Genomic DNA, 58,912 nt, shown 5'->3' with positions numbered 1-58,912 from the left:
AAACACTCCATGTTTGCTACAACATAATATTATTTTCTTCACCCCAAATACATGTTATATTATTTTACCAACAACAACATATAATATTTAAACCATAAAACTTTGACATAAGGATAAATTGCTTTAATATGTTGACGCATATTTTTTTTTAAGTAAAGATAAAATTTTCGACCACAAATTCAAAGAAATCACTATCAATAGAATAGACTTATTTATAGCACCGGGTTATATATATGTGTGTGTGTGTGTGTGTGTGTGTGTGTGTGTGTGTGTGTGTGTGTGAATGCAAAGAATAATTTTATTAATTAGCTAGAAGCCTAGAACACACGACCCTTTAAATAGCAAGGTAGATGCAAGGTCAAAAGATGTGTTAATATAATAAAATAAAAAGGGGACCATTGTGCCTAATGGCTAATGGCCAAAACCAATACCTAACATATCTGATCTCGCTATGAAAATGGCATTGACAACTACGTATACGTACACTGATAATTATTAATAATTAATTAATTGATAAGCTCAAATTAATTACATCATTTATAAAGATATATAGCCTAGTTATTCAGTGCAGTAACGGAACAGTCTTGCAGCTCATGAATCGTTGCTTTCAGTAATTAAGTCCGTAATGTTTCATCATTAATTGATTTAATAAACAAATCAATAGATTGCAAACTGATTGATCATTAATTGGTTTAATATATTCACAAATTAATAGATTAATTGTACACTGATTGGTGCATCAATATCACCAGGGGCGGATTAATTCAGTGTCATAGTAGAGTACTAATCGGATTTATATATATAGCTAATTTGATTCAAACTCATTAACTTATTGAATACAAAATTAATTGCAACTAAGTCCGTAACTATATTTATTATAAAATATGTTATAATTATAAAATCGATTGACACATCATTGAAATATTTTTCCTAATCTAATTGTTAGAAAAACTGGTCAGCATGCTTTCTTATTTATTTTTATTTTTCTCAAAACAGCAATAAATTATTTGTTTTTAAGAACTGAATTATTTAATTGTGTATATAGCATAGTAATATATGGTACTAAAAATTAAAATGAAGTCTATTGACATATATATTATTGATTTTTAGAAAAACTGGTCTGATTATTTTCAAATTTAAAAAAGATGAGTTTTTCTAAATTATTTATATATGCTAATTAATTATGGAAAGTGTCAACTCTCTGGTGGAATTGAGCGATTGAATCGGTGGAGAATTTATTGATTAGGCAGCTTTCTGATCTATGGAGATGCATGCACATGTTACATGTATGTATGCATGTATGTTGCATATATGAACTTGTATCCGACACAATTTAATACTAAAATACAACTGTTCATGTATAACATATATAACTAACTTAATTAGATCCGGAGCCGTAGCTTTTATTATCTTTATCCTAATTAAATTTTCCCTATCAAGTCCATTGTGAAATATTTAAGTTATAAGAAGCACCACTACACCAAAATAGCCAAATTATTGCCACCGAACAAATATTTGATATATTAGATTAAAGATATTGCTACCAAATTTATTGGTTGTAATAGAAATTATTTGTTGCAACCAACTAATTCTATTGCAACTAATATAATTAATTACTTGCCCACTAATTAAAAACGTAGTTGCTACCAAATTAATTGCAATTGCAACAAAAAAATATCTTGCTGAAAATAATTTGCACGTGCTTGACCTTGCCTATGAATGGATTGGATTATATTAATCCACCCCTCAAGTTTTTGTTGCATTTTCATAATATATATATATATATATTTAACCATGTCATGAAGTGCTTCATGTAAATGGTTGTTTAATTCATTTTTTGAAAGTACCTTCCAAGCTTTTCTCTTATAAGAACTTTTTTTTTAATTATATTCACCGCACATGTATATTCATTTTATTAATTCATGTACCTCTTAAATTAGAGATCGATTTGCCTCTGTGATAAATCAGTACAACGATCGATTCTTCTGTTTCTTAAATAGAGGAGGATAAGTAATTTTTGGTAATGAATTTCCGTTACTATTTTCACTTTTCATTAGGCTTATTTGATTCCGCGCCAAAAAAAATGATCCCGCGCCAAATTATGTACGCTGTTGTCTTTCGTTAATATGTCATACGGGGCCATATCACAAATTACTTGGTATTTGATATGATATTATTTTTGTAGAAAGGACAAGCATAATTATTAGCAAAAGTTTAATGATCAATTAATTAAAATTTTAGAATAATTATTTTTACTTTTATTTCTATTATATTAATTGCTTCGGAAAATCTTTTTTTTTTCTGTTATGTATATATAGTGATTCAAAATTATGTAAAAACAATCTTTAAGTATAAATAATAATAATAATAATAATAATAATAATAATAACTCAATTATTCGAGATGTTACATTCTTCCCCTCTTCAAAATGAATTTTGTCCTCAAAATTCCTTAGTTTAGTATTTAAAATACATAGTATTACATCCTTCTCCTCTTTAAAAAGAATTTTGTCCTCAAAATTCAAGCAGTAAATTGTAATTACTTTTATACAATAAAATTAAAACTAATTGATAATTGTTAAATTCAAACATTAAAATATAATTACTTTTATACCTTAAAAATATAAGAAATAGATGAAGTGTTATATTGATAACTAGTTTTATATATTCAAACATCAAAATGTAATTACTTTTATACTTTAAAAATATAAGTAATAGATGAAGTGTTATATTCTCCTCTCCTTTAAAAAGAATTTTGTCCTCAAAATTTAAACATTAAATTGTATTTACTTTATATGTTAAAATTAACTAACATATGAAGTGTTACATCATATATGTCTATTAAAAATATCCACATATTTTTACAAGATCTTAGATTCAAAATGTTATCATGAATCATGAATCTTGCTTTTTAAAAAGATATCTTCATTCTATTATTAAACACGTTGGGTGTCCGATCCGCCAATGGCTACGATTGAGAGATGAAACTTCGGATTTGATCTCAGCTCTCCAATTACATAATTTGTCTTCTTTTGATTAAATGCATCTCTTTTATGTATAGAAGTCTAAATTTAGTTAAAAATATACTCACCACATGTGCTGCTACACGATACGTTACAATTAAAATTGAATAAATTCTGAAATTTAGCGATATATTTATATGTTTCCTTATTCCTTTATTTTCATATTTCTCCTCTTCAATTGAGAAGACTCCACCTTCCATTTTCTTATTTATTGTTTCCTTATTTCTTTGTTTCTATACGGATCACAATGAAAATCATTTTTTTTTTAATTTCCTTATTCATCTTTCTTTGTTTCTATACATATTGGTGTGAGCAATTTAGAATATATTTCCAATATATAATATATCAATGTGTGTGTATTCTAAATTGGAAACAAAGAAGAATATAAATTGGAACGTGTGTGTGAATATATATTTTTCTTATAATATGTGTGTGTGTATTATATATCCTATATATACACACGATAACATTTTTTATTTATGTTTTTGATATCATATTATATGTTGATATTGAATTGTTGTATGATATTTGATATTAGATTCGAATCGAGCTATTATTTGATATCATTGGTACTTAAAAATAAAGAATCATCACATCATCAAATTATTATCAGAGATCACGATTAAAGTTAATTAAAAATACATAATCATATAAATTTTCTATTAACATGTGTTTTAATTTTTAGATAATTATTATTTTCATTGATATATTTGTTTCTTATAAATTTATTTTTTATAATTGATAATACAATAATCATAATTTTTTTATGAATATTTTTTTATTTTGAATAATATTTTTGGCTAATTAAGATCCAATTTTTAATTAGTTAGTGACTAAGAATAATAATGCGTTCTCCATAACAAACATTTAAAGTAAAAAAATTCAACCCCGTCATTTATCTTAAAAAAAAAATTCTGGCTAATTAGCTTAATTTCACAATAATTCCTGAAGTGTATCATCTATATATGATCTAGGTTTAAACAAAGTGAAAGAAGAATTGACATAATATCTTCTCTTTCGGTAGTTAACTACATGTTACACCTTTTTCTTTTCACAAATTAATTACATCATATATAAAGATATATATATAGCCTAGTTCTTTAGTGCAGTAACGGATCGATCGAACAGTCTTGCAGGTCATGAATTGTTGCTTTCCGGAAGTTCCGTAAACACTCCAAAAAGTTTTACTAATTGCACAAGGTTTATTATTAGTCAGATTCATACTCATTAACTTATTGAATACAAATTTGCATCTAAGTCCGTGACTATGTTTATTATAAAATATGTTATAATTATAAAATTGATTGATACATCATTGAAATATTTTTTCTAAGCTAATTAAAAATTTGTTTGGCACAATCAAGAGTAGGACTATTCTTAGCCAATTAGCAAATTGAAGTCAAAACTTAGATAAAATTTAACCGAAATATAATTATTGAATAATAAAAGGCCTAAAATGTTCGACCGGTCCATTTCCTTAAAATTGTAACGATAGGTTCCACTCTCAGATCTTTCTTGTTCTCCTTTATTCTATTTAAGAAATAGAGTATCGCAGATTTGAAAAAAATAAACAAATACACAAAATTGACTAAAACTCAGAAAAAAAATCAGCTTAAGAATCAAACTAACTTCTACTCTACATCAAGCTAAAAATAAACACATTAAACAATTAGTATTGGATAAAAAAAAATCAAATTCAGAAATAAATAAATACCTATCCTAAATCTTCATGGGTCAGCCCATGTATATCATGTTGATAGCTTGAACTTTGAACTATACTAAGGGGACACCTTTGATATATTTCTCTTCAGGAATCAAAAGCCACATGACACTCTTTAGACGAACCAATTGTACAATTCTCTTCCATGGAAATTAAGAAGATTATATTACAAATCTACTAAAATTCAACCTAGTTGAAAGTCAATGTCCTTGTCAATGACTAATAGTTAGGATATATAACTCAAATTAAATATATTGTATTACAAAGTACTACCAATAAAAAAGTTTATTACTATCCACATTAATTATACCCCTATTGATGAAACCCCAAATACATTTCCATGGAAAACAACATTACCAAAGTTAAGGTGCAGCATCAATGCTCAAAAGAATAAAAGTTTGGTTAATAATAAATTAGTTTATGCACCAACTGTAGATATATGATGATATCATCAACCCTCCCCTACCCCAAATTAAATTGTTAAAAAAAAATCACAATTCTCCTTATTTCTATAAATATGCATAACACCTCCATTCTCCTCCGCTCATTCATACCTTGCAACTATTCCAAAAAATAAAACACATCTTACTCCAAACACCCCTAAACAATGAACATCTCATCATCAGTCCACCTCCTGGTTTTTAACCTGATACAAAATCACTACCCTGAGCTGCTCCTGGCCCTTCTTTCCTTCTTCCTCCTCCGTCTCTTGTACCGCCGGGCTCAGTTACCACTTAACTTCCCTCTTGTCGGTGCACTACCTCATGTCTTACTTCACTATAATGATTTACATGATTGGATCACCGACATGCTTCGCCAGAAAGGGTACACATACATCCTGAAGGGCCTGGTAGGTACGCCTATCGATATCCTCATGACATGCGACCCTGCTAATGTGAGCCACGTGTTCACATCCCAGTTCGCAAACTACCCGAAAGGCAAGGAGTTTGCAGTCATATTTGAGGTGTTAGGAGACGGCATATTTAATGCCGACTCTGATTCATGGGCCTTCCAGAGAAGAAAGGCTCACGCGCTGATGACCGATACCAAATTTCGGAACTTTGCATACCGGTCCACCAAGGATAAGTTAGAAAATTGCATGTTACCGCTTCTAGGAGATCTAGCCAAGTCGGGTCACGTTGTGGACATGCAAGACTTGTTCTTAAGGCTAAGTTTTGACATAACCTCCATTTTCACATTCGGGTTCGACCCGGGTTGCCTGGCACTGGATTTCCCAACCGTACCGTTTGCTAAAGCTATGGATGAGGTAGAGGAAATACTCTTCTACCGTCATGTGGTGCCTTACCAGTATTTGCTACTCCAGCAAAAATATAATTTCGGGACACACAAAAGGATGCAGATGGCCTGGAATATCATAGATCAAGTCATAGCCCAATATGTAGAGAAAAGGAAAGAGATAATAAGTTGTCGATCAGGCGAAGAAAGTGATCTCACTGCTGATTTGCTGAGTTCGTATTTAGATTGCCAAAATGAAGTCGGTAAAGAAGGAGAAGATTTTAACAAGTTTCTCAGAGACACCACATTTAATCTCATGGTGGCTGGTCGAGACACGACTAGCTCAGCGCTAACATGGTTCTTCTATCTCTTGCACAAAAACCCACATGTAGAGGAAAAGATATTGCAAGAACTCAAAGCATGTGCACCAACAAACCCTACTTTTCCAAGTGTAGTTGAGATCAAGCAGCTGGTATACATGCATGCAGCTCTGTGTGAATCACTGAGGCTCTACCCACCAGTACCTTTTGAGCACAAGGCAGCCATCAAGCCTGATATACTGCCAAGCGGCTTCCCAGTTGGCAGTACAAGAAGAATCGTGTTCTCTATTTATGCCATGGGGAGAATGGAGGGTATATGGGGAAAAGATTGCCTGGAATTCAGGCCCGAAAGATGGTTATCTGAATCCGGTAAGATACGGCACGAGCCGAGCTACAAGTTCATGGCATTTAATTCTGGACCAAGAACTTGTTTGGGCAAGAATTTGGCATTTACACAAATGAAGGCGGTGGTTGCGGCCATTCTGACCCGGTACCAGATCGAGGTGGTACCAGGGTTTGTGGCAAAACCTAAATTTTCTATAATACTTCACATGCAAGAGGGTCTGAAGGTGCAAGTGAGACCTAGAGTATCATTTTAAGTAATAATTAAGTTGGATAATAATTTCTGTTGGTGTTTATGTGAAGGTTGGTTGTTGTTCTTTAATTCTCATGAGATAAAGAAAGAATGGAGGTTTTTAATTTGTCGTTGGTGAAATATACAAAAAAAGAAAAGAAAAAAGAAGTGTAATTATTACGTACTCAAATAGAGTAAGCTATGTGTTATGTGTTTGAGATATGTATAAATAAATCTAGATAAATATGGTGAACATAATTAATAGGTGCGCTGTGAAATTTAATTTTTTATTTGGTAGGTAATGAAGATGAGCACAAATATCCCTCATATGGTACAAGGGAGGTTAAAACTGGAATATGTACATGCATCATTTTCTGACATTTATCTTTCCCTATCTTGGCTATAACTTCTTGATAAATACTTGATATATTACAGCCTTTCTTTTAGGATATGATCCCTTGTGAAAATTGAACCCCATATCTTGGAAAAGGAGATAAGAACTATCATCATGTGTGCTGAATTCGTATCCTCTTCATTAATTCAAAAGGGAATCTTTTGAGTTAATAAATCATGACCATCCAATATGTTTCAAAATTCGTGCAGACTAGATCTGCAATAATATTAAAGGACTCCCTATATCTTAAGCAGGGGTCGGATTGACTCCGTTTAAAATTAGACGGTTGAGATTCATTAATTTAAAAGATTCCCTTTTTGGGTTAATGCAGAGGATACGCATTCGTGTGTGCTAGACAGCTAGACTGTAGTTCCAAATAGGGCAGTAGCTTTATAATTTTGGTAATGCATATATATATACATAACTACTAAAATTATAAATGAAATAAAAAAGGCTATTTTATTGAAGGAATCATATTATCATATATACCTAAATTGCTATCATCTCGACCAGGAAAAAAAAAAGTTTGGTACTTGATATTTACTTCATAATGTTCACAAACTTTTGATTTATAGTAACAATTGCAAAAATCATATATTGTTCATGTCACATTGCAAAAATCATATCTTGTGTCTTTTGTTGTACTGTTGGCTTGTTGGATCAGCTTCAATAATCAAGGATTGAGTGATCTTGGATGTTAAACTACGCTTAAAACTTTCATATAAATTCTAATCTTAAGTTCATGGAGAAATACTCAAATAGAAAAGAATTAACGGACATACATTCAATTTTGCCTATTATTTTTTCTCTGCTAGATACATAAAACGAAGAAGTAACAAAAGTTTGAGAAAAAACATCCAATTTTGCCTATTATTTTTTCTCTTATTTGAACATCATTTTTAAAGATAATTCGAGACATAGACATATAATTCATATAAAACATGAGCTGTGCATTTGTATGAATGCCGATTATCCTATTGTTGTTCTAGCAATAATCTTTTTAGTCTATTTGACTAATTTGCAAAAACATACAACTATTGAATTTTACAATTTCTTCTATTTTAGAATTATGAAGGTTTAAGTCAAATGGAATTGCAATATGGAATACTTGAACTGAAGAAATCATGAAGACTTATCAAGAATGTAAATTGTAAAATCTAAACTTGGTAAAGTGTTTTTGATGTTGTTTCAACAGGATAAAAACGTTGGTAACGTTTGTAAAACATTATAACGATTATACCTTAAGAAAACGCTGTGAAACAACTTGATCAAAGGCAAAAGAATCAAAAAAATATGCTGTAACGTTTTAAAAAGTTACAACGTTTTCTGTAACGTTTTAGAAATTGTGCTGTAACGTTTTAAAAAGTTACAACGTTTTATGTAATGTTTTAATTAAATTCAGCTTTCAAACAATTCCTGTTTTTGATCAAGATTTTACAGAACAAAACGTTATGTAACATTTTACAACCGTTGTAACGTTTTGGATCGATTAGCTGAGCTGTCAGAAAATTGAAAACCTAAAATCGCATTATAAGATAAAACGTTGTAACGTTTTAGCTCAATTTGCTCTTTCTGGAGCTGTCTCTATAAATAGAGCAGTGGGGTCTCTTCCCCATTCAACCTAGCCGTCCCTAATTGCAAAAAGAGGCAATTTTCTAAGAGCTTGGTTCCACCATTGTTGATTGAGCTTAAAACTTCAATATCTCTCAATCAATCTCAAACAACCTCAAACCCACTTCACTAATCTCTAATTAGATTAGATTAGAGTGATATATTGAGTGTTTCTCTTGTTCTTGAGTAGCTTGTGTGACTTCCCTTGTTTGTAAGGGCTCGCCGGCTCAAACCTCGAGTTGCTCGTGTGACTTCCCTTGGTTGTAAGGGCTCGCCGGCGCTTATCTCTCGTTGGCCGTGACTTCCCGTTTTGTAAGGGCTCACGGTTCACAATTGTAATCATTTCATATTGGGTAATAGAAAGGCGCACCTAGAAAGAGGTTGCGACGCCCCGGAGACGTAGGCCATTGTTTTGCCGAACTCTGTTATCATCCCGCGTGTCAATTTCTCTAAACTCATCTCTTTTACTTTTAAATTGCAATTTAATTTCAGTTTTCGAACTAATTAGAGGTGCCCCTTAGTTCAACACCTATAACATAACTAATATACATGAAAATTTTGAAATTAAAGATCAAAGTCGTTTTTAAGACTTGATCAATATATGGGCACTTTCGCGAGAAAAAAGAGCGCCACTTTGAGAGTCGATCGATCTACCTAGGGTTTCTCCTAGATTTTTACTTGGGCTCCGCTTCCTAGCTACTTAATGCTGCTTGAAGCGATGGCCAAGTGCTCCTCCGCCCCTCTGCGGCTCTGCCGCCACCGTTCCGTTTGCTACTTGTACCACGTGCACCTCTTCCCTGTCGCTTGCACCGTTGCCTCTCTACTACTGGGGCCACCTAGGGTTACTGTAAATTAGGTAATAAGTAATAAGTGTTTAGTTTTTGTGTTGATGATGATGTGTGTTGTTTTGTGCTGTTTTTCTGTCTTTTTCTTCTTGTTCAAAGGTGACTGTCCTGGACTGATTAATTTGGTTTCCAATCTGGTTTGATTCAGTGCCTTCTCAACTAATGGGTGACTGTTCTGATCCGGTCGATTCAATTCCTGGATTGGTTTGGATTCTGTTCCTTCTTGGCTGTGCTATACGTACAAAGGATATAATCACTAGGCTTCTATCACTCAAATCAAGCAAGAATAATTAATTTGCGTCCGCAAGATGCACATACCCCTATGCGTTTTTAGCTATTAGTTGTATATTTTCATAGACACTAGTTGTCTAATCTTATGTAACATCTACGTTGTAACTTTTTATATTAATGCAAATGCATACAGACTTTCAACCAAAAAAAATAAAAAATAATAAAAAAAATAAAGACATATATGCACAATCGGGTAAAGATTTTAACAGAATAGTTTTGGCTTCATGCAACACACAAACTATATGCACAACTCTTTTAATTCTGTAATCTGTGCGCTGAATGAAGCAAAAACTACTATGTTAACATCTTTACCCGTACAATCTAGTTTGCGCAAGTGGGTGTTTTGAGTGTGGTGTGTGTAATGGACGGTGTTATACAGAAAAACAAAATCTTGCTTAGTCACAGAATAGAGCCAAAGCATGCACCTAATATGATAAGCTTAATGGTTGTGGGGGTCCAAACTATTATTCCAGAAAGATATCTTCACTTGTTGTATTAAGTTTAAGCCGTTTAGTATATTTAATCATTGTATATGTCACTAACAAGCTTCCAATTTCATTAGAAGACCCATTAATTATAAGATTGTTTATCTATACTTCATTCGTGACAAATTGACAATTATCATGTCAATTACATTTTCCATGGATCTTACGTACGCTTCTAGTTGCGTTCTTCTTTTGATAAACTAAAATATCAAACCGATGATCGAGTTTTGAGAAAATTACACATGTTAACTTCACAAAAGATAAGAACTTATTTTTTATCTAGTGACAAAGACACATGATTTCTATGTAAGAGATAATGAATTCAAAATTCACAAAGTAAAAATATCTTCAATATTAATATATAAGAGTTAGAAATGTATTAATTAGGTGGTTTTACCCTAATCCCAAGTCGTATTTAAAAAAAAAATTCACAAAAGATAATAAGGCAATAATTTCTAACGAGAACTTAACCAAGTCAAAAGTATAAAACAAAAGGATTTGATGATGCGTGTGCAAGAAAGTATAGTAGCCGTTGAAGTGTGTGAGTGATAGAAGCTAGCCTAATGAATAGACCAGTGCTTGCTGCCAAGCAAATTATTGGCCCACATAATCTATATCAGAAGATGTAGAATTATTCTTATAAAATAAGTAATTCATTGATTAAAAAAAAAAAAAGCTGTACTAGAGTTCAGCCCCATGACAAGGAAATTACAATAAGATTTAACTAGACTCTAATGTTGTTATTTAGTTTTGCTGAACTCAATTTATTATCTGTATTTTTCTATGTTCAGTAGATATTACATCTTCTCCCACTAAAAAAGTCTCAATTAAATCTTAAAACAGTCTTGAAGAATTAAAAATATAATTTTCAAATGTTGGGTCATATTAATCCACTTCCAGCTAAATGTTTGGCAAACTTTGTTTCTTTTTTAGACTTAGTAAAATTCAATAATTCAGAAAATAGTAAAATCATTTATTTCAGGTGCACAAGTAATGATGATGTATCACTCATAAATAAAATGGAAATAATATATGCAATCCTCAATTTGGTCACCTTGATGCATGTGTGCTACCTTTTAGTACTATTTTTTCCTTCCTTCATAGAACCTTTCATAACCTACAGGATATTTAATTTCAAATGTCATTTTCCCATCCAAGAAGGTGTACACTTTCAAATCACAAAGGCACCTTTCAACTTATATTTCTTTGCGCACAAAACAACAAATGCAAGTTTGTCATATATAATTGGGATAGTTCAACGAAAGGACAAGTTGATATTTTCATCACATCAGAAATTGAATCATAAAATAAAACATACACCTACAACATCAGAATTCTTTCTCTATCAAGTTCAATGTTTTTATGTGCTCACTTTTTGTTTCTTGTGACAAGTTAAATTGTAGAAGTAAGTTACTACTTTGGTTTAATTGCCCGGCATTTGAGATTAAAGAAATTGTTTGTGATTGATTTTAGACAATCGGTTTGTACAGAAACAATCCTAAGTTTTAACTGAGTACAATTCCAGTATTTTAATGATCATCTATGAAATTAAGTAGACCAAAATAGGCATACAGTAAGTTAACAAAATTAATCCTAAGACAATTCTAACCTCCAAATTCAAACAATTAAAACACAGAAATGTACAGCCACAGTTGCAACTAGTCTTTCATTAAGCCTAGTGGTACAATAGATGGAGATTACTTTTAATACTGCTATTTGACACTTTCAAACAATCACTTGATGTAAGCATATATATTTTAAGGAAGAAGTTATCAACCAGTTGGTTCATACGTTTCTTTACTTGAAACTGAGAGCTGCAATGTTTTCAGGATATACACTTAAAATACATGCCTTTTACCATCTTGCATCAAAATTTGAAGAAATCCTAATTCTACTTTGGAACTTTGCTGGTTCAGCAATCTCCGTAGATCTATAAACATCATCATATGCAGTAATGATGCACACTGAGATATCAAGTCCATAGATCTATAAATTTCCAAAGCTAGCCTAATCAGCCCATATTAAGCTTTGGTTAATTAAATAATAATTGATTAATCAAATACTACATCAACTAAAAATCAAATAATATGATGCCTTAGATACCATTCAATTAGTGTTTTGCTAATACCTGGGTGGTGCAAACCTGGTCCGGTCCGTCCGTGACCCATACCCATCCGGACTGTGCACGGGTTTGACTCGGGTCCATAGGTAACCCGGGTACGGGTTGAAAAGGGACGGACCTGGTTTTTTGCTATTAAACCTGTGATAACCCGGCCCGTTTCAAACCCGGACTGTCCCGCGTGAACCCGTGCGGGTCGAATCTGTGCCCGTGAACCCGTACCTGTACCCTTTACCCGTGAATTTTTTTACTATTTATTAAGTATTTTACAAAATTGTTGATCCAACGGTGGCTTAACAAAACAGTAAAACCAGCAGCCACCGTTGGATCAACAATTTTGTAAAATACTTAATAAATAGTAAAAATATTCAGAAAAATGTAAAATTTGGTCTCCAAGCACATATTAATATGGAGAACAATATGAACGGTTCGGATCGACCGTTTGGATTTTGAAAAGTCGAATTTGGACCATATGTATTTCGTCCCATATACATTCAAATGCACATTAGTCACTGTCTGTATAATATATGTATATAACTATATATATGTATATGTATATCAAATTTGACATCTACTGGTAAATTAGCAAGTCTGAACTGATACAGGGACCAAACTACAAAAAGTGATTACACCAGAATGTAGAGCATTAAAAAATACACAGAATTGATACAAATTTCAATTTATTTGGATTTTTCTACAATTAGTTATGAATTTTTAAAATTCAGCTTTCAAAAAATAATTTAAACAGCCATAACTTTGGCTAAGAAAGTCGGATTTGCGCGTATAACCACTTTTCGGAAAGGGGGAGACGAGACGGATCCAAATGTCACACCGGGGGTCGCCCCCGGTCATCCGAAGCATCATAATTTCAAAAAAACATCGTTTAGTGTCTCAAAAATTCAGTTTAAGTTTTCGTTCAACAGTAGACATACAACGGTCGGTATTTTGCTTAGTATAATTTAGGTTTTTGTAGTGTAATTATTAATTGTAGAATTTTTTAGTTTGCATACAGAGTAATCGCTGATCCAACGATGGATCAGCAATTTTCAAAGTGGCTTAATAAATAGTAAAAAAATTCAGAAAAATGTAAAATTTGGTCTCCAAGCACATTTCAATATAGAGATCACATCTAATGGTTCAGATCGACTTTTTGGATTTTGAAAACGAAAAAGTGTCTTATAAGCATACCATCATATGCTTATGTAAGTAGACTAGCCAACCTTATATATACATATATTATATTATACATATATTAATTAAATTTATGCAATAATTAATGTTGTAACGTATTTATTGCTAAATTAAATGATTTTGACACATTAAATTAAATAGCATTACATGTATGTTGCTTACATTACTCACATCTTCTATACATGAACATGAAACATAAACTCTTATTTGGTGAGTTAATGAAGAAGCACGAGAATATATCATCTGCTGGTCGATCAGAACCGTTTAAATTAAAAAGCACTACATTTACTGTCTTGTATCCAAGTTTGATCAAATTTTGCTTTTATTTACCCATCCATCTAGTTGATTGAAAATTGAAGTATCGTATGGTCATAAACACTTCGTGTTGGATCGAAGCTCATACATAATAAAACTTCCGAACTTTTATGTTGGTTACATTCAATGTTCTTCCTTAATCATTTTAAAACAGATTTGGAAAGATTTTATTGCAGATCGACCATTGATTTCCCATATGAAAATGAACGGTCCGAAAATATTTTATAAATTGGAAGGGGCATATAATATTGAAAGTCTATAAAAATGATATGTATAAGTATTATTTGACTATATAAGATGTAAAAAAAATAAAACTATTTTTTCTAAAAAAATTTCATGTGTTTTTGTACATCTATTAGGTGTTATGTATAAGTAATTGATTTAAGCAACATTGTTTTAAAATAATTCGTAATTCTGATTTATGTTTTATTATAACAAATATTATTGAGTTTAAATATGCAATCATGTCAAATTAATTTTGATTTATAATTTTATATTTTATTGGTTTAAAAAACAGCAAAAAAAAGAACAAAAAAAAACCGGTCCGAACCGGACCAGACCGGACCCGTGCTACCCGGACCCATGAACCCGGGCCATGATACCCATGCTACCCGGGGTTGAAACAGGCCGGGTACGGTTTTTGAAAAAAAAAAAAAGTGCTACCCTACCCGTTTCACCCGTAACCCATGTCGCTCATGCCTGTTTTACAAAGCATGATTTAACAAGCTTTATCTCAATTCCTGTAGAAACAAAAAAAATTGAAGCCTAGTGTGCTGTTCTTTTGATAAAAGAGACATCCAAATTTTTTTTTTTAAATCCTAATAGAAGCTATTAGGTGGAGACATCCAAATTTATCTAACAAATAAGCTCCAAGTTTTAATTTTATTCAATGAACCCCCAAAACCAAAAGTCTCAAAATTAGACCAAGTAAACATACCATAAAGTACCCTGAAAAAAGCTTCACTCGTCTAGTTGGTTTAGCTCGGCCTTGAGTTGCTCAATTTTAAGCCCCATTGACCTCATAACTGCACCTTTCTCTTCATCTGTCAACTTTTCCAGAAGCTTCTGTAGCAGATCTAAAACCTCCTTTACCGCATTTTTTGCACACTCAGCCTCCTCATTGAAGTAGACTGTTTCTTTAGAATCCATTGCTGCATCTATCTCCTCTCTGGCCTCCGCAAACTTTATGTTTATCTCGTCAATCTTCAAACATGAATAAAAAGAAATTGTCGACCTCTTTAAAAAAAATTTGTTTCTTAAAAGTTATGTTCATACAGTTGTGTTTAGTTAATTTATTACAAAACAAAGTTAACTGTGGTTTTCTTTCAAGTATAAGCTAAAACTTGAATTGATAAGACCAACTATGGGCTGATAACATCTCTGTACAAGCCCAGCTCTCAACTGAGACTGGTACAATAATTCATAAAATCAGGTGCTTTGTTAATTAAACAAGATTATGTTGAAGTAACTTTTGTGCATGAGGATTCAAGTATCAGGGTTTGGAGTTGTACCCGGCAGATCTGTATTAAATACTAATTATACCACACACAATTAATTAATGGGAAGTTGGGAACTATGGACAAGTTCCACAGAAACCTTTGGAAACCCAGAGCTAAGTTTCACTATTACCAGTACCAGAGCAACATACAAATCAGAGATAACACCTGGTTTAACCACATTAGGTCTGATAAACTAAGTTTAGCCGCAACAGTTACTTACCAGACAAATCATATCATACTATAAATTAACAGAACCCAAGAAAGAGAACGGAGGAGAAGAGCAACATTGAACTCACCTCCTTGCTGTAATCAAAGGGGGGCCCGCCATTGGAGCAGAAAAGCCGTCCCTGAATCTGGTCCACTGGGGACCGGGAACGACTTTGCATGTGCGGAATTTCGTCGAACAGGTGGTGAGCATAGCCGGAAAGGGCGTTAAATGCACGCGGAAGAGCGGCTTGTTTCGTAGCAGATCTGGAAATGGAGAATCGAAGCAGCGCGCGAGCGTTTCGCAACATGCTACCCCTTACCTTCTCTTTGTTTTTCCGAGAAAGTGGGAACCGAGAAGAAGTGAACCCGCTGGCGCTGAGAGAGAAGGGGAACGGGGTTTGTGTCTTGATAAATTTCGGGCTTTGGGATTTTAGACTTTTGGATTTGGGCTTTGGGCTTTTTCTTTGGGCCATTAGAAAATTGAACTTTGGGCTTTTTTTTTATATTTCTTAAAAGATGCATCTCCACAAATTTAAAAACCAGAAAAGCTAATTCTGCATTGGAGATGTCTAACAGTTTTTACAGTATGTGCAAAACATAATTCACAATTGATATGCCCAAATTCAAGTTCTAAATGAAGAATCAGAGAAAAAAATCTTTGTGAAGCCGGTCATGAGAATCAGTTTTGGCTGTACGTATGCAATCTTCGAGGAAACCTCTTTGCGGGAACTCGTCAGGTACAAGACTTTTATATATCTGAAGCTGCTCATCTGCTTCTTTCTTTTTATCCAAAAGGCTATATAATATCCCCTGTTGATAGAAAAGTATAATAAAATGACATTAACAAACTAATTCATGCTTAATTAACAACATCAAACTTGAGAACAACTTAAATTAGTTGGAAATTATTTATTAATGAATCATAGTATTTTGTAACAGACTTAGTGAAATTCATAGTGTTTCCGTTGCTTTTACATGTAATATTTTGCAAGGAAAGAACAGTAGAGAGGAAGGAGGAGCTACCTTACAAAGGTAAGGTCTAAAATCTTTTAGATCCTCATTGGTCATATCTTCAAATTTCTTCAAGGCACCATCCAAATCACCCTTGCGAAGCATACAATAAAAGGAAAATGAAAATAAGAAAAAATTCAAAAACTAGTAACGGCAGTAATAATAGTAATGAGGACGAATATAACATTATTAAGTATATAAACAATCAAACTAACTTAATATAAACTATACCTTGACAATGTGCATCATTGCAATTAAAATTTTGATATTGCGTTCTTCGGTGACTCTATTCTCACGACACGCTAATTCTAAAGCTTCATTTAGCATTTGAATAGAAGCTGGGCCTTCGTGATTTTTGTGCATTACCATCGCTAACCCCTGAAATGAAAGCTCTCAATTTACCATATAGCATTCAAGGATCTTTCAAACTGTTATAGAGAATTTGTACTGAATAGTAAATAAGCCAGGAGAGATTACGACCTGACTGTCCTGGTACAAAGTGAGATTATCCCGACAAAATGCCTGTTTTTATTTATTACTTGGATTTTGGACCTCTTAAGACAAAACTAGCCTTGTATCAGTAAGGCAATTATGGTCACAAAATGCAAGAGAAGAGAAATTTTGACTTAACCAGTACCGGTCTCACGTGAGTACTAACTTGTAATGAACCTGACCATACAAGTAGAGTACCAGTAACACAAAACAAATGCAATTGCCATTCAATTAACCCCACATGAAAGCTAACATATTTTCACAACTGTTTCAAAAATTAAAACTAACATGGAGGGCTTTAGTGAAAAGCGGTGTCTCATCCAAGATTTCCCTGTAAACCTTCTTAGCCTTGCTCAGCTTCCCCATTCTTTCATATGCTACCGCCTCTAGTAATCGCCACTCCACATCTCCCGGCTCGAGAATTTCCTAACATAACCCACACTATTAGTCCCAAAATACATGTTGACATGCTCATCTTTCTAGTACTAGTCTGGTGTAGAGTGTAGTCATGCATATGGGTACTTTACCAGATCCAGATTGGTACTGTACAAAAGTCGAAGCACAGTAAGTAAAAAGTTTACCAAAAGAGTTAGATTTCTTTTAGGTACCAGTACTTGACCTGGACTGCAACTTACCAAGATAGTCTCTCACATAATATAACAGTACCAGTGCCTAATTTAGGGGCCTTGGCTTACAGTAGAATTTCATTTCTTTATCTGACTGGTACACTACCGGTATCTAATACAAGAAGTACAAATCAATACCAATCTTTTGATGTACTCCAATGCCTCCTCCATCTTTCCCTTTCTTAATTTCCCATACAAAACAATTTTTAGAGCCCTCACATCCATTGGGTTCTTGTCCAAAAACCTCTCATACATCTCCAACACCTCATCATACTTGTTATTCTTCGTTTTATTTTTCTTTTCATTTTCCTCTTTCTCTTTTCGGGTGTTTGATTTTTCTTCTAGTGGTGAAGAAATGTTGCTACTCTGAGGGGTAACTATGGCCAATACAGGTTTGAAATGGAATTGACCCAAAAAGAGGTATGAACCGACAAGAAACAACGCTGAGCCCTTGGCTATGGATTGGAGGAAAAACTGTGGGGTTTTGGTGCATGAGATTTTGTGAAGATTGGAGTTGAACTGATGTCGAATTGAGACTCTCAGAAAAGCGGGTTGGTTGCTTCTGGGAGAAAGATTCGTGGACTTGGGTTGAGGGAAATGGTGGAGAGAGAAAGAGAGGGAAGGAGAGAAGAAGCTCGCCATCACCATGGCTGCAGAGCTCAGTGCGCTCTTAGTTCGCGGAATTCATATCAGCTAAGGTATTGTAACATAACATAATATTCCTGTTTAGATCCGTCCGATCCGATCAGACTCTGCACGAATATTAAAGGAGACCGTGCATTCCTCTTCGGACCGGACCGGGTTAGCCCGATTCTGATCTGACGGTCCAGTTCTAAACAGAAATATTCTGTTACATCAGAGGGCTGTCAAAAGACCCTTCCTAAATCCTAATACAAGTTCAAAAATGTTACATCTAAAGTAAGTACTCCCTCGTTTTTTTTTATCAAAAAAATAATTCGATTTTGCTTCACCAATCCAATCGTGTCTTTTAATTCAAGGTTGAAGGGTTGAAACTTGAAACTGACAACATCACGGGTTTAGGGGTGGAAATTATGTTGCATGGATACGGGTATCGTATCGGATACGATACGGATACGGCGATACGTGAATTTTCAAAAATCATGGATACGATACGGCCACTAAATATATTTTATTTTAATTATTTTGTTGATATAACACTTGTATATATAATTAAATATCAAAAATAAACTCAAGTAAATATAAATATAAAATCGAGTAGATTAATACATCAAAAGTAAATGGTGCAGCGGGAAAGTCACATGTCACTTATTCTGTAGATCTTGGGTTTGATTCTTGGTTGCTGCCAAAAAAAAAATTTTGCCTTGTGCGGTGCACCAGACCGTGTCCATGTGTGGTGCAGGATGGAGTTTGGGCGGTATCAGTCCATATCAAAGCCGTATCAGCCCGTTTCAGTCCCGTATCAGCCCGTTTCAGTTCCGTATCGGTGTTGTATCAGATGGTTAGAGATACGCCACATCATCCGATACGCCAGCTGGCGTATCAGTACGTATCGGGCCCGTATCGTACCCGTATCCGTATCCGTATCCGATACGCACCCGATACGGATACGGGGCCTAATTTGAAGTATCGGAGTAACATAGGGTGGAATTATCCTTGCTATTGTAAATAATAAACTTTTGTATCACATTAACAAATTTAAAAATTACTTCTTAGTTACTTTCAAACCGTCATGTATGCAATAGCATTCTGATTTTAATTTATGAAACATGTCGCATATGTTAATAAATTTTCTTACATCTTAAAATTAATCGTAAATGGTGACGTGCCTTTAGCGAGATTATTAGTTAGCAAAACTAATAAACTAACAATAATTTTTAATTTCTGTAACTAAAATTACATTAGTATTTAAAATTCCATTATAAATTGAATGAAGGTACTTCAGTCTTCAAACTATTCGTATTAAAAAATAAATGTACATGTAGCCCACATGCATTTTCCTCAAAAAATAACTGTACATGTAAGCATGTTTAAATTAATTTTCACTTTTAACAAGACAATTTTAGGTTGCACAACTTTCTAAACTTTGATTTCCTTCTAGTAAAATCAACATGATAGATAAAACCAAAATAAAGGCCTTCACCATATTAGGAAGCCATTGCACAATTTGAATACATGACCTAACTTTTACACCCAAAAATACAAACAAAGCAATTAAAAGCTTATCTAACTTCTCTTAGTTACTACTCTGTTGGCACCACAAGCTTGTCCATTGCAGTATAGTAGTAGTAACTTTACATAGAAAAACAGATTCACTTTACTAGCTTGCTCCCAATATTCACAGTTTATGATTAAAAAAATAATGACCAAAAAAAGATTAGTAGCCTGATTGTGTGCGCCTTCCAGAGCTACTACGACCCCTAAAACCAACTACACTGAGTTTGGCACCGCTTCTCTTACCACCACCATCAGTTTTTCTACTCTCGAAGGTTGTTCTAAACTTGGAATCCTTTGGAGGCCTAAGACTTGCATATTTATCATCATGTGAAGGCCTACCATTGGTAGAATTGGAATCTTTTGGAGGCCTAGAACTAGCATACTTGGAATCTTTCGGAGGCCTCGAACTTGCAGACTTGGAATCTTTCGGAGGCCTCGAACTTGCATACTTGGAATCTTTCGGAGGCCTAGAACTTGCATACTTGGAATCTTTCGGAGGCCTAGAACTTGCATACTTGGAATCTTTTGGAGGCCTAGGGCTTGCATACTTGGAATCTTTTGGAGTTCTAGGACTTGCATACTTGGAATCACCCTTAGTAGATTTAGGAGATACCTTATTAAACTTTTTTATCACAACCTTGTTCAGATTTTTGGCCATGGTCCTAGTCCCAGTAGCAGATTTGCCCTTTTGGATAGTGGTATTGACTTTCGCGAGCTTTGAATTCCTTCCTCGTGTGGTGATTTTTCTTGTGGAAGGGGATGCTGGTGCTGCTTTTCTGACAGTATTGACATTTAATGCTTCCAAACTCTCGTTCTTCTTTATGGCATCCTCAATTCGATTGGCTAGAGGTACATCTTTCTTTGCCACAAGACTTGTTATTTTTCCTGAATTCCAAAATTGGAAACATGAAGCACATAAGCACCAAAGAGCCGCACCAAGTCATACCAACAAAAGAAAAAACTAGTAACACAAATTGCAAGGAAACAGCATAAAAAAGGTTGTTAGGATATATGCAAATGTTACCTTTGGCACCCATACGGGCTGTTCTTCCAGTTCTATGTAGGTAATCAATCTACAGAGGAAAGTTACAAGGAAAAAAAAGATGCTTAGGTGTGTATCAAAATACATGAAAATGAAAATAAATCAAACATATAGACTTACTCAAACTGTACTGCAGCACCGGAACGGTAACACTATACTAGACACAAATGGCAAATTCCAACAGGTAACTGGGATCAGACTTCGCTATTACTAGCCAACTCTTTTTTTTTCTTTTCAATTTTATGTTATTCTTTATACATGCTAGATACAAATTCATCGGAGTACTAAACAAATACTTTATAATAGTTAATTCAAGATACTGCAAATACTAGAAAATGATAACAGTGAAGAAAACAGAAGAATACAACAGGAGATGCAAAGAAATGTACATACAGAGTTCAAAGGGAAGTCGAACATGATAACATGGTCAACATCTAGGTCAAGACCTCTAGCTGCTAGATCAGTGCAAACCAATGTGGGACAGTCTCCATCTTCGCTTTTGAATTTCTTCAAATTCTCAACTCTGCACAATATCCCAATTCAAGTGATCTATTGTATTTGTGTTAACAGTTGTGAGGATAAAAATGAAAAAAACAAGGCACCCCCCTCCCCCCACACACACACCTCCCCCACCACAAAAAAAGAGAGTAAGAAACTATTTTTTCCTCGTTTATTTCTGGGATGTGATACTTGGGGGTACATAAATTTACAAAGTACCGTACCAAGTATCCTCTACAAAATGAAAGTTATGCTATGTATCCCTCCCGTACCCAGTTGCTTCAAAAAATGCCTAAGAAAACCATCCTGTGCAGACCTGCATACTTTAAAAACAGCTAAACATATTTGATGTTTTCTAAGCGAAAACATGAAATTGTTCCTTCCTTTTCCCTGAGCAAACTTTAACAGTTTCAGGTTGCACTGCAACTTGTGCTATAGCAATTTCATATTGAAACTTGTTTTTCTTTTCTCTGAGTTCTGCTACCTTGGGAGCAATTAAATCTATGGAACATATTGTGGATATTGAAAGTATTCAAAAGTTGTCATTTTAAGGGATCCTTAGCATAATCAAATATGAGGAGGGTTCCAATGCCTCATGTCTTTCATACCTCATATTTTATATCTTCATTTTCAAAGTCTAAATTGTCGATCCGAACCGTTCAACATGATATCCATACTAAAATATGGTTGGGGATGAAATTTTATAATTTTTGGAAATTTTTTACTATTTTTTAAGATCGTTAAAAAATCACTGTTTTTTTAACGGTTCAAAAACAGTGATTTTGTACATATCTTAAAAAATAGTGATTTTTTTTCAAAACTTATAAAATTTCATCCCTATGCATATTTTAGTATAAATATCATATTGAGCGGTTCGGATCAACAGTTTGGACTTCGAAAATGAAAATATAAAATATGAGGTATGATGAGGTATTGGGTTTCTCATCAATGATGTTATATTAAACTTATGAAAAAGTATACAAATGATTTTCACAGCTTATAGGTTCAGAAGACCAAGAACATAACAGACATGCTTTCTGCACACACACACACAAAAAAAAAAAAAAAAAAAAAAAAAAAACAGATAGAGAGAGAGAAATTAAAATCAAAGTAGTTGAGCGTTCAAAACCTTTCCTCAGCCGGCACCTCGCCATGGTAATTTACAGTTGAAATTTGATTTTCACTGAGATAGTGGTCTACAGCACGGCTTGAATTTAACGTATTACAGAACACCATGACACGGTTTCCCTTGGACAAGCTCGGTTCAAGAACCTGCACACAATCATGGAAGTTACAATTACATATCTAAAAAAAATCACTATGCCTTATAAAACTATTAAGATAAAAAAGAGAAGTTTGAAAACAAGCCCCTAGATTATCAATATTTTAGATTAAAAAAAAAAAATTTAACTCAGAAAGGGCCTTATTATTTGGAAATTTCTCAAACAATGTTAGTAGTTTAGTACTCGAGTGAGTCTATGGTACTATGCATATCACGAGTTGTTACCGTGCTACAGCTCTATATTCGAGTTTTCAAATCCTAACGGTCGATCCGAACCGTTCATCTTGTTCTCCATATTAATATGTGTTTGGAGACCAAATTTTACATTTTTTGAAAATTTGTTACTATTTTTTTAGATATTTAGAAAATCACTTGATCTGAAAATTCTGGACCATCCAAAAACAGTGATTTTCAATAAATCTAAAAAAATAGTAAAAAAATTTCAAAAAATGTAAAATTTGGTCTCCAAACACATTAATATGGAGAGCAAGATGAACGGTTTGGATCAACCGTTAGGATTTGAAAACTCAAATATAGAGCCGTAGCACAGTAACAAATCGTAATATGCATAGTACCATAGACTCACTCTTAGTACTCCACTAACAATATGGTTCCATTTTTTGAAAAAAAAAAAGAGGGTACTTTATCCAATATAACAAAAGAGGGCCTTTGGAGATAAAATATCAAAGAGAAATTACCTGAATAAGTGCTTCAAGCTTGTTTTCAGACCCAGCAACCTTGATGAAATCATGCCTTGCGGAAGCCACCTTTTTCTGAAATGTGGAGGTTCGCAGATGAACTATTCCTTGAAATTCCTCATCTACCAGTTTTTGTACGGCCTATAATAATTTGAAAAGGCAATAACTTCTAGTATAAAATACTGTAAAAGTGAGAAACAAAAAATATGCCCCTCTAAACATGGTATTCATCATCTATATCTCCACCACCTAACATCTTCATAGAAATGGGATAACATTCTTCTTCACCCTTATATATGTGTTGAGATTAGCAGTGAAACACCGATATGTTGGGCACATCTTTATTTTTGTGGAGATACAAATGGAATTAGCCCCAAGGAATGATAGAGTAATTACCATAGGATTGGATTTAACAAACAAAATCACCAGATAGTAAAACCTCACCACTGATAAAACAAAATATTGCTGTTTGAAAATTACAGATTTGATAGGAGCAGTATCTAGGAGACGATAATCACCTCTGTCATGGTGGCGGTGACGAGAACAGTCTGAAACCCTTTATCGCCAAATTTTGAAGCTCTAGTCCTTAACGGGGCCAGAAATTTTCGAATATCAGGACCAAAACCTTGATCAAACATTGTATCTGCCTCATCCAAAACCTACAGATGATAAGAAATTAAAGAAACTGAAAAAAAAAAAACAATTAAATATTATAAAACAGAGGGCAATTATGCACCTTAGTAGTGTACATGTGAGAATTGTCCCTGGCTGACTAGCACAGTTACAGATTAAAATGCGGTAAGATAGGGTTGAGTTGAATTTAGTTATTTGTTGGTTTGTTCTTGTTTGGGGCACTCAGAAGTTCAGTACTACAACTGCAACAGAAATTACACAATTACAAATCTGGTATGAAAGAAGAACATACCACATATTTAATATCCCCATAAACGATGTTTCCATCCTTAATATGTTGGAGAATACGACCAGGGGTCCCCACAACCATGTCAACTGGAGCATTCAATGAGTCCTCCTGAGGCTTCAGGCGTACCCCACCACTCACCATTGTAGACCTAAACCTTGCATGATGACTTATAGACTTTGACACCCGATACACCTAAAAAAAGTATCCATTTACAATGAAACAGCTCAAGCTACAAGCTTTTTAATATATTTTATTTCTGAGTGAATTACATATGGTCATTTAAAATTTCTTTTCAAAGGTTTCCATGGACCAAATATGTTACATAAAGGGATAACATAGTCTAAATAAACCTCGGCGTGCATAATTTTATTATTCTGTTTACATGTCAGCTAGAGGGACCATAATAATAAACCTATGTTGCAAGGATATGGGATACAGGTATTGTATCCAATACGATGCAGAAATCGTGGTTTGGAAAATTTCAAAAATCTAGAATACCGTAAGGTTATATACTTAACATCTTCCTGTCTTTAATTTACAAAGCTGGATTCTCTGCATGGCATGTCTGATACACAATGTACATGTATCATGCATGGATCCATGTTGGATACATGTCCAATACGGACATTGGACATTGTGGCTACTTTAACATAATATCAGGGTAGCATAGTAATAAACCAAAATCAAAGAAACAAGAAGCGTAAATTTAAGGAGCATTGATATATTCCATTCATTGTACAAAAACTAATAATCGGAACACCTGCTCAGAGAGTTCCCGGGTGGGGCAGAGCACCACAGCCCGGGGTCGCCTCGGCTTCATCAATACACCAGATAAGGCTTCGTCTCTCCGCATTAGCTGCCATTCAACAACACCCAATTTATTGATTAGTAAATAGCATTAAGAAGATCCGCACAGACCAAGAGATTAAGAAAACGTCATCCATGCTGCACAAAATACAGAAATAATATATACCTCGTACCTTACCTGCCTATAATCGTAATGATTCAATTTCACCTTAAAAACACAACTACAAATACAAAAAAAAAAAAAAGAAAAAAAAAGAAGAAGATATAAAAGATAACTTATCAAAATCTAATTTGAGGTGGAAAGTAGCTGATTTCATAATAATTTCAACCACATCTATTAATTCTTATATAGGCTTAACTTCCAATATTTAAAATTATTCCTTGCAACATTGCAGCTTTTAGAATTTGACCCTTTACAAATTCTAACTTGAGGTAAAAAGATCACACACTGATTTAAGCATTCCATAGTAAACACCGGGAAGGAAAGCAAGGGTTTTGCAAGCATTCCATACCTGAACAAGAGGTAGCATATACGCAAGGGTTTTGCCTGACCCAGTATGAGATCCCATGACAATACTCTGTCCTTGAAGCACAGCCGGTATACCCATGCACTGAATCTCAGTCGGTGTTTCAATTCGCATTTCTTGCAAAGACTCCATGAGCTCCTTTTCCAACCCAATCTCCTCAAATGTTGATGGCATTTTCATACTCTTCTCCCCCTCCTTCCCTTTCTTCTTCCTCTTTGCCTCAGCGTCCACATTCTGAATGTTAGTTGTACTAACAGAATCCTTTAAATGGCGTATCCTGAGGCGATCTAGGAGAAGAGCGTGACGCGAAGGCGGTGGGGGGACCGATTTCTCAGTGGAGGGAGGAGAGGCGATGGTGGCGAGACAGAGAGTACGGCGGTAGATAAACCCTAGAGAAACCCTCGGTGTGGCGCGAGGATTAAGGGAGGAGAATAAAGAGCGAGAAAGGAAAGTAGAAGAAGAGAGTGAGAGTAGGGTTCTTCCAGTCCCGCCTGCCATGGATGGATGCGGGTTTTGAGCGCGAGAAGGTGGAAATGGATAAGAGTATCAAAAGGAGGAAGAAGGTAGCAGAGAAAATGGGTACCTTGATAGGTCACTGGACCCTTCACTAAGATTCGTGTTTTATTACAATCCTACGGTTACCAGCTATTTGCTTTTTCTTTTTGCTTTACTTGGCAACGTTATATGTGTAGAATTATGTGCAACGGGTTATAATTTAATTGAAAACGGGTAGAAGGATGTGAGGTAAGATTGGTGATTACTGGCGGATACTGAAGAGGGGGAGATAAAAAAAAATAGTGTAAATTTCATCGTAGGTCACTAAACTTTGCTCTTTGTAACAAATTGATCACTCAAGTTTAATTTGTATTTTGATAGTCATTGAATTTTTAATTTGTCTTCATCAAGTCACTCATAACTATTTTGGTATAAAATAATTATAGAAAATGACGTGGCAGCTTAGTCATCATACTAATGCCTCATTTTTTTTTATACCTCATCATACCTCATATTTTATATCTTCATTTTCTTCATATTTAAATTCTAAATTGTCGATCCGAACCGTTCAACATGATATCCATACTAAAATATGGTTAGGGATGAAATTTTATATTTTTTGAAATTTTTTTGCTATTTTTTAAGATGGGTAGAAAATTACTGTTTTTTGAACGGTTCAAAAACAGTGATTTTGTACCTATCTTAAAAAATAGCAAAAAAATTCCAAAAAATATAAAATTTCATCTCCATGCATATTTTAGTATAAATATTTTGTTGAACGGTTCGGATCGACAATTTGGACTTTGAAAACGAAAATATAAAATACGAGATATGATGAGATATAAAAAAAATGAGGCATTGGAACTCTCCTCTTTGATAAATTATGTAACTTATTTTGGAGACATGGAAGTATTTTTCACCCATTTTTTCTATTCTTCTTGCTCTCCCGGTACGTTTCGACTTCTGCCTTGTTCTTCAGCCATCTATTGTCTTTCTTCAGTAAAACAAGCTTTTCACCATGGAGGATCTGAGTTCCATCCCTCTTCCCCAACAGCCACTCGAGACATTATATACCAATAGTAATAGAAGGGGAATGAGAAAACAAACAATTTGGGACATTTAACATTGTAAAAAGTAAAAACACATTAGCAGGTAACTCGTGCAATGCATGGGGCTTTAATTTGAGAATATTTATAAGATAAGCGGTACATCCAAAAAAGACAAAATCCAGGCTATCGATATAAAACACCTAGCTACTAAAAAAATAAATAATAGTGAAGAGAGACATTGTTAAGAGAGTATTTTAAAAGTTTGCTTTAGTGAAGAGAGACACCATTAATGCATAGCTAGAACAAAGAAAAAACAAGTAGAGACGTGCTGGGAGAAAGAAAGTGGGAGAAAGAAAGGAAGAGAAAAAATTGGTGAGAAATGCTTCACCTCCCAAAATAAGTTACATAATTTATTAAATATGATAAATAAGCTACCACTTCATATTCTATTATTATTTTATACTCAAATGGTTATAGAGTGACTTGATGGAGATAAATTAAAAGTTTAATGGCTATTAAGATACAAATTAAACTTGAGTGACTAATTTGTTACAAAGAGCAAAGTTGAGTGACCTCTGGCGAAATTTACCTAAAAATCTAAGAAAAAAAATCGTTAAAAGGCAGAGTTTTTTTAATTTTAATTGTAACATGTTATATAACAGTATATAATAACAGTAAGTGGTGACTACGTCTCTAATTAAATTTATATATTTATACATAAAATAAATATATTTAATAAAAAAAGATTATTTAATTAGAGAACTGATATTCAATTTGAAATTTTATCTTTTAATACATCTACATATTTAATAGGGGTATGTTTAGATGTGTCAAGAATAGAAGCTATTCTAAAAAAGAACCTATTTGAAATAGCTAGAATAGTTAGAATAGTTGTTATTTTCTATTCCTTGTAAATGTTAGAATAGCTACTATTTGAAAAGTGTAAAGAGAGGGAAAAATATATTTTTTTCTTCGATTTCCGCTAACACAGTCCCAAAATGATAAAATTGATATTAATTCTATTATTTTCACGTCATGACAATTCGTTTGAGACCCCACTTGTCTATTTTTTTCTTAATTAGCACACTGTTAACACTATTCTTTATCGGTCACAACTATTTACTATTACAAATGCACAATCCAAACAACATTTTTACTAATCCAAATAGCACAAATTTCACACTAATTTAAAAATCACTATTTTTTCTCTATTCTCATTCACTATTCTTAAATTTTACTATTCTAGCTATTCTAACTCCCATCCAAATGTACCTATAAGAATAGAAATACGGTCTATGGGTGCAGGCAATACGCATCCTTTGACATATCTCATATTTTGCATGACTATTTGAAAAATCTCAACCGTTCAAGTACGTTCTATACGAATCTCAAAGCCTAACTAATACTGGCCCCCGCGCTATTGCGGAAATAAATCTGCTGTGATTCTAAAGAGATCGCAGGACCCTGCGATTCCAAATCTAACCTTTCACTTTTTGAAATGCACAAATCTTAATAATACTTATTTTTATGCACGAATCTCTAAACAGATAAATGAATGAATATGAAATAACAGGGTCTGCGATCTCTTTAGAATCACAGCAGATTTATTTCCCGCTATTGCACCAGACACGTTGGTCACAAAAAATATGAGATATTTAAGAAGATACACAGTTGGATGAATACGAATACTTTCAGGTACCTGACTCGAGCAAATTAAAACGAACGGCTAAGATTAACTCGAAACACACTGATTATTCGGGATGGCGCTGGAGGATAGTATTATTTAGGCTTCGAGATTCGTGTCAAGTTTAATGAACCATTTACTATTACGATTAAAAAAGGGGGAATTTCATGTATCCCCCTCAAAAAACTTGAAATTACGTATTTCCCCCTCTTAAATTCACAATATCATATTTACCCTTCCAAAATTCAAAAACTCACAAATTTACTCAATAAATTGATTTTTCAATTAAAACTCATTTTAAATTTATAAATTACTCATTTTACCCTTTATTAAATAATAAAAATTCTCCCTCCCAAAAAAAACATGCTGTTATTTTACTACGTAGTTGATTTGGAAAAACCTGGATTATTGAAGCCCCACATGTCTATTCTGACCCATGGCAGAAACCTTTAGAGATTGGTGAAGGGGCTCATGAAGCTAGGCGTACAAGGGATTGGTGGGGAGGTAGACACATCCATGAATGATCTGGACATCACTTACTGGGAAGCTCTTTGCCATGGTATGGCTATGGGGGTGTGTAGTAGACTAGTAGATTTGTGTGTAGCAGAGAGTAGTTTGGAGGGAGTTATTCAATGTATATTTGGTATTAGAGAGTACTTTTTGAAAGTATATTAGGTAGTGGTAGTAAATATCGAAACAAAGAGGTTGGAAGCTATTCAGTGCACAAAGCAATTAATGTGGAGATGTATAAAACAATCTATGGTATATTGAGTAAAAGATTTTGCTAAATTTGAAGCTGACAGATTGAAGGTAGGAGTGGTAGAGGAATATCGAGATCAGAGAATAATGGCTTAGTGTAAACTCTTTGAGGCTTATTGTCGAGCAGCTCCCGAGCGTTAGAAAGGAAGAGGATGTAACCACCAGTGTTAGTACCTAAGTCTCTCTCCGATAATTTCAATTTAATCAGTGTATTTTCCCTTACAGAGTAGCCACTAACCCAAACAAAATCGAGGCGATGCTACATAATCCAGGTTGGGACAAGGTGTAGCGCAGGCTGGTCAAAGGAAATACACTTTGACTAATAGCAGACAATTTGCTTTAAAGTTTGATTTTTGTAATTTTCCTATATATAAATTCACCAGGTTGTGATATGAGAGAAAAATCAAATTATTCATAACATAAAATTGTTGTGATTAAGAATGTTAAATCGATTCTTCACATGCATGGCTGCCTCGTCTCCTTTTGCAAGTCTCCATTTTGATTTGTATTACTTTCCATACAACCCAAGCCATATTTCCTACTATGATGATTCGAAAAGCTAGCCTATGACATCCACACTGCCTATGGTGAGAAACACCAAGCTAGTTAGGGACGAAACCATGTTAGACAGGCATTTGCGAGTGCCCGAAGCATGGGCAAAGATTCAATTGCTAGTAGTAATACCAGGTGGATGTGTGATTGCGTAATAGGTAAAGGTTGAGCTTCTAAGCATTTTTTAGTAGTAAACCTCAGTTCCACTTGTAGAAAAAGGATTATGGTGCCATCCATATTCCCTTTCTCAGTTCAATATCGTAACTGAATGACATAGTGTCTTGAAACTCTTTTTGGTTTAGAGAGGAGAGATAACTTTTGATTATTTAATAGAGGGTAAAATGGGTAATTTATAAATTTAAAATAGTTTTAATAGCAAAATCAATTTATTGGGTAAATTTGTGAGTTTTTCAACTTTGGAAGGGTAAATATGATATTATGAATTTTAGAGGGGGAAATACGTAATTTCAATGTTTTTGAGGGGGATACATGAAATTCCCCCATTAAAAAAAAAACAATTCATAATTACAATTTTTTCTTGCTAATTTTGTTAATAAACTATAACAATTACACACCAACAAAGTGAAGTGAGAGCGGAATAAGTTCTTATTTCACTCTAAAATTTCAAACCAAAATAATGTAATATAAGGCAAGTAGATAAATAATCTCTTTACTTTTGTATACCCCCAAATTATTTTATAATTACACTATATATATTTTACTTTCTAGATTACTAAAATAGTTAAAAGATTTTTTCAAATAAAACGACTTGTTATACAATTTTACAATATTACTTCTATTTTACAATTTTACAATTCTACTTTTATTTTACTTTTATTTCACTTTTTAGATTACTAAAATAGTTAAATTTTTTTTTTTCAAATAAAAAGACTTGTTATACAATTTTAAAATTTAAAATAAAAACGACTTGTTATTCGGGAGTTTAGTCCATATTTTGGGGAAAAAGTATTATGATTTTCTTCTAAAGACTAAACTTATTTTATTACGATCGAAAAACTAAGGACAGAGAGATATTTTAATATTTTTGAAGGTATGTATTTTTTTTTGGAGAAACTTTTTAGTGTGCTCATCAATTTTTTTTAAAATAGCTAATTTCTCCATTAAAACACTTTAATATTCTATATACTCATATAAATTAAAAACCTTTCCTTCTATCCCTTTTATTTATTAAATATATTATTTAGTAATTTTTAAAAGTTAAAATAACAAGTATAGCCTTTCCTTTCATCTAGAGTTGTCCTTTAAAAGTTGAGATGTGATTGAATTGAATAAGAGGCAATCACCAATTGAGTGGTTATTTTATATTTCTTGATATTTAAAATAGGAGAGTTTCAATCCATTATGTTTTTCATATCTAATCATAGCTCATATTTTATATCTTTATTTTTCAAGTTTAAATTGTCAATCCAAACTGCTCAACATGATATCCATAATAAAATATGTTTGGCGATAAAATTTTATATTTTTTTGGAAATTTTATATATTTTTTTAAGATAAGTACAAAATAACTGTTTTTGGACCATTCAAATACAATGATTCCGTACCTATTTTAAATAATAGTAAAAAAATTTCATCCCAGACATATTTTAGTATGAATATCATGTTGAGTGGTTCAGATTGGCAATTTAGATTTTGAACGAAAATATATAAAATACGAGGTATAATAAAGCATAAAAGGCATGAGGTATTGAAACCTACTCTATTTAAAATTGGTCTGATGATTCTTGGAGCTAATATTCCCAATATAATTTTTAAGTTTAAGAGGGAAATTATAATGTTTTATATTCAAAATATAACATTCACAATCAAATATAATATTTAAGTTTAAGTGGGAAAATTATAATTTTTTTTTTTTTTTTAAGTCCGTGGGCGGGTAAATTATAATTGTTGATATGAGAAGGGGTGCAATGAAAAATTTCCAACAATATAAAAACAGGCCTGTTGATTGGCCAATATTTGACATTTGAACTACGCCTACTGCTTTCTTCTTCTTCTTCGCAATGGAGTTTTGCGACCTCCTCCACCGTTACCTTTCAACCGTACCATATAAGCTTCAAAGCTCCGCTCCGATGTCCGCCCAAATTCTCAAAAACCCTAACCCTAACCCTAGCCGTATTCCGATTTCCCCAATCCCCATCCCTTTGCAATCATGGTTCGCCGCGACTCAGAGAATGTCTACGACGGCGTGGAGGAGGAGGTGCAAGGCCGGCGGGTTATCCACGACGTGGAGGAGAAAGAGGCGGAGGAGGAATACGTAAGACAGAGAAAACGACAAAGAGCCGGGAAGAGGACTGTTGGGGTCGGAGGCAATGGTGAGGATGAGACGGAAGGCAGTGATCGGGGTCGTCGGAGAAAGCCTCCGGTAATGAAATTCATTGATTTTGAGGCGGAGGTAGATGACGATGAGGAGGAAGAAGACGAGGGAGAAGATGATGGTAATAGTGTACCTTCTAACAATTCTCAGAATTTCATAGCAAAAGAAAAATTAACAATTCTCAGAAAGATTAACAATTCCATAGAACTGTTTGCTACTTAATTTGTGCCTTATTTTAATCTGTCTCGAATCCAGAAAATGCGATACAGTTATAAAAGTTAGATAATTAACATGACCTGATTCCTTTGTGTATCGAATGTCCATATAAAATTCTCATGCTAAGAAGGGGTTTAAACAGAAACCCACAGAACTGTTTAGAATTCTGTACCTTATTTGAGTGTTTTTTATTTTTTTTTCTCGCATTCAGCGATTGCGATACTTTAAAATAGTTAGTGTAGAATGAATTCTATTATTTACCATGTAAACTATCAATTAAAGGTGGTTATATCATATGATGGATAAATTGGCATCCTTGTTTCTATTGAAAATACAGAAACATAATAGAAATAAATACTTGGTTTGTAAGAGCAACTTCTTATAAAAAAATTAAATGCAGCAGATTTCATCGACGAGGGTGCTGATCAGTTGGTGATGGTGAATGAGCCTGAGCAGAGGATGGGTCGGGTAGATATTATTGCCGAGGAGTGTGAAGACGACATAAATGAGATGGAGCGTCGGGTGATGGAGCGCTACACCAGGCCCAGTCGCATCATCATGGAGCGACAGGAGATGGATCATGCTGGGGATGCCAATGAGGTGGAGCAGCAGGCCCTCCTCCCCACCCTCAGTGACCCCAAACTTTGGTTGGTTAAATGCGCTGTATGATACCTACCCTTTCCTTTCTATTTCTTTCAATTTAATTTCCTGCCAAGTTATATAGCTGATTACCACTATTGATTATGCTGATGAACTCTAGTAATTTCATTAAAGAAATCAAAGTATTCCAGTACCAAACAGCTGGTACGTACTCTATTGCAAACCTGATAAGAAAAACTTGACCTTAAACCCTAAAACAAACTACCTAAAACTAACCAGTATTAAAAAAATTAGCACCAAAAGAATTTGCAACAAAGATAGTAATAGTACTTGCAACAAAGACAGTAGTATGAAGATTTGCAAAAGAAAATATTAAACTTCTGCCTAGCTTAGCTATATGCAAATCTGTTCCACACCTATGCACTGGTAACACTGCCATCTCCTCCAAATATGCATGTACCTGAATTGGTAATTCTTTCACATCAAGAGGTAAAACAATAAGGGAAAGTTTGAAAAAAGAATCATCCCCTCTGCTTTTGCACCAAAAAGATGCCTAGGAAACAGTGTGCGACCCTAATGACCTCAAAGTTTTTGGTGGTGTATTTCTAAAGCAAACACTATTTCTTTCCAAGAATAACCATAGTACAACACATTTGGTTAATTCTAAAAGAAACTTATCTTTAAGAAGCACTTGGGCATCTAAACACCACATATCATGTACTGAAGTACAATTAAAATTAAACCCATTATGTAATGCAATCCAATTCCATAAAATCCAAGCAGTAAAACAACTAATAAAAATATAATCCAATTATTCAAATTGGGAGCATAAAGGACAACTAGAATCTCCTACCCATCTCTCTTTAGAATATTATCTTTAGTCAATATTCTCTTCTTTCTTACTAACCATAAAAACCTTAATCTTCAGAGGAATTCTAGACTTCCAGATACTATCAAATTCTTTATTTTGAATACCTCCAAATCCCAACCACAAATAGAAGGATTTAACTGTGAAAATGCCAGATGCTATCCATCTCCAAGAAATCAAATCATCATTAATTGATGAAATAGTATAAGATTGAAATTGAACAACTAAACTGTTCCATTCTTTTAAATAGATACCTCCTAATTGCCTAACAAATTCTATATTCATTTGATTATTGTAGAATATATACCTCAACAACTGAAATATCAGGATAAGAGGTAATCAGAAACAAGTTAGGATAAGCACATTTTAAAGCACAATGTCCTCTCCATCTATTATGCCAAAACAATGTTTGTTTTCCACTATGAACAATTTTATTTAATCCTAAGCTAATATACCCTTCATTATTTCCTTCCAAAAAGGAGAAAGTTTCTTAGTTAGTCACGGTAGCATTATATTTAGAAATAAGGATACCTTTCCATGTACCTCTTGAATCTTTGCATCACTAAATCTATACCACCACTTACCTAGTAGGGCTTGATTCATTATTTCCAAATTTATTACACCTAATGCACCCAGATTCTTGCTCCTACAAACTATTTTCTAAGACACGAGTGGGCGTTTTATCCTCACTGTATCACCACCATACCAAAGAAATTTTTTCCTCAGTTTGTCAATTTTAATCCTAACATTCTTTGGCATTCTATGAAGTTCCAGCCAGTACATTAGCCGATACTACCAAATTTAGTAATGTTTGTGAGCTGTCTGCTCACTGACCTTAAAAAAAAAAACTTATCCAGCCTTGTAATCTCCTTTCTATTTTTTTTTTCTATCAAATCTGTAGGTGGCAATTTTTTTCCAATGCAAAGGGACACCCAAGTAACTAATGGGCAAATTAGCAATTTTATACCCTAATCTATTAGCCAAATTAATCACTTCCCATTTATAAATATTAAGTGGAATAATTTTACTCTTATTAAAGTTAATTTTTGGAACAGAAAGGTCTTCAAATCCTATTAAAATCCATTTCAAGGCTTCTACTATCCTATCATTTGCAAAATGCAGATTTAAAATATAACCAAAGTTTTGAAAAGCACAAGCCCCTGTATATACCCAGCTACCTGTGCTTTTTATATTTTATTTTAATTTTGTTGAGCACATCTGCTACTATGTCAAAGAAAAGGACAGAGAGGATCTCTGTCATAGCGTCCTTTGACATTTAAAATAACTACCTAATTATTGGTGACATAAAAAAGTTTTATTTAATGATGAATGCAGATTGGACACGAGCGTGAGATTGCAATACGCTTAATGCAAAGGTCCGTTCATGGGGAAGGACTTTGTATTTCGTCAGTTATTGCATTGGACCATCTTAAGAATTATATCTATGTCGAAGCTGAGACCATAGCTAATGTTAAGGAGGTTTGATTATGCTATCCGTTTCTATCATTATTTTATTTTTGCATATCTAAAAAGTTCTTAGTTTTTAATGAGATTGTTTTATTTTCTTCAGGCTTTAGATGGTCTACGGAATGTATATTCTTCTTTCGTTCCTCAAGTTGTTCCAATAGAGGAGATGACTGCTGTTCTTTCAGTAGAGAACAAGACTATGGATATTACTAAAGGTGCTTGGGTTCGAATGAAGCGGGGAGATTATAAAGGAGACCTTGCTCAGGTTCAGTTTTTGGCTTTACCTTTCTCTCTTTTTTTTATTATCATTTGGAGTTGTCTTGTTTATCCTTTTTGACTTGGCATGTTTCTGGTGTATGGTGAAGGTTGTTGATGTTGATGATGTTAAACGGGAAGTCACAGTTAAGCTCATTCCTAGGCTTGATTTACAACATCTTGCAGAAAAGAGTGCAGTTAAAGCAGTTAGCTCTCTCTCTCTCTCTCTCTCTCTCTCGCCCCTCAAAACTTTTATATGGGAAATCATGATGGTGTTAAAATTCTGTCGCCCTTGGTGAACATTCATGATCCTCATTAGTTATTGCAAGTATAGTGCCCTTTAAGTGCATATTTAATTTTTAATTTGATAGGCACATTCTGTACTTTAATCTTCTATCAATAATTTCAGAGAAATGAGCAGCTGAAAAAGAGGGCTGTTGTACCTCCCCCAAGATTCTTCAAAAAAGAGGAAGTCAGGTATTCTCATAATTTCCTTGATAGTTAAAAAATTGCAGCGTTAGGAAAAAGACCCAGGTACTATTGTCTTTGTTCTTTTCTACTTTACTAAGTTATACTTGTTGGTCAACATGATTGATATTAGGAAGTACAAGAACCTCAGAGTGTGCAAGAAGTGGAACAGAAATTTAGGCGAGGGTTTTGTCCAACTTGAAGGGCCATCACTGCCGCAATTGGTTTTCAAGGATGGTTTTTTATACAAGACGGTGTCAATGAAATCAATTAACACCAACTACATCCAGCCATCCTTTGCAGAACTGGAGATGTTCAACGGGCGTCGTCGTGATGTGTGTGGGGACATTGCCAATTTGTCTACTACGTCTAGAAAGAAGGGTCATTTCATGAAAGGCGATGCTGTAATTGTCGTCCGTGGTGACCTAAAAAACCTCGAGGGCTGGGTTCATAATGTGGAAGGATCCACTGTCCACGTCAGACCGAAAACAAGACTTCCGGTAACAATCTTTATCTTTTTCCTTTCTATTTTTGCACTTGAAATCATTTTTTTTTACTTCATGCTTCTGAGATGTTAGCTTTTAGTGTTGTTACCTATTTGACAAACAATATCTTATCATACATAACTATCACTAGGCATATGTCCAACTATTTCAATGATCATAATGTTCAGAAAAATAATTTAAAATTTTCATGCCATTGTAAAGAACTATTTGTTTATGAAGGGGCTGTTTGAAGAGTTGCTATCTGACTAAAACTTCCATTTATACAGGAAATACTTTCTTTCAATGAGAAGGAGCTGTGCAAGTTTTTTAAGCCAGGGGAACAAATAAAGGTGGTCTCTGGTGTTTTGGAGGGTGCAAGCGGAACAGTGGTCAAAGTGAATGGGCATGTATTGACCGTGTTGTCTGATACCAATAGCGAACACGTACTTACACATCTTATCTTGTAGTTTCAAAATTTTCAAAGACTAATGAAGAAGAAATTTTAATATTTATCTTTCCTCTTTGCTTTTCCAGATCCATGTCTTTGCGGACTATGCGGTGAAGAGCACAGAATTTACCAAACCCTTGGCTCAAATGGGAGGTTATGAGTTGTATGATCTTGTACAGCTCATGTAAGAATCCATCTTTACTTTTTTTTTATGGGGAAAAAGGAAGCACTTATAGTATGTGTACCGATTCTTATTATTTTATCCTTTTGCAGCGACAAGTCCTTCGGGGTTATTATTCGAATGGAGGTTGAAGGACTTGAGGCAAGAGAAGACTTGAAATTTCTTTCTTTGGCCCGTATTTAATTTGACATGTGATTCATTTAAACTGATTTGGTTCTTTTGACATGTATGATAGGTTTTTCAAGGGGTGCCTGATCGACCTAAGGTTAGAGTTGTAAACCTTAGGGAGATCAGAAACAAAATTGGCTGGTGCAAAAATGCCAATGATAGGTCAAATAACATTATTTCGGCCAAGGATGTTGTCAGGGTTATGGAAGGCCCACTCAAGGTATGCTACTTAATTTTTTTATAAACAAGCTAATGACATTTAAAGCCTGCCTAAAATATGTTTGTTCATATATGTAAAACTTTCTTCCTTGAAAATAGGGGAAGCAAGGGCTGGTGAAGCACATATTCAATGGGATGTTGTTCATCCATGACCCTTGCCGCACTGAGCATGCCGGTTTCATTTGCACCAAAGTACAGTCCTGTCTGCTTGTTGGTGGATCTAACAACAGAAATGTACGTCCTTTTAATTTCTATATAGCCCCAGATAAAAACAAATTAAGAGCACACTCAGATAAAAACAAATTAAGAGCACACTCAGATCTAGAAATACTAAATATAACCCTGCCCTATGACATATCAAAATAATGCCCTCATATATAATAATCGATCTGATTGTCTTATTACAGGTTGGAGATGTCTCGGGCTCACGACTTGGTGCTCCTAGTCGATCCCCCAGCTCACAGTTCAGAGGGCCCCCCCGTCGAGTAGCTTCCTCTCAATGTAATCCCCACATGAAAAATATAATGTTTTAATTTGATTTGTGTTGTAGCATGCATAATCTCTTTTTTTTTTCTTCTTCGATAATAGTTGTAACATGCATAATTTGATTTATGTTTTGCAGTTTCAGGTTGGAGTTTTGGAGGTCGTGGCCAAGGGCACGGGAAGATCTTGGTGGGGAAGCATGTGAAGGTAAAATCTGGTCCCTACAAGGGTTACCATGGCCGGGTTGTTGGTTTCAAGGGAGTCATTGTACGTGTTGAGCTCGAGTCATTGATGAAGACCATCAACTGTACTGCTCTCCTCTCTCTTACTGTCCTTTTTCAGTCCATGTTTTGTTTAGGATGTTCCACTTATATTTATCGATGCTGACTGTAACAGTTTCTAGAGACCAGATTATTGCTGAAAGTGGTACTCCAGCTCCAGCTCCAGCTCTTTCGTAAGTATAATTAGTACTCTGCTTCTTTGTTGTTGTCTAAACCTATACTAAACATTGAGCTTACCACTGACATGAATTGGAATTTTACTTGTTCATCAGGGAAGCAAGATCCTTGCCTGGTGCAAGGACCCCTAGGACACCGCTGCATACAGTGCTGACCCCTATGCGGGATGTTGGAGGTTTGATTCTCTCTGTTTTGACCTCTAGTTCTTGTTTTAATCTTTGGTATCCATTGTTTTGTTGCAAAGTAAAAGCACCTAAAACCTAGCTAGCTGACAAAAAAAAACAATCATAAATCTATTTTTCCTTACTAGAGTTTGATTCTCCATGTACCATGCTAATATCAGTAGTTCAGTACCTATACAGAATCTGTGTGCTTACCGGTTTGGCTTGTTAAATACGACCGGCACAAATTTAGTCCTACTGAACAAAAACAACCAGCATCTCGAATACTTTTGTCTAACAGAATTCCAATTATTCCAATGTGAACTTAGTCTGACAACTGGCTGGAAATATGCAAAAACAACCTTCAAATATAAGAAACTACACATACCTAAAGTTTAGTCTATATTGTTTATTTGGTTACATGCAGCAACACCGACGCCTGGTGGTATGAGAACCACTAGTGGCTCAGATGGTGCTAGGTATCGGAGGTGATGATTGCTGCTAGATTGTTTAATGAACTCGGAAATTCAAAATAGAAGACAGATAAATAGACAAAAGGCCAGGATCTTTTATAAAGAAATCCATGGGCAATCAAAAAGGGTACATGATGAGGCCCAACTCACCACACGATGTCGTCCCCATTGGTACTGCTAGAACCACTGGTACTGGTCCTGATGAATTGGTACAAGCTCCACTGAGCTACGTTATCGCAGGACAAGTCATGCTAATCGGCCTCAGATGTTCTTCTATATTGCTTCTCTTTTTCATTATCTATAGTTGCGTCACCGCCACAGAAAATGATGATTAGTATAGGAATCTAGGTGGTCTTAGTAGCCTTGTTTATTTTTATTTTTTATCTTTTATTTATGTAATTATGGTGTTGTAGAGTCGGACATCTGATGACTATATATATAATGATGGTGGAAGGAAGTATTGAATTGTATCGTTTGATTGTACATCTCATGGTGGTTGTTATAATTTACATCTTCTCTTCAGAAAGCTATAGTTATAATAATCTAAAAACAAATGTTTTTTACTATTAATGAGATGGCTATTGAATGCTATTACAGCTTAAACTGATATTATTTCAGCTGTTTGCTAAATTGAATGACCAACTTTTTAAAATGCATTGAACAAATTAATCCCTTTTACCCCCACATAAGCACAAGTCATTTAATTTAAACCATTTTAGCATATTTATCACATAACCTTAATTAGTTATCATATCCACAAGAGAAACAGTGTCTTAACAACATTTAAAACAGCATTTGCATACAAATGTAATATAAATATAATTACTCCATTTTAAACTTCTTAGCCTCCCGCTTCTTTTCCTTCTTCCTAGCACTCTTTCGTGCACTCTTGTTGGGTCCCACACCTGACAGGTTTTCCACTTTTATTTTTTATTTATTATTATTTTTTTTTTGGTTTCATACATTGCCCGTAGGCCTACTTTTATTTCCTCACTCTGGCAAAGTACTAACCAGGCAGGGCCCGCACTACACTTGGTTTCTGGATTTGTGCTCACTTGCTCCAAAGGGGGAACGAGATCACTTGCCCCCCTGGGGGTGCAGGAAATTCTTGCCCCTAGAACCACTGCCGAGTGGGGTCGGAATCACTTTTAAAATTTAAATATTTGATCTGGAACCCACATCGGATCCACCAGCAGTGACTTTAGGGGCAGGAATTTCCTGCCCCTAGGGGTGCAGGATATTTGATTCCTCCAAAGGAATATTTACTTGATCAGGATTCGGGTTGGCACTAGGGTTAGAGCTCAAATTGATATCCAAAGAGTTCAATTTTGGATTGCATTGCCTGTAACATAAAAATTTTTGATACAGGGTTTCCTGCAAATTTTGAGAAAAAAATGTCATCAGAATTTAGGTCAAATATAAATGGAATTGCATGACACACTCGACCAAAAACAAATGTTTGCAAATATGTTAGACCTACTAGGAAATTCATTTTGGTACCTAAAATAGAATCAATGGCAACACGGGCAGCAGCCTGTTCGACTTCTTTCTTACTCTTCAATAGTGGTTCAAAGTACGTATTCCCTTCGAAAGAGACAGAGGATACAAATTTCGATGGGGCCCACTTTCCTATGTGTAGGTTTTATACACCGGCACATCCTGATTTCCTATTTTTATCTCCATCTTCTTTCAGGATTGACTTAAATGTGTTATTCTGCATTCAACATATACAATATGTGTTCCATTGAATTAAAAAATTACAAAAAAAAAATATCATCCTATATTATTCTCTTTTCTTTTTTGCAAATGAAAGTGTAAGAAGAGATAAATTTACTGCAATTAGATATTGCGGGAAAACGGGAGGATTCGTTTCTGTAACTTCTACAGGTTCCTTAACTGAGTCAATTTGAGAGACAACATTACAATTAAGGTTAGGGTTGGGGTTGGGGTCACTTTCAGCTGTTGCTGGCACGAATTTCTTGATTACTTGTGACATCAAGCAACTTGTATCAGAGTTCTCTGAAAAAAGTAATAAAAGGATATCAATTTGAAAAGCAAAAGTCTAAAGCATTATTTAATAATCACCTAAGAGAGAATTGATGCCAAACCGTGAGGCATTTTGCTCAGCCTCTTTCTTACTCTTCGAAAGCGGGTCCGCTCTCAGGAACTTTCCTGTTATAAGAAGGCAAATACAACTGTCCTTTCCTCACACTATATTCATGGAGGACAGTTTTGGATAATTTGGAACCCTGTAATAATTCAATTAGCAATGATATGCCAATCCAACAAGTGCAAATATTATACTGGTATGATATAATGAACATTTACAGATGCTATGTGGCATTCACAGAGTTACAATTTCGGAAGGTGAATAGAGCACAGTAGTCAGTACCACCACACTGTCAGTAAATGCTGTATTGGATTTTCTGAGAGACACTTTTTTGGTGGAACACATATTGCTTCAATTACTTTTGTCCAGTGACTGTCAGAAGCACTTTATTCCATGAAATATGGCACTTTGCTTCAATTACTCTGCAATCCATCCTTTTTCTAATATTCACAAAGGATAATGCACATGCAAAGGTATAAAGAGCCTATTAATGACTTTACACATGGAGTCATGAATAACTGTACATTAGACAAAACAGAGGATCGGTTACTCATCCAAACTAACATACTTAAGAGTTTAAGATTAGAGTTTGTTTTACAAAAAATCAAGATACAAAAAGGAAATTGCAATTTCCTTATTATTTACACACAATAATTTTATTTTTTGACATTTGCTCTAGTACATTGTTTTTGAACCATAAAAGTGAAATATGGGAATATTAATATATTTTATTAAAAATAACCAAGTTTTTGAAAAAAAATTAAAAATATCCAAACTGCAAGAAAATCTTGCGGTTTGGAATTTTTATTCCTTCTTGCGGTTTGGGATTTTTTTTTTTTTTTTTTTTTGCACTATAAAAACCCCGTTGCACTATATCTCTTTGAGTTTTGAAAAAAAAATAATTATCATGTAAATGACATATATTGAACAAACAATCATAGATAATTTTAATAATATTTGAATAATAAATGAAACCGTAATCCATTAAAATAATAAGCAAATGCACACAATAAATAGTAAATGAATTTTAAAATAATTATATGGGTAATTGTTGAATAATCTCTTGGGCTTTTGAAAAAACTAATACCGGTTGTTGTATGTCTACTGTTGATAAAAAAACTTAACTGACTTTTTGAGACACTAATGACATTTTTTTTTGCAATTCTGATTCCGTCGATGTCCGTTGGGATTTAATGATTTGTTTTCACAAGTTTTACATCAATTTTTTTAGGATTTACGGTTTATAGTACATCAATTTACACCAACAACTTGAGGTTTATTTCAAACCATAAGAAATTCTTGCGGTTTGAGTATTTTTAAATTTTTTTCAAAACTTGGTTATTTTTAATAAAAATATATTAAAAAATGGTTATACATAAAAATGTGGGGTGCTAAGGTATAGACTACAGATTGCTTTATTTTGCTTTTGTAATTTGAAAACAATAGCTTGAGTCTTGAGAATTGAGATGAGTCCGGTAGTTGTAAAGTGTAAAGTTATGACAGTAATTTGTTGTTGGCCTAATGAGCCGTTCAAAAATATTTCAAAGTACTAATGAAACTTCCGACAAACATACCCTAGTCCCTACTTTAATTAATGGAAGTTTAAAAGAAGAATAATATATATAGATATAGATATAATGACATCTCTCCCAATCGATCTTTTGACCGAGTCAAAATCAATTGAAAAATCACTGCTGCTAATAGTGAGAATCAATGAGAAACGTCAACAATCGATGATTAATCCGCCGAGAAACTCACCGATTTTTCTCTAAAAAAGCACAAACCGAGGAACTCACCGATTCCGATCCAACTCGGCCGATTTTTCACCAGCATCCCGATCTACCTCATCTTCTATAAACTCTTATACACCCAACCAATTTTTCTTCTTCTATAGCACTCCTACTCCCAAATCGTATGATATTTATGAAATTACGAAACAAACATAAAGACGAAACATACCGACATCAAAGCAAAGATATTCCTCAATCCATATTCACTTTTCACTCCAAATGGACCCAGAGTTTGAGGTGACATCAGCCGCAGAGGGCCGGGAGGTTGGCGGGACATCAGCCGCAGAGGCCCCGGAGATCGAAGAGACATCTGCCGCAGATGAACGGGAGACCGAGGTTGGACGTTATTGGAAATACGATTCCACTTCATCATCAGATTCTATTTTCCGTGCCCCAGCGCACATCAGATACGGTCGAGAATCTGATTTTGAGCCTAAGTTGGTTTCTATTGGCCCCTATTACCGTGGACGTCATAATCTCCAACCAATGGAAGATACAAAAGTCTGGTGCATGTCAAACCTTCTTATGATGCGGCTAGGTGATGAACATAAAGGTGAAAACACACACTTTTATCATAGAGGTGGAATTATCATGGATCGTGTGCCTGTCGACCCGTTTATGAAGTTTGAAAGGCGTGCTCGTAGTTTCTATAAAGAGAAGTTTGACCAAATTAGTGATGTTGAATTTGTTCGGATGCTACTTCTGGACAGTTGCTTTGTTATCCGAATTGTTCTCTCTTTCTATGGAGCGATACCGGAGAGTATGGGTTCTCTAGAGGTGAACGTAAAAGAGGTAAGATCTGACTTGCTTCTGTTGGAAAATCAAATTCCCCTCTTTTTTCTTAACGTGGTGTATTACTGGCTTTTCCCAAATGCGGACAAGTCCATCAAACTTATACGTGTCCTTCGATGGTTTATAGAACGTGATTTGCCATGGCAATTCAGTTTCAATTGCTTGGATTTCAAATCAGACCATTTGCTCGACTTTTATTGGAAAAGCTCTCTGCCAAGGGCGAAAAAATTAATTGAAATAATGAAAAGTCCCAAGCTGCAGCAAACACCCAGCTGGGTAGATATCCGCCGCTCATTGCCAAAGTTGATAGAAAATGCAACTGAACTTAACCAGACTGCAGGTATAAAATTTGAAAAATTCAAAAGGGACGATGATTATGAAGGTCTTCAAGTTGAATTTTCAAAGGGCATCATGCGGATGCATTGCCTAAAGATTGACTCAACTCTGGCGATCTTATTAGTAAATCTCATCGCCTTTGAGAACTCCATGCCACTCTCACTTCGAATTATTAGCACCTACATAAAATTTTTGGATGATCTCATCGATTCAGAGAAGGATGTGGAGTTGCTTCAGAAATTTGGCGTTATATATAACACACTGAGCAGTCACACACATGCAGCCACTTTGTTCAATGATATTGGTATCCTTTGTTTGATTGACAACTACGATAATCCTTTCCCCCACTTGTTTTGGGATGTCAAGGAATACTATAAGTCAAGTTGGAACCGTAGATGGGCGAGCTTGCGGAAGAACTACTTCAATAGCCCATGGGCGGGCATCTCGGTGTTCGCAGGTGTGATCCTGCTAATTCTTACGGTACTTCAGACATTCTACACTATCTATGGATACTACAACCCAAGGAACTAATTAGCTGTCAGTTTCGATTTCTTTACAATTTGCAATCTTGTTCTCTTAATAAGTCTGTAATATTGTTAATTTTCCTTTTCCTTTTGTTTTTTTTTTCGTTTGGTTTGGTTTGTCCTCTGGATATTTGCTTCCCCTTGTACCGCAATGATGTTTACCATTTGAAAGTGAAATTGTCATTAATGTACGAATTTGTATCCTTTGTTATTCATTTTTAAGGTTTGACATTAGTGGATTTGTGGCTTCATTTGATATTTTTATGTGTTTAGATTCAGAGTTGTAGTTTAACTCCAATTTGATATTATTGCAGCTTGTTTTACTTTGTTTTGATAGAATTGAGGGTTTGAATTTGTATCCTTTGTTATTCATTTTTAAGGTTTGACATTAGTGGATTTGTGGCTTCATTTGATATTTTTATGTGTTTAGATTCAGAGTTGTAGTTTAACTCCAATTTGATATTATTGCAGCTTGTTTTACTTTGTTTTGATAGAATTGAGGGTTTGTGCCTTTGTGGTGAGGGTGCTAAGGTATAGTCTATAGACTACAGATTGCTTTATTTTGCTTTTGTAGTTTGAAAACAATAGCTTGAGATGAGTCCGGAAGTTGTAAATTTTTGGGGTAAGCCAGTGAGGCCCAATAGCCCAATGTTGTAAGGCAGTGAGGCCCAGTAGCCCAATATTAAGGCCCTATGACCGTAATATGTTCTCGGCCTACTGACCCGTTCAAAAATCTTTCAAGTACTAATGAAACTTCCTGCAAACGTACCTAACTTTAATTAATGGAAGTTTAAAAGAAGAATAATATATAGAGATATAAAATTAAGCTTTAAACGACTGTCATACCACTACCAAGATCACAAAAAAAGATTCCTTCATGTCATCATTGGCTGGAAGCCCGAAACTCAATAGTTTTGATGTTCAATTTATTATGGAACATTAGCTCTTAACAATTAAGTTCATCTTTAAAGATCTCAATCCGACAAGATATTCTTCCATCTCTTGTCTCTACTTTCTTGAGTGAAGAAGAGAATGAGAGAGAGGAGAGAGAGTCGAGCGGAGTCGACTGAGAATATGATATCGTTGAAACCTGAAGCGTAGAGTCTTTATCCATTTCGATCGGTGCGAAGTAGTGAGTAGATCCGGCCATCGGAGCATGACAGTGTGTAGATCCAGCCATTACCATGCGACAATGTGTAGATCCGGCCATCGGAGTGCGGTGCTGACTGTCGAAGTGCAGCAGTGAGTTGATTAGATCGTTGGAACTCGACGTTGAGTGCCGAAGCGTGGAGGTGAGTAGATCTGGCCGTCAAAGTGTTGCGGCTATTGGACGAAAAGAAGATCCGGTTTAGAGAGAGATGAGGAATGAGATATTATGATGTTTAAGAGCATAAATAAGTAGGATTAGATGATGATAATAGTTTAGATGAGAAATTAGATTTATTTAAGTTGTTCTAAATATATTTTTTTATCAATGAAATTATTAATTGATATTTAAAGGAATTAACTATAAAAGTAAATGTTTTGCATTACCATTATTTGGGTATAGACGTTTGATGATCCATGGAGACAAAACCATTGATATAATGTGTCTATGAATGTATACAGCTTAGGCTATATGAAAAGTGTAACAACCTAGGTCATAACTTATAACTTGTACTTGCATAGGCCAGCTAGGACTAAATTTGTAACTTCCAAGCAAAGTTTATTATTAACGATGTTTATGGGCCCTTAACTGGTTGCAAATTTAGCTGATTGAGAAAAAAAATGTTGTGATCAGCACTACACTTAATTAAACTCTAATTTTAATACATTTTTTTTAGAAACTTTTTATTAGTCTGTGAACACAGCAGACTAGAGAGTAGAGGGAGAGAGAAAAAGTAAGAAAGCGACATCCGAAGTAAAAGCGAAAGGACTCCATTCATTTCGGGAGAGGGGGGCGTCCGACGCTCATCGGACCATTTTTGTGTTCGATGGGTTCTTTTCACCGTCGGATCTGCTTTAGGATTCGTGCCCACAATTTCGCGTCTGCTTTAAAATCCGTACACACGAATCCTAAAGCAGATTTGACGGTGAGAAAACCCATCGAACACAAAAGTGGTCCGATGGCCATCGGACAGCCCCCTCTTCCATTCATTTCTACCTCATTCTACCAAAAATCCCCAATCTCTCCTCTTCTACCCTTCCTCTCCCCTCTTAGAATGTAGATTACAGCATTTCAGTCTTACAAACCCGTCGTAGTCTCGTAGACCAGAAATTTCAGCTCCCAAATGAAAGGTGAAAAGATGCCTATGTTCAGCCTCAAGATCGGTGAGACTCGATTCGTTGTTGTCGACTGCCATACCTCCCTTGCTGATCTCCATGCTAAGCTCTCTCGCACCCTTCTCGGTGGCCGACCATTCACCCACAACTACTCGCACAGCCGAGTCAGCTCGGGAAAGAATTGCTCTCAATTTAACCAAATAGCTGCCTCAATTTCAAACTAATTTTGAATCAAATCGAACTAGTTCGAATTGTACCGAACCAAATTCGAACTAGCATTTTAGGTTTGAAATCATTTCAATTTCGAATTGGGTTTGATTCGAAATAATTTCGAATTCGAATTCGAACCTGAGCAGATTCGATTTGGTTCGATTCGTTTGCAGGCCTACATAGTACCATAGCCTCAGTCATAAATTCCTATCTTTTCTTCGGAATAAATCCAACATTTCGTAATAAAATGACTTTGTTGGGTCCGAAATAAAATACAGACTCAAAAGTCATTTTAATAGGAACTTTGCTTTGTCTACTCTTTTTAATTGATGCTTTTTTTTTTTTGCTTGTAGGATATTTTTTATGATAAATTGTTGTAAAAAAATTAAGAATGAAAATTAAGGAGATAGTGTCTTTTAGTATGTTTAGGTTGTAATTATGAAAAAAAAAATCATAGAGCTAGCACATATTGCTGTGGATATCATCACTTTGGATAGATATATAGGTTTATTTTTACAACAGACATTTAAAAAGAAATAAATATCGGAATTTATAAAAGTAGGCTTTCTTTGTAAAAAGATGGTACAATTTGAAAACTGACAGTGATAAATATTTATCGCGTCATAACCAGAACGGTTAAAAAAATAACGTTATGTTCATATTGCGTCGCTATAGCATGCTATATCGCCAATAGCGTCATAGCTTTTATGATTCAAAACACTATAGTAGCGCTATAGCGCGCTATTTATAACCCTGGTTTTTCCTGATGTTTGAGTTGGAATCAGGAAAGTAAGTACAGATCAATGGATCATCTTTACACAAAGAGCTGCTTGAATAGTTGTTGCATTGGATCATATGACCTGATGTCTTGTTATTTGATCTATAAAACCGATCAAATTTTGTACCAAAACTTGTGTTTTAAACCACCAAATCGTGTCTTTTACATTGAATATCTATATAATGTGGTACTGCTACGTTTTTATTCTTATTTTGCAGAAAACATGTGAAATCAGGGAAGATTGTGAATTCTGAAGCTCTACACGCGGGCCGCATCACATCCGAGGCAGGCCGCATCACACCCCGACGCGACCACAGACGCGGTCGCTCATCAACCGCTTGAGAGACACAGGAACGCGGGCCGCGTCACATCCGACGCGGGTCGCGTCAGCCTATTTCGGAAACAGAATAGAATTGGAAATAGAGGCTCAATGATGGAAGGTCAGTCAGAAAGGCTATAATACGAGATTTCTTGCTAGAGACCGATCATTCAGCATTTTCTGGAGCTAAGGAGAGAATTCTAGGGTTTGGACTTGATAGCTAGCTTGGAGACGAAGTTAAGAAGCAAAAAGACGCAAGTTTGATCACGGATCTTCTTTGTTCTTCGGGTTTTATCATGATTTGTTCTTCCCTTGTTTATTTTACTTGTTTTAGAACTATGTCTGAGTAGTTTATTTAGTTTCTAGGGTTATGATGTAGTCGAATACTCTATTTTATATGCATGTTGTTTGAATCTGTGTTGATGTTTGTGTTTATTTGTTTGAGTATTATTCTAATTGCTTAGTTGAAATTGTTTGGATTATTCTTGGTTTACTGTTAGATGATTTATAGCATCTTTCTTGTACTTTGGCCTTGATGTTTCTCTCAACCAGACTAAGTATACGAGGTAGGTTTTTGAGCCGAGAGGCGAGACCAAATAGTAGCTGAGAGATGAACTTTCCATTTATCGAGAGATGGTGGATACCTTTAGTAAACCGGACAAATAACTTAGGTTGAATACCAATAAATGAGAGTTGAGGTTTGGAAACCTAAGAAGGTGAAAATTGTAATTCCGTTATTAAGTTTATTAAGCTAACAAACGAGAATTGTGGTTTAGGAACATTAGGTACGGTCAGTAGAACCTTATACAAAGAAATAGCGCAGAAACAGACAGCTGTTGTATCAACTCGAGGGCCACGCGGGCCGCGTATGAGAGGCAGAGTTGAAGATGAAATCAGAAACCCTGGAAACGCCTTTTTATAATTGATAAAAATTAATCTTTACTTTCTGTCATTTTAATTATTGATATTGAATTTAGAAAATTAAACAAACCAAATCAATATTTTCCAACTTCTAGTACTTAATTAATTTAAGTAAAGTCCAGTTTAGATTTGAACTGTCATTTGGATCGATACCTGATTTTACTATACGATAGGATTGTGCACTTGCAGTCTTAATCGAAAGTTAATTCAAGGTTTAAAAGGTACAACTTGTTGTACTGAAACTTTGTGATACACTTTTGTGCTAACATGACCCACTAGAAGCTCCACGACAGTGAACGCAGAGTCTACTGTACCAACCATCTCATAGAGACCACCTCGTATGATAGAGATAATGACAACCATGTCACCTCGAAGTACTTTCATGGACCCATCGCGTATTCGAAACTCATACCTGCATAAATGCAACTAACTGAGTAATACATGACCCCGTTGAATATCGGGTATGTACTAAACACCGATAATCATGCAAATCATACCATCTCACATCCTGAACCTAATTGCAGCAACTTCGGCAACCGACAAAGTCGTTCCATCAACCTAAATCACAGCACCACCGGACACCTCACGAAAGGAATCAAAACAATCCCTTAGTTGACAAATATGGAATGTACACCCGGAATCTAACACCAAGCAACCACAAACGCCACCGCTACCGCTATATGCCCATCACTAACAGTCTCATACACACCCCCTCACCCATATACACAATGACATCATCATCATGACCAACCGCAATAGCTGCAAGATCGGCTCCAGGTTTAGGTGGACGGTCCATCTGTCTCTCGGGACAATCGCGTCAAAAGTGATCGGGCTTGTCACACTTATGGCATGTACCGCAGCTAGACTTCTTCTGTCGTCGCCAATTCCATGCAGTCAGAAGCACTCTAGAGGAAGCTGATCCATCCTCCTCACGCTGCCTCAAGGACTCAGAATACAAAAGTACGGCAGTCTCTTTCGCCATGGTGAGCTCGCTTTTCAACTCTAGCAAAGGTATCGTAATTGGATCATACGACTTTGGTAGGGATGCCATAAACAGACAAGTGATCAAGACATATTTGTGATGAAATTACGTAGGGTTTTGCCTTAGGATTACCTTGTTTTCTCACCTTTATCCTTTATTTATCATTGTATTCACTTACTATTGCCCAAGTTTATGTTTTGGTGTAGAAACCATGTTATAGGGTTCTGTTATGGACCGCATCAACTGATGCGGGGGTGATGCTCATTACGGACTAGGAGATAGCCAAATCTAGCAATACATTGTATGGTTATGGACCATACCACTTCATATGGTTCGTAACAGTAGGCGCCCCTTAGTGAATAACTACTCCAGCTGTATCCAGATCAGATACATTGGACTCCAACTCATCTCTAGACGCCCCCCTCACTCCTATATATACCCTCTGGACTGAAGAACAACATAATCTTAGATCTACTTTGTATTATTCTTGTATAGTTTAGTTGTGAGGAGTGTAAACATGCCGTTTCGCAGCAAAACATATTTTCTTAAGGCTAGGCTATAAGCCTTGTTACTCATGATGCTTTGATATATATTTTGTGTTTGATCATTATTTAGTTTTTTGTGATTTGATATCTTTTGCGCTTTATGTTCAATCTTTCTCAGTTTTGTTTGTTATTGTAGACCGCCACTGTGATGGTCACACATGAAAGTTAGTCACATTAGATTAACCAGATCGGAAAAGAGAGAATAAAAATACTAGAAAATCACGAAGAAATTTTCCAGAAAGATCACAAAGTTAGTTCAGATAAATTCAGCTAAGTCTAAAATCTCACAGTGAATACGGTCCATATAGCCCTATATGGTCCGTAACAGAGGCCGAAAAATCTGCAACCATGGCAGAGAACAGTCCAACTCATTCCAACCCGCCAACAACCGATGAAAGAAGAATCCTAAACACGATAGGGATCCAGTTTGCTAACAGAGAGGAGTATGACCGTGCACAAAGAATCATCAATCGAACTCTCGCCAACAACAAGGCCATGTGTGTGCACACCATGAAAGCACTCAATTGCTTCAACTATGTTAGAGCCTCCCTCAACAACATCAACATGTGGGATCTAGCATCCAACCTCCGAAACGTGAGATCATTCGATAGATCAATAATTGAATTTCTCTCAACCTTACAATTCAATGATGACATGATCAAGTACCGTCTCTACAATCGCCAGTATGAGATAACTATGGGGCAGTTTTGAGCTGCCCTATCAATCCCTCCTAATGGCAAGAAGGAGATCGGCACAAGATCCAAACGCATGAATTAGTAGAAAATGATTGCCATGGACGAAAGGAAGGTCTACAGAAAGGATTAACGCCTCGTCACAAGTATTGAATTAGGTAGATTCATATAATTCTTTCAAATTCAATTTTTCCTACAGTTGAAGAGAATACGGAAGCCAAAAAGAGAGACATCTACATCATTTAATTTAAACCATTTTAGTTCAATGCGGTATTGTGACATTGTATTGACGAAGACTAACAAAATATCCCAAATGGAAATTAGGAATGAACTATTTTCGTCTCTTTAATTTTCACTGAATCTAATTCTATTATTGTTGGTTTTTATTCCAATTAGAGTAATTTATTTTTTCGAATTCAGATCCAGTGCAATACCGCACCGAATAAACTGAGATCTGAGTTGTTAGTTTTAATTGGGCACGAATCTCAAAACAGACCCTCTCTCAGAGGATGCAAATTTGTAACGTCTTTGAACGGTTCTGATATTCCAAATTAAATGTCACGCAGAATATGAGATATCTCAGAGGATGCGAATTCATATTGTACGTGATAGTTGTATCTTTGTTCTTCTTTTTATCCCCAAATTTTTTGAAATTACATATTTATCATTGTAAACTTTAAAAAACTTGCAAATTTACACATTTGATTGATTTTTTCTATTAAAAGTTATTTTAAATTTATAACATGCTCATTTTATCCTTTATTAAATATATATATATATATATATATATATACTAGTATCGTGCCCGTGCGTTGCAACGGGAACATATTACTGGATTTAATAGTATGAAGAGAAATTGTGAAATGCATATTGGTAGCAAGCAACAAATTAAGAAATTGTGAAAGCATATTAGTAGCTCTAATAAAGACTATTTCTCCTCTTCACACATGAAAAATTGATTTTCTCTACAAATTCGGAAAGATTGAATAATTTCTATTTTCATTGTTGAGAATATAGAGGACATAATTTAATTGCAAAGAATCGGAGAAATAAGGAAATAATTGAATTGCATGAATCAAATATAGCTATAAGGAGAAATAAGGAAACGGATCGTTAGGGATACATTCCATTTTAATTGTGACAACCATGTAGCAGTCTGTGTGGCGAGTATGATTTTAACTAAATTTAGACTTCTATACATAATTATATAGATGTATTTAATCAAAAGAGACAAATTATGTAATTGGATGGCTAATATTTAATCTAAAAATTTATTTTTCAATCTCAGCCATTGACGGATCAGGACAACTACATGCATAATATAAGAATGGAGATATATATATATATATAGATGGGCTATGGTGCATTGCAATGGCCCAATGCACCATAGCCCATCTCTCTCTATATATATATATATAGAGAGAGAGATGGGCTATGGTGCATTGCAATGCATAGGCCATGGTGTGCATTGGACCATAAATCACCGATTCAAAGTCCAAATGACCGATCCAAACCGTTCATCTTGTTCTCCATATTAATATGTGCTTGGAGACCAAATTTTATATTTTTTGGAATTTTTTTTACTATTTATTAAGCCACTTTGAAAATCGCTGATCCAACGGTGGCTTCTGATTTTACTGTTCCAAACAGTCACCGTTGGATCAGCGATTTTCAAAGTGGCTTAATAAATAGTAAAAAAATTCCAAAAAATATAAAATTTGGTCTCCAAGCACATATTAATATGGAGAACAAGATGAACGGTTTGGATCGGTCATTTGGACTTTGAATTGGTGATTTATGGTCCAATGCACACCATGACCTATGCATTGCAATGCACCATAGCTCATCTCTCTCTCTCTCTCTCTCTCTCTCTCTCTATATATATATATATATATAGAGTACGGCTAACGCGCTTCCTTTAGCATATGGGCCGAAATGCTTCCGGTGGAAATTTGAAATTTCAAAATCCAAAAAGTCGATCTGAACCGTTCATCTCCTTCTCCATATTAATATTTGCTTGGAGACCAAATTTTACATTTTTCTGAAATTTTTTACTATTTATTAAGCCACTTTGAAAATCGCTGATCCAACGGTGGCTTAACAAAACAGTAAAATCATTGGATCAGCGATTTTCAAAGTGACTTAATAAATAGTAAAAAATTTCAGAAAAATGTAAAATTTGGTCTCCAAGTAGATATTAATATGGAGAAGTAGATGAACGGTTCAGCTCGACTTTTTGGATTTTGAAATTTTAAATTTCCACCGGAAGCATTTCGGCCCATATGCTAGAGGAAGCGCGTTAGCTGTACTATATATATATATATATATATATATATATATATATATATATAGAGGTAGGCTAATATACAATTGATTGTTCCTGAGGTCCCGTACAACCAAGTCATTTTCCATTTTTTAAAGTCCAAATGATCGATCCAAACCGTTCATCTTGTTCTCCATATTAATATGTGTTTGGAGACCAAATTTTACATTTTTCTGAATTTTTTTACTATTTATTAAGTCACTTTGAAAACCGTTGATCCAACGGTGGCTTAACAAAACAGTAAAACCAGAAGCTACCGTTGGATCAGCGATTTTCAAAGTGGCTTAATAAATAGTAAAAATATTCAAAAAAAATGTAAAATTTGGTCTCCAAGCACATATTAATATGGAGAAGAAGATGGACGGTTTGGATCGATTATTTGGACTTTAAAAATCGGAAAATGACTTGGTTGTACGGACCTCAGGAACAATCAATTGTATATTAGCCTACCTCTATATATATATATATATATATATATATATATATAGAGTACAGCTAACGCGCTTCCTCTGGCATATGGGCCGAAATGCTTCCGGCGGAAATTTAAAATTTCAAAATCCAAAAAGTGGATCTGAACCGTTCATCTACTTCTCCATATTAATATCTGCTTGGAGACCAAATTTTACATTTTTCTGAAATTTTTTACTATTTATTAAGCCACTTTGAAAATCGCTGATCCAACGGTGGCTTAACAAAACAGTAAAATCATTGGATCAGCGATTTTCAAAGTGACTTAATAAATAGTAAAAAATTTCAGAAAAATGTAAAATTTGGTCTCCAAGCAGATATTAATATGGAGAAGTAGATGAACGGTTCAGATCGAATTTTTGGATTTTGAAATTTTAAATTTCCACCGGAAGCATTTCGGCCCATATGCTAGAGGAAGCGCGTTAGCTGTACTCTATATATATATATATAGAGTTAGGCTGGGGTGCTATGGATAGCATAGTGGCCTCTATGCTACGGCTCAATATTCGAGTTTTCAAAATCCAAACGGTCGATCCGAACCGTTCATCTTATTCTCCATATTAATATCTGCTTGGAGACCAAATTTTACATTTTTCTGAATTTTTTTACTATTTATTAAGTATTTTACAAAATTGTTGATCCAACGGTGGCTGCACAAAACAGTAAAACCGTTGGATTAGCGATTTTCAAAGTGGCTTAATAAATAGTAAAAAAATTCAGAAAATTATAAAATTTGGTCTCCAAGCAGATATTAATATGGAGAATAAGATGAACGGTTCGGATTGACCTTTTGGATTTTGAAAACTCGAATATTGAGCCGTAGCATAGAGGCCACTATGCTATCCATAGCACCCCAACCTAACTCTATATATATATATATATATATATAGAGGTAGGCTAATATACAATTGATTGTTCCTGAGGTCCCGTACAACCAAGTCATTTTCCGATTTTTAAAGTCCAAATAATCGATCCAAACCGTTCATCTTCTTCTCCATATTAATATGTGCTTGGAGACCAAATTTTACATTTTTTTTGAATATTTTTACTATTTATTAAGCCACTTTGAAAATCGCTGATCCAACGGTAGCTTCTGGTTTTACTGTTTTGTTAAGCCACCGTTGGATCAGCGGTTTTCAAAGTGGCTTAATAAATAGTAAAAAAATTCAGAAAAATGTAAAATTTGGTCTCCAAACACATATTAATATGGAGAACAAGATGAACGGTTTGGATCGATCATTTGGACTTTAAAAATTAGAAAATGACTTGGTTGTACGGGACCTCAGGAACAATCGATTGTATATTAGCCTACCTCTATATATATATATATATATATATGACTAGATTGTTTTCCTTTATATTTAAAGTTAATAATTAATCACCGACTTGCTCATGTAGGAATTCGATAATCATGTTTAAATTTAGTACTCCGTTTCGTCCGGCTCCTCAATTACACTAAATTAAGAAACTAAAAATAATTTGTCCCTTTATAGAATATAGTGATTAATATTTTGTACCTTTCTCTTGAGTCCCATTTTTACACGACAAAGATTAAATAATCATGCTACTTTTCAGATCTTTGCAATGGGAGAGAAGATAAACTGCCACATTGCCACCAACTGCTGTGGATCTCAATTCATAAATTAAGCTGGTTAGTAATGATTCTTTGTATTAGTATATATTTTTACTTCATTTTCTTGCACGGCTGTACATGCTTGCGTATCCAACGTGATGTAATTAAGTAAATCATTTTGATAATTTTTTTTTTTTTTTTGGAGAACTCCTAGTCCTCATTTGCTGAAAAATCTCTCAAAAATTACACAAAACATCGGCCATTTTTATTAATACCCCAAAAGAAAAAGTTAATTTTAAAAATAACCATGCATCCTATTTTTTTTTTCAAAAATAACCTAACCGCCTGGCTCACGGGCGGTCTCCTAGGGGACCAAACCGCCCCTCCCATGAGCGGTCCTCTTTTTTATCAAAAACTAAAATTGCTAATTTCTTACAGATATAACCTTGTTTTAGTTTTTCCGACAAATTTTGATAATTGCTTACAAATGTTTTATATATGGAAAAAGCTTAATTATCCTCCAATTTTATTGTTCACCCCCTTTATCTGTGAATCATATATATATATACAATTGTCTATCTATTAACTGAAAGTATATAATTAATTAATAACGATAAAAATACTTGCCATCAACCATAAAAAAATATAAAAATGCTAGAAAATCTACATAAAACTATATAAATAAGCAATTTCTTTAATTGAGAATAGTTAAATTAAAATTATGATGTTTGATCGAGTTGACAGAAAGACAATATAATTAATAGATAATTAAAAGCGGTAAAAAAGAAGTAGAGAGATGAGGAAGAATGAAATGCATGTACTCATTATGGGGTTTTTGTTTTTCATATTGAGATATATAAAAGCTCTTGTAGGCCCTATAAACTGTACTTTTAACTTGTATTTGGTAACAGGTTTACCATCCATTAATTCATACCGGCCGGCTTGTGCATGCATACTGAAGTGGAAGATTTATGGCAAACAACTACTTGATGCCAAAAGAGTGGGCCGAACTAAGTAGGGATGTACTACCCCTCATTGCGCACAAGTTAAGTGACATTGTTGATTTTATCCGCTTTCGTGCTGTGTGCAAGAAGTGGCGGTTGGCCACTAACTTGTCGGATAATCCCCCACAGTTTCCTTGGATTATGATGCTCAAATTGGATAGCACCCATAAAATAATAAGTTTCCATGCCCTACCCTCTGGCAAAATCTTCTCGGGTCCTTTCCTAGGCCTTGAATATATTACCACCCCACTCATTCATCTAAAGTCTCATGATATGATGGTGGAAAAAGATGAAAAAGACTCCTCTTCCTCTCTTCTCTTTCCGCTTACAGTTAAATGGTTTCGTTGCAAACTGATCAATGGTCGAGTTCAAGTGAAACCTCCTCCAGCACCTATTGGAAATATATCTAAATTTTTATATACTGTGCTATCTAGAAAAATAACACACCTCATAGTGGTAATCCCCTTGGGGAAAATCTTTGCATGCTCCTGGGGTAGAGCTTTCAAGCTTGTAACTACTGGACCTGAAATAGTTGTTCAAGTTAGTGATGTCCGCACTACAAAGGTACTATCAACAATTGCTTGTCCCGTGAAAGTTATGGTTGATTCTTGCTTGATCTCAACAAGGAACGGTGTGTTGATGGTCTCAAAGAAATTTGTTGATGATAAACCATACTATGATTATCAATTCGTGGTGTATCGCCTTGAGAATTATGATAATAACCGCCCGAACTGGACCGTATTGAGCGGAATTGGAGATATGATGTTGTTTTTGGACGACCGTAATGCTTTTAGCTTGATGGCCAGCAAATATGATCATGGATATAGGGGCAATTGCATCTATTTCATCACTCGTTTGAACAAAAATTCCCCACATTTTAATTCTAACACTCATAATTATAAAGTAGTCGGATATGACATGGGAGAGAACAAAAGTTTTGAGGTGTGCTCTTTGGGAGAGTATACTACTGAACACACAAAGTTGTTTTGGTTTATCCCTTCTTTAATTTAATGTATTTGCTTTTTTTTTGCGGCATTAATTATTAAGATTTTCTTAAACCATTTGTGTTGTGCAAAGAAATGATCTCTTTAATGAACATTGAAAATTAAGGTTACGTTCATCAATCTTATAAGTTCTGAAAGATAAGAAGTAAATCTGACGTGCTATATATTAATTGTTATTTTTTTTCAATTTTGTATATGCTGTCATCAATTTTACTTTTAAATTTGTATGTTATTATTTTAAATCCTTCTATCACACTAACATATCTAGCTTTAGTATTAATATTCATAAATTCTTCAAATTTTTATTCTCAGTTAACATATTTAATTCTATCCTTATCAGTAGGGGTCTCAATGGCACTCTTTTATTCGTTTATCCGATCTATATTGTATGTGAAAACATATCCAAAAACATAGGTAAGGCCGTAAGGGTAAGATTTTTTTTTTTTTAGCTTATTAGATACAGATAAGGGTAACAAATTTTTTCATTATCTTACCTGTTATTATGTAAGATAATTTTGAAAAATA

General features: G+C 34.6%; 7 protein-coding genes and 1 pseudogene across 8 annotated transcripts; 4 read left to right on the top strand and 4 right to left on the bottom strand.

The window, feature by feature from the left end:
• Positions 1-5,271: 5,271 nt before the first annotated feature.
• On the top strand, positions 5,272-7,136 carry LOC144559463 (alkane hydroxylase MAH1 pseudogene; annotated as a pseudogene). The gene has a single exon (XR_013513147.1). The product of XR_013513147.1 is annotated as an alkane hydroxylase MAH1 pseudogene (transcript).
• A 7,743-nt stretch (positions 7,137-14,879) lies between these two features.
• Positions 14,880-16,335, bottom strand: LOC144559722 (uncharacterized). The gene is made up of 2 exons (XM_078308832.1): positions 15,919-16,335; positions 14,880-15,326 (listed from the first exon to the last, which is right to left on the bottom strand). The coding sequence occupies exons 1-2, from the start codon at positions 16,300-16,302 to the stop codon at positions 15,084-15,086; spliced, it is 627 nt and encodes a 208-aa protein (XP_078164958.1). The 5' UTR covers positions 16,303-16,335; the 3' UTR covers positions 14,880-15,083.
• Positions 16,336-16,362: 27 nt separating this feature from the next.
• LOC144559721 (Tetratricopeptide repeat (TPR)-like superfamily protein) lies at positions 16,363-18,637 on the bottom strand. The gene is made up of 5 exons (XM_078308831.1): positions 18,097-18,637; positions 17,621-17,758; positions 17,072-17,218; positions 16,853-16,933; positions 16,363-16,639 (listed from the first exon to the last, which is right to left on the bottom strand). The coding sequence occupies exons 1-5, from the start codon at positions 18,604-18,606 to the stop codon at positions 16,472-16,474; spliced, it is 1,044 nt and encodes a 347-aa protein (XP_078164957.1). The 5' UTR covers positions 18,607-18,637; the 3' UTR covers positions 16,363-16,471.
• Positions 18,638-20,151: 1,514 nt separating this feature from the next.
• RH39 lies at positions 20,152-26,470 on the bottom strand. The gene is made up of 9 exons (XM_078308661.1): positions 25,916-26,470; positions 25,357-25,452; positions 24,600-24,788; positions 24,193-24,333; positions 23,675-23,815; positions 22,824-22,966; positions 21,590-21,719; positions 21,179-21,227; positions 20,152-21,039 (listed from the first exon to the last, which is right to left on the bottom strand). The coding sequence occupies exons 1-9, from the start codon at positions 26,426-26,428 to the stop codon at positions 20,315-20,317; spliced, it is 2,127 nt and encodes a 708-aa protein (XP_078164787.1). The 5' UTR covers positions 26,429-26,470; the 3' UTR covers positions 20,152-20,314.
• A 6,092-nt stretch (positions 26,471-32,562) lies between these two features.
• Positions 32,563-37,978, top strand: LOC144559574 (putative transcription elongation factor SPT5 homolog 2). The gene is made up of 10 exons (XM_078308637.1): positions 32,563-32,925; positions 33,424-33,683; positions 35,824-35,967; positions 36,059-36,220; positions 36,321-36,416; positions 36,620-36,687; positions 36,812-37,178; positions 37,451-37,606; positions 37,698-37,795; positions 37,885-37,978. The coding sequence occupies exons 1-10, from the start codon at positions 32,640-32,642 to the stop codon at positions 37,973-37,975; spliced, it is 1,728 nt and encodes a 575-aa protein (XP_078164763.1). The 5' UTR covers positions 32,563-32,639; the 3' UTR covers positions 37,976-37,978.
• A 69-nt stretch (positions 37,979-38,047) lies between these two features.
• Positions 38,048-40,161, top strand: LOC144559575 (putative transcription elongation factor SPT5 homolog 1). Its single transcript, XM_078308638.1, has 7 exons — positions 38,048-38,180; positions 38,279-38,413; positions 38,587-38,680; positions 38,802-38,969; positions 39,059-39,116; positions 39,216-39,295; positions 39,709-40,161. Exons 1-7 carry the CDS (start codon positions 38,163-38,165, stop codon positions 39,771-39,773), a joined length of 618 nt encoding a protein of 205 aa, XP_078164764.1. The 5' UTR covers positions 38,048-38,162; the 3' UTR covers positions 39,774-40,161.
• Positions 40,162-41,010: 849 nt separating this feature from the next.
• On the bottom strand, positions 41,011-43,697 carry LOC144559976 (uncharacterized). The gene is made up of 5 exons (XM_078309141.1): positions 43,649-43,697; positions 41,840-41,926; positions 41,589-41,773; positions 41,255-41,468; positions 41,011-41,128 (listed from the first exon to the last, which is right to left on the bottom strand). The coding sequence occupies exons 1-4, from the start codon at positions 43,695-43,697 to the stop codon at positions 41,397-41,399; spliced, it is 393 nt and encodes a 130-aa protein (XP_078165267.1). The 3' UTR covers positions 41,011-41,128; positions 41,255-41,396.
• Positions 43,698-43,873: 176 nt separating this feature from the next.
• LOC144559975 (UPF0481 protein At3g47200-like) lies at positions 43,874-45,313 on the top strand. The gene has a single exon (XM_078309140.1). The coding sequence runs from the start codon at positions 43,874-43,876 to the stop codon at positions 45,311-45,313; it is 1,440 nt and encodes a 479-aa protein (XP_078165266.1).
• The last annotated feature ends 13,599 nt before the right edge of the window (positions 45,314-58,912 follow it).

Source organism: Carex rostrata, chromosome 9, assembly GCF_964058835.1.
Source record: "Carex rostrata chromosome 9, lpCarRost1.2, whole genome shotgun sequence".
Lineage (NCBI taxonomy): Eukaryota > Viridiplantae > Streptophyta > Magnoliopsida > Poales > Cyperaceae > Carex > Carex rostrata.
The sequence above is the reverse complement of the archived record's forward strand: the minus strand, read 5'-3'. Positions and strand labels throughout refer to the sequence as shown.

What these genes read in the sequence shown, in the direction of transcription:
- LOC144559722 (XM_078308832.1), bottom strand. Translation starts at nt 16,302, where the DNA reads ATGGCCCAAAGAAAAAGCCCAAAGCCCAAATCCAAAAGTCTAAAATCC. An exon ending in CCTTTGATTACAGCAAGGAG is followed by an intron (nt 15,327 to 15,918) that starts GTGAGTTCAATG and finishes TCATGTTTGAAG; the next exon opens with ATTGACGAGATAAACATAAA.
- LOC144559721 (XM_078308831.1), bottom strand. Translation starts at nt 18,606, where the DNA reads ATGGTGATGGCGAGCTTCTTCTCTCCTTCCCTCTCTTTCTCTCTCCAC. An exon ending in TTTTCACTAAAGCCCTCCAT is followed by an intron (nt 17,219 to 17,620) that starts GTTAGTTTTAAT and finishes CTTTCATTTCAG; the next exon opens with GGGTTAGCGATGGTAATGCA. An exon ending in TTAGACCTTACCTTTGTAAG is followed by an intron (nt 16,640 to 16,852) that starts GTAGCTCCTCCT and finishes TTCTATCAACAG; the next exon opens with GGGATATTATATAGCCTTTT.
- RH39 (XM_078308661.1), bottom strand. Translation starts at nt 26,428, where the DNA reads ATGGCAGGCGGGACTGGAAGAACCCTACTCTCACTCTCTTCTTCTACT. An exon ending in ATGGGGATATTAAATATGTG is followed by an intron (nt 24,334 to 24,599) that starts GTATGTTCTTCT and finishes TATCATCTGTAG; the next exon opens with GTTTTGGATGAGGCAGATAC. An exon ending in AGCCCGTATGGGTGCCAAAG is followed by an intron (nt 21,040 to 21,178) that starts GTAACATTTGCA and finishes TTTGGAATTCAG; the next exon opens with GAAAAATAACAAGTCTTGTG.
- LOC144559574 (XM_078308637.1), top strand. Translation starts at nt 32,640, where the DNA reads ATGGTTCGCCGCGACTCAGAGAATGTCTACGACGGCGTGGAGGAGGAG. An exon ending in TTCAAAAAAGAGGAAGTCAG is followed by an intron (nt 36,688 to 36,811) that starts GTATTCTCATAA and finishes GATTGATATTAG; the next exon opens with GAAGTACAAGAACCTCAGAG. An exon ending in CTGATACCAATAGCGAACAC is followed by an intron (nt 37,607 to 37,697) that starts GTACTTACACAT and finishes TTGCTTTTCCAG; the next exon opens with ATCCATGTCTTTGCGGACTA.
- LOC144559575 (XM_078308638.1), top strand. An exon ending in GTGGATCTAACAACAGAAAT is followed by an intron (nt 38,414 to 38,586) that starts GTACGTCCTTTT and finishes GTCTTATTACAG; the next exon opens with GTTGGAGATGTCTCGGGCTC. An exon ending in CCCTATGCGGGATGTTGGAG is followed by an intron (nt 39,296 to 39,708) that starts GTTTGATTCTCT and finishes GGTTACATGCAG; the next exon opens with CAACACCGACGCCTGGTGGT.
- LOC144559976 (XM_078309141.1), bottom strand. Translation starts at nt 43,697, where the DNA reads ATGCTGGTGAAAAATCGGCCGAGTTGGATCGGAATCGGTGAGTTCCTC. An exon ending in TGGCATCAATTCTCTCTTAG is followed by an intron (nt 41,774 to 41,839) that starts GTGATTATTAAA and finishes TACTTTTTTCAG; the next exon opens with AGAACTCTGATACAAGTTGC. An exon ending in TCCCGCAATATCTAATTGCA is followed by an intron (nt 41,469 to 41,588) that starts GTAAATTTATCT and finishes TGTTGAATGCAG; the next exon opens with AATAACACATTTAAGTCAAT.
- LOC144559975 (XM_078309140.1), top strand. Translation starts at nt 43,874, where the DNA reads ATGGACCCAGAGTTTGAGGTGACATCAGCCGCAGAGGGCCGGGAGGTT.